The sequence below is a fragment of the Macaca thibetana genome, chromosome 15, assembly GCF_024542745.1.
Source record: "Macaca thibetana thibetana isolate TM-01 chromosome 15, ASM2454274v1, whole genome shotgun sequence".
NCBI lineage: Eukaryota > Metazoa > Chordata > Mammalia > Primates > Cercopithecidae > Macaca > Macaca thibetana.
In genome coordinates, this window is record NC_065592.1 from 66,798,098 (window position 1) to 66,870,186 (window position 72,089).

Here is a 72,089-nt window from a genome sequence, read left to right on the forward strand (position 1 = left end):
TGCTGCAAATATAGTAGGTGAGAGAGACATATAAATAAGTAATTTCAATATAATACAATAAGTATTGGGATACAAGTTGACACAAAGAGAGGAAGCATAAAGAAAAGGGAATAATGAACTTGACTTATAAGTAAGGGATAAATACATATCAGTTTGCTGAGAAAAGTCCTAGGTTATGACCTTGCTTCAAAATCCATTAGAGTAAGCATTAGTCTCACCCTTTTCACTTTCCAAGGTGTCCCAGTTTAGACCAAAAAAAAAAAGTGGTGACCTTGCTTGTATTAGTCAGGGTTCTCCAGAGAGACACAACCAATAGGGTAGACACAGATTGAGATATATGTTTTATAATACGTTATAAATACATAGATATAACTCAATCTCTATCTACCCTATTGGTTGTGTCTCTCTGGAGAACCCTGATTAATACAAGCAGGGTCACCATATATATAACATAAAATTAGGCACTATGATTTGTTAATCTATATAGGTAGATCTATATATTATATAATTAGACACTATGGATTTATTCATCTATATAGATATCTATATATCACATAATTAGAAACTGTGGATTTATTTATATAGACACTATAATTAGACACTATGGTTCATTAATGTTTGCGCACATGACAGTCAGCACAGAAAATCTGATTATGTTATCAGTATATGTCTCTATAAGAGGATTTGTGAGGAGAATTTTCTTACATGATTATAGAGACTGGAAAGTCCCACAGTGGGATGGCTGCAAGTGAGGAATCAGGGAAGCTGGTAGCACAGTTCCGATCTGAAGGTCTAAGAACCAGGAGGAGGTACTGGTGCAAGCACCCAAGTCTGAGGGCCATGGGTGTCCCAGCTCCAGAAGAAAGAAAGTAATTTCAGCTTTCCTCTGCCTTTTTGTTCTGTCAAGGCCCTCAGCCAAGCAGATGGTGTCCACCCACATTGGGTGAGGGTGGATATTCCTTACCCTGATTCAGATACCAATCTCTTCTGGAAACACCTTCACAGACATACCCGGAAATAATTCTTTACCAGCTATCTGGGTATCCCCTTCTAAGCCAGTCAAGTTGACACCTAAATAAACCATCATACTATCTATAGTGAAAAGGTCAAGTAAGAGAACGCAAGAAATATGATGAGAAGAACTTTGCCAACCTAGTGAGACAGCAGTGGAAACTACTGGTGAAAGAAATGGGCCCAGTGAACTGAACAATATTGTTCACGTGATTGTGCCTCATTGGAGAGGGATGAGATGCTATGGGCTAAAGAAGAAACCAGGAGCCAGCAATGGTGAGCTGTCTCTGTAATGTCAAGAACCTTAACTTTTTCTTGTAGACAATGGAGTCACATTAAATGTTTTTTTTCTTTTTTTGAGATGGAGTTTCACTCTTTTTTGCCCAGGCTGGAGTGCAATGGTGCGATCTTGGCTCGCTGGAGCCTCAGCCTCCCAAGTAGCTGGGATTACAGGCACCTGCAACCATGCCTGGCTAATTTTTTGTATTTTTAGTAGAGACAGGGTTTCACCATGTTGGCCAGGATGCTCTCGATCTCTTGAACTCGTGATCCATCTGCCTCAGCCTCCCAAAGTGCTGGGATTACAGGCATGAGCCACTGTGCCTGGCCTACATTAAAGTTTTTTAACTGAAAATATGACTTCATTAGATTTGTACTTTAGTATTTCTACGTGGTATACATAGAAATAATGTACAGAATAGATAAGTAGGGAATAAAATATCAGGCAGACAGAATAATTGGATCATAATAATCCAAACAAGAGCTGCTGGGGGCCTAAGCAGCGAGGACAGAGAATAAGGGATGGATCTTTAAAATAGCCATTAAGAAATTGATAAAAGAATCAGAGTCAAGATCATACTCAGTTGGCTACATATAGGTCAGGAGCTCAGAAAAGAAGTGTGGGCTGCAAGTATACATATGAGAATGTGAGTGAGTGAAAAAGAAAGGTCTGAAATTCAGATAGAAAAAGATCAAAGTCAGAGCCTGTCCTTCTAATTTAATCAGAACAATGTAAGAATATAGGATAACAAATGGCAACAGTTTTAGGAAAAAATTGTGTAAGAGATTCATATGACCAGTTCATTTCGGTTAAATAATTATGATGAATGTTGGCACTAGAGCTTTGATTGCCTGCATAATTTTTGTTATTTATTGTATATCTTATTCTTTTTGAATGTGGTGTCTCTGAACTCCTATTACATAATGGGGATTTTTAAAATAGAACAAAACATTTTCCCCCACCCATGAAGGGACCATTTTGGAATGATTACTATGTATAATTTAAGCTATTGGTTAAGGTCCAAGTCATATGATATGAATCAGTAGTAAGATATATTTATGACAGTGTATAATTCTAATACTGCTCATATTAGGGCAAAAGTAGAATACTCTACTTGAAAAGAATCCTGCAGTTGCTACAATCATGTAAATTCTCAGTTGATGAGTGTAGATCTCTAGACATAAAGGTTTAAATAGTATTAAACCTTCTGAGAACTTTAGATGAAACTTTCAGAGTGACATTTCTAAATCTGACCAATTTTTAAGTAAAGGTAAAAATGTCCAACAAAAGATATTATTGATATTTATTACATTCATTTTCTATATTGTGTAATTTCTGTTTTTTTCTAATGATCTATAATTCTGAACAGATAGTTTTATGTAATAAAATTTGCTTGAATTGATACATAAACTTCCATCTAAGTATAAAGTCGTACATAAGGCTCAGGTTTTTCTAAACACGTTGACATTGATTATAATATGTTCAAGTAGCTAGACTCAATACAGAGAAATTGTTTATTGTCTCTGAGAATACTCTCTGAAGTACTACTTGAAGACTCAAATGTTTTTAACTGTTCTCAAAGCAACATTTTCTTTCATATCAATAATTTACACCATAGTAAGGTTTTTTTCAGACTATGCAAATTAGAAATACGAACTAATTCAGACAACATTCATACAAAATAAATGAGACTTTAAAACATTTGATTTACTTTTTAATTTTCAAGGTGGTATTCACCAAGAAGATGGAATTGGGTTAAGAGCAAAAAAATTGATAGTTTCCTTTTTTTTGAAATCAAAGAATTAGGTAATAAAATGTTTCACATGCTTTCAGTTAATATTTTATAATATCTAGTGTTTTACATTTATTGATATCCATTTATATATCTTAGTATAATATAAATACACTGAGCAAAGGTATTTTCAAATAGCAAATTTAATTAAGATTTGCTCCCTTCTTCCTACTGTAATTTTTATAATTAATTAAGTCTTTCCATGTCATGTAATCTTTGGGCAATGGCTTTTGTTTGTTACAGGTGAATGCTATAGCATGCCACCCAGATCCCCCCACCCCACCCTAGAATTGACATTTACCCCAATTTCTGGGAGTGATGGCTGCTAAGACTGACCACTAAATCTCTCTCTGGGAATTGCCTTTCGCTGAAAAAAAAAAGCTGCCTCATCCAAGCTTGTCCCCTTCTTCTCAGGAAGCAGCCTCCATTTGAGGCTGGTCAGGAAGTGGTACAAAAGCTCTGTCCCCTTGCCTCAGTGTGAGACATCTCTGAACGGCCATTCTCGCTTCAAAGCTCTCTTTGAAATCAACCAATGACTTGATTGAGGCTGCATCACGGTTCCAGTCTTGCTACCTTTACCTTCCTACAGGTGTTGCTCCTAAAAGCAGTTCCCAGTAAGTGATCTAGATGAAAATTGCAGAATTTCAGAGTCTGTTTCCTTGGGAAACTAACGTTTGGTGCCAGTAATAGTTAAAGGAACCAGGTTCCCATCCTTGATGGTAGATGAGTGCAATGGAATAAACTGTGTTCCCCCAAATTTATGTATTGAAGCTATAACCTCAATGTGATTGTTTTTGGAGATAGGATTTTTAGGAGGTAATAATTAAGATTAAATGAGGTCCTAGGAGGAAAATTCATATTCTCTCTCTCTGTCTGCCTTATGAGGGCACAGTGAGAAGGTGGCCATCTGAAAGTCAGAAACAGAGCCTTCACCAGATCCCAACCATGCTGGCACCACAATTTCAGACTTCTAGTCTCCAAAACGGTGAGAAAATAAATTTTTGTTGTTGAAGCCACCCAGTCTATGGTAGTTTGTTGTGGCAGCCCCAGCAGAGTAAGGCAGGGGTTACTGAAAACCCTCCCATGCAGTGCAATTGTTATAACTTTTACAGGTGGTGAATTCAGATGGGATTCTGGTGAAAGAGAATACACTTGTCAGTGAAATATCTCAAGTGTTTGAATAGTTCTGTGGAAACGGTAACTATAAGGATTACAGAATCAGATGGCTTTTTCTAAGGACTATTGATGCATTGACCAAAAAAAATAAAATTTAAGGGTAATTAACAACCAATTCAAGGTAAAGTATGAAAGCCAGAGGGCCTCCTTGACAGCATATGACAAGACACTCACAGAGCTAGAAGCAGAAAATGCAGATTAGATATGAAATTGTATTGAAAGAATAACAGATGTCCAAAGAAGATTGACTTCTCAAATCCCAGCAAGTCTGCTACTCTGAGGTCAGAACCCTGATTAGCAAAGAGTAGGATCTTGAGATTTGAGGGGGGAATCTAGATCAGTGAATTCGAATGCCTTGAATTTCTAGATTATCCTCTAACCCTATGTAAAGTGGCCCATTCTTCCCTATAATAGCTATCTTTTTCCCCTTGTTTGAAGATGAAGCAGAAGTCTCAGTCTTGTAGGACAATACACACTTTTCTCAGGATCTAGTTCCACTTTTCCATTGGCACCAAAACAGTAATTACTTTTATACTACAACATAACCCAACCATGAAAGTGCTAAGCCTGATGAAGCAAATAGACCATACCACAAAATAACTGCAGGTCCAAGTCAAAATGTAGCTGAGACAGTAACTAGAATTCTTAGCATTGTGATATCAAGGGTAACTGACACGAAGTTGGACAACGAAGAGTTTATCAAAATGAGAGAAAATTTCTGTGACACAGTTTTTAACACCCTGGCAATGATCCTGATATAAACTTAGAGAAAGCAAAGGCTCACACTGAATGAAGTAGAGCCAACAGAACTGCCATGAGACAGCAGAGGAAGGAGTTAAGAGGCTGATAGTAGACATGGTGAGAGAATACACTGCATATGGCCAGCAAACACTCCATCTGATTCTGTTCCATGGGAAGGCCCAGGGAAAAAAAAATGACCGTCTCCAAAACATGAGGACTGCTCACATGATCTGAAGCCATGAAGGCCAGGCCAGAGCTAAACATAAGAGACGCTGCTACAACCGAGCACCCTGAGAGCAATGCAGATGATAGAATCCCACAATGACAGAGGCCAAGTGGCTGTTTAAACAAGAACAGTAAGACAGCATGGCCAGTGAAGTAGTGTAGGTGCCTGAGCTACATAAAAACATGGAGATACTTGATAGAACCAAGGAGAAGGATAGGTGGGCAACTATCAAAGATATTGCTCAATCTATATGATCAAAATATCAGGAGACTATAGGAAACCACCTAGTAGAAAGTCATGATCCCTTGTCCAGTTTCCTGAATTACATGAGTTTTCAGCTTCACAACTCACATACTGAAGGAGATGCCAAGTCCCTGGGAAGGCCCTACAACTCCACTAGTATGTAAAGATGCTCCAGTTTCCCACCTAAAATAGTTTCAGCCATATTCTTGTAACCATACACCAGAAAAAAAAGGTATACCCAGACATTTCAAGTAGTACAGACACAGAATCTAAGTTGACATTAGTACCTGGGGACAGTAGTTACCATCATGGCCCTGCATAAGACTGAGCATTTGAAAGCCAAGTAATAAATGAAGTCCTGCCCCAGATCTGGCTCATAGAGGTGACTAGATTCAGAGACTCAGTCCATGATCATTTTCCTGGCCCCTAATATATAATTGGAATGCATATACTTAGTAGTTGGAAGAATCTTCACAATGATTTCTTGACCTGAGGTGCAATAATCATCATAGTGGGAAATACAATGATAAAGCTAAGGGTACCCTTCCACTCCAGCCAACATAGGAAATAAAAAAAGAATATTGCATCCTTGGTGGAATGGCAGAGATTAGTGCTACCCTTAAAGATCTACAGTATGCAAAAACTGCAGTAATACAAAAACATTTAATTCATCAGCCTCGCTGCTGCAAAATTCAAAAATGACAATGGAGCATTTAGCACTCAACCAAGTAGTATCTCCAATTGTAGCTGCTTTGTCAGATGTTGTATCTTCATAAGCACATAACCACACAGCCCTAGGAACACAGTATGCAGCCATTGGGCTGGTTTGTGTGTTCATTTTCAACTCTATTAGGAAGAAGGATTGGAAGCAATTTGTCTTTACATGAAATAGACCTATATAGTCTTTCCCCAGAGCTGTGTTGACTCTCCCCCTCCATAATTATATAGTCAAAGGGACACGTACTATCTGGGCATTCTGTAGAATGTCATTTTGACCCACTCTCTCAAAGACATAATATTAATCAAACAAGACTAGCAGGAAGCAGCAAGGATTTTAGGTGTTTTGTGAAGCCACATACACATACACTCCAGGTGAAAGACAAACTGTATAAGGATTCCAGGACCAACCATATTAGTAAAGTTTTAGGCATCAGTTGGGTATGCAGGAGCATGCCCTTGAAGTACAGGACAAATTAGTGTCCTTGTACTTCTCACCCCTAAGAAGGAAACACAGTGCCTGGTAGGTCTCTTTGCATTTAGGAAGCGGTGTATTCCTGTATCTACATTGGAGTCAACACATTCTGAGTATGAGTATGATTTCTTAAATGTACAATTTTTTTTTTTCAGTTTTAAGGGCATTTAATCAGGAGGTTAGGTTTGGAAAGCTAACTCAAGTGTATTAATTGTTTAAGTAGAAATAAAGTTTAATTTTTGCTTGAAGTTGGTTCTTCTTTTTTCAACCTAATTCCTAATCCTCACAAAGATCTTTCCAACAGCAAGTTCAGTAGGTTTGGGTATCAGTAAGTCGCCATTGGCTTCTGGCTTATTGAATGATGGTGGGATTGCAGTTTCATCCTCTCTATAAACTCGCTCTTCACTGGCAAGTTTAAATGACTTGGAAGGCTGTCAGCTCTGAGTAGGACCCTAGCAGGAAAGCTCTGTAGTCGGTCTAGGTTGCAATGCAAGTGGAACTGCTGCTTGGCTCTTAAGGCCTGGCAGACCCTATGGTATTATACAGAGTATATGGTATTATAACAGAGATAACTGGTGGAAAAGATACTATATAAAGTATATGGCAAACCATAGTAAAAGCACCACAGTGTAGGTACATATGTTTCTGGAACAAAGATATGCCATCTGCCCCCAGAAAATTATGTCAAAGACCATGGTATGCTACTACCTTGGTAGCATTGTGGTAGGACATGAAATGATCTTGTGACCAGAACTTCCCACCATGGTTTTGGTCCTGTCAGATACATCAACTCATATAATGAGACAAGCCTAACAGCAATCTCTTGTAATATGGAAGTGGTGCATCTGAAATAGAGTCTAGGTCATCACATATCCTGGTGCTTGCACAACTGACTCATGAACAAAGTAGTTATGGTGGCAGGAAAGGAGTCTTTACCTAGACTTAACACTACAGACTCTCACTGATCAACGTTGATTTAACTACTGCTGTTGTTGAATAGCCAACCTGCCAGCGATAGAATCCCACACCAAGCCTCTAATGTGGCAACATTTCTGGGAGGACCAACCAGCCTCTTCATGGCAAGTTGATTATATTGGACTGTTTCTACTTTAGAAGAAACAGTAATTTATCTTGACTGAAATAAATACATTCTGAATATGGGTATGATTTTCTTTCTCCCAGGGCCTCAATCAGCTCCGTTACCTGGGAGCACATTTGATCCACAAACACAAGATCACATATCACATCAGACCAAAGAGCCCACTTTATAGCACAGAAGGGACCACTATGAACATATGACCATGGATCCACTAATCATAACACTAACAGCACTGCCCAGTAGCTGCTGGCCTGCTGGACCACAGGGATAGCATTTTCAAACAGCAGCTGATGTGCCAGCTTGGAGAGGGTGCTGTAAGGAGGGGGCTCCATCCTACAGTATACAATGTACATTCACATATAATGACCATTACATGGTATTATGTCCCCAGTAGGTAGAATACCAAGACTCAGGAAGAAAAGTGATATTGGGATTGCCCCTGATTATTCCCACAGACCCATTTGGATAATTTATGCTTTCTGTCTCTGAAACTCTGTGGGTCAAAGACCCAGAAGTTTTGAACCTCAGAGAGGGAATGATTCCACTAGAGGACACAGCAAGAGTATCACCAACTTTGAATTCTGACTGCTACCTGGTTACTTGGAGCTGTTGAATGTGGGATGTCCCTTAGATGAGGTGTGTCCTAAGATTAGGTAGCTTTCTTTGACAGAGGTCAATGCTGAGGGAGGAACTTGGCTATGAGCCTTCAGCAAGCCATGACTCCTGGCATCTGAGGAAATAATGGTCTTCATCTTGAAGAGGGGATTGGCCAACAACCACAGCATCCACTACAGTCCATTCCTTGCAGTGCTGGACAGTGTACAACTTTTATGGACATTTCACCCCATCTGGGAACAGCTTTCTCAGGATTCTGGTAAGTTTCTCTTCATTGCAAAATTATAGGAAATCAGTGACACAATTTACAATTCCCAACACTGGAGCTGGTCTTAGGGCCACAATGGATGGTCGTCATTTTATCCGTCTGTTGTAGCCACACTACCACTCAACTTCTCCTCTGCCTCATCTCCTTACAGGTACTGTTTCTGTGAGCAAGCCCTAGTCTGCATGCAACTCCCCACCACGGAACCTCATTTGCAGAGACTCTGCCCTTCATATCTCAATTTCCCCTTTCCTCAGAGGGACATTAAATAATTTGCAATAAATCCACTGCTTATAAATAACCTTACAGAAAGTATATTGACCTGTAAACATAGCATCGTCTGCCCACCTATGACATTTTTCAGCTTGTAAGGCAGGTATCCTTCTCTAAAACTTACCTGGAAAACTGGTATAGAATTCTCCCTAAGAGTTTTAATTTTCAGGGGACACAAGTGCAAAAAAGCAGTTACACTTGCTGTATTCATTAGTTTGCAAGGGCTGCTGTAACCAGCACCACAAGCTGAGTGGCTTAAACAAAAGAAATATACCGCTCACAGATCTAGAGGCTGGAAGTTCAAGATTAAGGCATTGGCAGGTAAGTTCCTTCTGAGGGCCGAGAGGGAGAATCTGTTCTAGGCTGTTCCTCTCCCCTAACTTCCAGTGATTTGCTGGCAACTTATGGTCTTCCCTGGCTTATGGGACATTACCCCAATCTCATCCTTTGTCTTCACACAGCATTCTCCCTGTGTGAGTGTCTCTGGTCCAAATTTCCCTTTTTATAAGGACATCAATCATACTGGATTAGGAGCCTACCCTATTCTACCATGATCTCATCTTAACTAATTACATATGTAATGACCCTATTTTCAAAATAAGATTACATTTTAAGATACTGGGGATTAGGATCTCAACATATGAATTCTTGTGAGATGCAATTCAGCCCATGGAACTGAACTTTGGGGAAAAGATTGCATTTCTTTGGGAAGTTAAGTGGGGAAAAAATACAAATTGTAGAAGTAATGGGCCTGGGATTCTTTTCATGTGGAAAATTTAGATCATGATTCCACAAGAAAAATGATTTGCTGTCTGGGGCATCTCCTGCATGGCTGCCTTTCAGATGAGGCAGCAGAAAGCACTAGACTCCATTTGTATCCTGACTTATACCTGTCTCTCTGCTCCATCTGAAAACTTTATGGTACAAAAACCAAGAAAAAGAATAAAGTGTCTTCTCTGCATGGGTCCCTAGTAACTGGTTACAGCTAATCTTCTGGAGAAGGAGAATTCAATCTAGCAATTAGAATTATGGGTGCAACTTCTGGAAGATGAAAACCCTCATCATCCTGTTTGGTTCACTGAACCTGAAAGGCCTGCATGCCATCTCTCTGGCCAAATCGAACATCTGCATTTTGGTTGGTACATGCCTTTGGAGTTGGCACTGGCCCTGTGACCACAGTGCTTTCTATTGCAGCTATTCTAGTGGCTTGGCTCTTTTTTATCCCCTTAGGTCTTCTGGTGGAGCAAGAGGACACCCACGGTGGAAGCCAAGAGAGTCATCTTAATGAATGGCATATTACAGCCCTTGTGAATGGAACTTGCATTGTTTCATAGCACAGCTGGCCAAGTTCTTGTGATTGACGGGTCAAGTTAAATCAGGCATAAAAATGATGTAGAGTTTTTTCTTTCAGGAAACCTGTCACAAAAGCACTCTTGTCCCAACCAAGGCTCGCTTTCTGTATGTACTCTTACAGAAAAGTTAAATATATATGAACATGGAGCATATCCTGTGTAGGAGGACTCTGGAACAAAACTGAGTCAGACTTACAAAGTAAAGAGCTGTCCCATGCCTTTACTTGTAACCATTCATGCGGTCTGTGTGCACAGACCCCTGAATGTAAAACCTGGGTCAACGCCTCCAGCTGTGGCCTCTCCTCTGACAACCATCTTATTAAATGCAGGATTCAGGAACCTGGTGGAACTCGGCCACAACTGCAAAAAACATATTTCAGTCCCGAAGTGTCAGAGTCGGGGGGCAGAAGGGGGAGGATGAACCAAACGCTAAAGCAAATGAAAACATCTTTTAAAATGTTGCCTGTGTGCTGCCAAATGGGAGCTCAGAGGGAGTGCCACCAGGAGCAGTTCCACATGGCGAGGCGAGGCCTTCCGTGGAGAAGCCTGGCTGGCAGGCTGGGAGGATTCAGTAATTAACACTGTCAAAGTCTCATGAGGCCCCATTTCAGCAGCTCGATTTGGAAGCGGTTGCCCGAGTACAGTCACCCTTCAGCAGCACAGCTGGGGTGTGGAGTCCATCAGCAGCTGGTACATGTGTGGCTTAAATTTGCTGGGAAGTAGAAGGAAATCTGTGGGGTTTCTTTTGGGTGCTTTAACCCCATGGGGACGAGGGCTCACAGTATCTGAGTTTTGAATAGCCAATTAAATGAGGGGCTTTAAGAATGCTGGAGCAGCCCACTGCTGGAAATAATAGCACTGAGATGGCTCCATGACAAGATCAGAGCCAGAGAGCCACACAAGGATACCTCAGGCTATAGCCCTGTACATATGGAACAGGCTATTGTGGGCTAAGGAAACATTGGGAAGGATAGATACAGTTACAACCTATGAAATAGACTCTGAAACAGGGTATGGTAAGGAAGACTGATAGCCATCTCTTGAAGAAAAAAATTAGTGAGTAGGAGCTGTGCTGTAATGGAAGAAATGTCAACTGGGTGTGGGTTTACGGGTTCAATTCCCAAGACCGGCACTCTTAGCACTGTGAAGTTAGACAAGTTACTCAACCTTTCTCAACTCATTTCTTTATATACATGAAATTAGGATTATGATAGCTCATATAGAATGTTTTTATCATGAATATATATGTAAACAGACACTATCTAGTAAAGAAGCTATAAATATATGAATATATATACATATGTATAGTTTTGTATATATCTGTCATTTGTTGATCAACTACTATGCACTCAACAAACATTTATTGAGTACCTCCTATGAGCAGGCAAGTCTTGATATATAACAAGTGAGATTTCTCTTCTCTTGGGGCATACATTCTAGTAAATGAAGAAAACAGACAATTGAACATGTAAATAAATAATACATTTTCAGATTGTGGGGACACCTATCCTCAGCATTTAAAAGGATGGTACAATGAGGAACTAAAAAGACTGCTTTAGGTAGAACAGTCCCAGGATATTTAAATAATTATCCTCATGCAGTTTTGCTGATATCCCTGTTGTGGTAGGCACTACTGTTCCCATTTGCCAATAGAGAAAGTGAAGTTCTATAGGGTAGCTCTAACAGAGCAGGCTTAAAAATGTGGATATTCAATCAGAATCGAGTGAGCTACACTGAATACATCCTCTTCAGTATGTGGACGTCTAAAAACAATGGATGTTTGCAGCCCACGTTCACTTTTCTTTTGTAGGTAAAATATTGTTTGCTAGAACCCATATGTATTATGTACTTTGAATCAGTGATATCCACTTAGAATTTTGGAATATAGGTTACCTATCATTAAGCACTGGAAAAGACATGAAAGGACCTAAGACCATCACAGTCCTAGGTTACAGACCAGGTTCCCTTTGCAGGCATTTCAAGCAATCTTAGGTAGGAGACTCTCACAATAAACCAAGACTCCTCTCAAGAGATTAAGACTGTTGAGTGGAACTGCTTTGAACAAACATCTTTGAATTGGGAAAGATTGCATCTTCAGGTTTATTCTTTTCATGTTTCTTATTAAAGCCTTTATTACTTGTCACGTTGTGTATGGTTTAAGTAAAGGACAGATACCTAAACTTGCATTGTGGGGAAAATATTGCAATGGAGAAGAGGAAATTAAATCGTATACATCTTTGTCAAAACATGTTTTTAGCTAGATTTGAAGCACCAGTATCTTTATTATGCCAAGTTTTAAAATTATGTGAAACATATGTCTCCCTTGGGCCCACAGGAAGGATGCAGCTAAAGAAGGGTAAAATGATGCTAATGAGAAGCCTAAAATAATAGAGGTGAGAGCCAGGATTCAAGCTCACATCTCCACAATCATTGTTCCTTCCAGGTTACTATATTGCTTTCTGCATAAAGAATCATATAAATTTGTCAAACATCACATCGGGCACAGGGTAGACAACAATAAATGCTGATGTGTACATGGCTGAGGAAATGAATGAACAAATGGATGATGGCACACATCCCCTCCACCACTGCTTCTCTCTTATGTTTCACCCTGTCTTCTTCTTACTTCCCAATGAAGCCCCTAGGTTCCAGGCACCCTAATTCCTTGGTTGTCCCTGCCTAACTTTTGCTAGCCTTAAATGTGTTCACTTCAATAGCAAAGACTTGGAATCAACCCAAATTTCCCTCAGTGACAGACTGGATTAAGAAAATGTGGCACATATACACCATGGAATACTATGCAGCCATAAAAAAGGATGAGTTCGTGTCCTTTGTAGGGACATGGATGCAGCTGGAAACTATCATTCTCAGCAAACTATCGCAAGAACAGAAAACCAAATACCACAGGTTCTCACTCATAGGTAGGAATTGAACAATGAGATCACTTGGACACAGGAAGGGGATCATCACACACCGGGTCCTATTGTGGGGAGGGGGTAGGGGGGAGGGATAGCATTAGGAGATATACCTAATGTAAAGGACGAGTTAATGGGTCTAGCACACCAACATGGCACATGTATACATATGTAACAAACCTGCACGTTGTGCACATGTACCCTAGAACTTAAAGTATAATTAAAAAAAAAAAAAGTCTTCCCTTTTCTCGTGTTATTTTCTCACTCCTTTCTCATCAGACTTTCTCACCCCCTGAGTGTGCAAAGGCCTTCCCAGCTTCACCTCTCAAAAGGCTCCCAGACTTAGTAAATACTATCAGTCTTGTCTAAGATTTAGCCCAGATTTCTCTGACACCGCTGAGTCCCAAGCACTTAATTTTCACCCTATGTTGTTTCACTCAACCTTTAAAACAATCCATATATGGTACGCTTCCCATTCTACACTGAAGAAAACTGAAGCCCAGAGCATTTACCAGCTTCTCCAAAGTTGCCCTGCTGGTAAGTAGTGGAGTGATAAATAAACCTACGTCCTCTGCCCTGGTTTGCTGGCCAAAAGAATGACACTGGACCAGCATTGATTCGATTTACCCTTCCTTCCTTCCTTAGTGGTGAGTAGTCAGTAGGGTGACAGTATATAGGGGAAGGAAAATAACTGAAAGATCCTTCCAAATCACCCCGTGCAGAACCAAGTAGTTGAGTACTGGGGAGTAGTAACAAACATTTTGGGAAGCAGTATTTTTTAAAACTTTAATGGTAAGCTTTGTCACACACTACATTTCCTAGATCTGCTCTGTTAAGCAGCTAATTAATTCTCTTGGGGCAATTACCCAGCTACCAGAAATGGTCTGCTGCAGGCCCATGCCCTTAGGCACAGTCTGTGTTAAATAAACAGCAGAAGAACCCTGAAGCGGCAGGGTTGTAGCCACTCCTTCGTCAGGTCAGCACTTGGAACACTTGCTTGTTCTGGGCCGGGCTGCCCAGCATCATGCACAGGTGGGTGTTCTGTAAGTGCTTTTTAATGGTGGTGGTGATGTATGAAGGTCTGTTTATACTTGCAGAGAGGGTCGTGTATTTTAACAAGGAGGACTTTTGATTGGCGTTTCAAAGAGGCCAGTGTTGTTGGAAAATGTCAGCACCCTGTGTAGGAGGGCACTTCATAAGTGTTAAGGGATTGGGTCTGCTAAGGGGATTAGGATAATTGTTTTGGAGTGAATGGGCAGGCTCAGTAAAGGTGACCTGAAGTCATTTTAATGGGCATCGTGGAACTCATGGTGACAACTCAGACTAGTGGATTAAGATGCTCTGATGGAAATTCCCAATCACTGCTTAGCATTGGTTCCGTTGGGATACTGACTGCCTATTGTATTGCTATGCCTGGTGGGGTGACTCAATTTCTGGGCTCTAGTAAAGAAATGCTGATCAAAGGAACTGCCACCCCACCATGTGGCACAGGGCTCCTTTGCCTCCAAAGATGAAAGGTGCCTATTTCCATGGCACTTCTTATTCAGGGAGAGTCTTTTAATGCATGCCAGTTAAAGATCAATCAGGGATGAAGTCAAACACTCTCAGAATAGAAAGTCCTATGGATGAAAGCAAGAAGGGAAACTTTCTCCTGAGTAAGCACCAGGTCTGCTTGCTGAAAGTTAGTATTACATCTAGTTTGCAGGCTTTAGGAATAAAAGATAAGCTTCAGAATGAATGCATATGTAGATTCCGAGTTGAAAAAAATAGTGGTTTATATTACGTACTAGTAGTCCAAGTCTACCTGCAATCCTTTATATATGAGAGAAATGTTGGGTAAAAAACTTAAATTTCAAGTACTGGTTGACCAGACAAAAATTATTGAATCAAGGCCTTCTTTTTTGTCCAAAGGCTGGGATGCTATCATTGCCCTTCATGTTTGGATACTTTTGCTGTATCCAACTTGAATTTCTTTGTGCATGAGACTGTCCAATGGTCATAAGCATCACTACCACCCTAAAATAACTAAAAGATGGTATTCTTGAAACAAAAACTGGCTTTTTCTGCAACTTTATTTCATCATGAATATATGAAGATAATTGCTGATTGGTGATTTCAAACTTTATAGTGCCGTCAGCTGGCATGGGGGCTTTAAACAATAATGCTCTGAATGGTTATAGTTCATCTGAATTAGATGCTCTTTAAGGAATTGGCTAGAGTGGACAAGGAGGGAAGCATAGGGCAGGCAGGGCAACACATCAGCTTGGGAGCTATGGAATGTCCAGCTTTGCTGCAATGTGAGATTTGCTCTTGCAGCAAACAAATTTTGGGTTCCTCTAGAATACAAATTGAGGAACTGTATACACAAATAGCACTCAGTATGGAAATTCCATGCCTTCCCACATTGGTTTTTGTAAACAGAGTCTTAACACCCACATTACACACCTGGCCTGGGCTGCCTATAATCATTCCAGTTCTTTTGGTGAGTAGACAATAACTGCTTCAGAGACTAGACTCCTTCTTAAGTTTAATGCTTATATGCTTTATTTATGGAGCATAACTGCTCCAAGATAGCTCTTCTTTAAATTAAAAAATACATAATATGCAATAAAATTTACTGTTTCTCTATGCAACAGGCTCCTTCTCTACACACATTCATCTTTGAAATTCCTCACTCAGGATTCTCAAACGGCCAAGGAGAGTAATGAAGATCTGATGAAATAGCCCAAAACTTTGAAATATTCTTTCTCTAGAACGGTGTCTGAACCACTGTGGGTGGCTGTTATAAATTGAGATTCTTGGGATTCAACCCAGGTCTACTAAATCAAAATCTTGTGCTGGTTCAGGAATCTTCCATACATATAAATCTCACAAGCACTTTGTGAACCTCTGCCAGATGCCAGCAACTTGTTTTCAGGGGCAATGCTATACCTATTCTAGTGTTTTGGGTGAGTAATTCTCATGCTTATAGAGAAATTCATGTAAGTTTGCTTACCTACATTTTTATCTGATTCTAGGGATATGGATTAGTGTCCAAATAATTTATCTAAAACAGAAACAAGGATTTAAACAAAAATCTTCTTCCTGGTCCTTTCTTCCCTATCCCTCTCCTCCTTTGCTCTCTTCTTCTTTTCTCTTAAAACTTTCCTGGCCTCAGTTACAAACATATGTGACATAATGAGGAAGATAGAAGGTAAAATGCCAGATAACAATAAAATGTCAAGGTGAGCCAACCTCATTTTTGGGATTCTTGTAGAAAGTCTGGCGGGGGGGAATTTATTTACAGGTGGGTTCTCCAGAGGAAGAATGGCACACTGCAAGGCTCTCAGAGAGAGCATAGGAGAGCTGGAAAGGTGAATGCTGAAGAATAAAATAAAGACATAATTTATGAAAGAGGACAAACGGTAGTGAACTGAAGATACCGAGGGATGTAAATTTGACACAAAATACAACCCAGCGTCACTATGCTGGTGAATGTTGTGTGAGGAAGGAAAGGGTTTAAATACATTTATTTGACTTCTAGCTGAGCCAAAGAAGTGAGCACTCTCCTACTTATTACCAAAAATATGGAATCACAAAGTTTTAGCCAATATACCTCCACTGTGACTATCCCCAAGTCCTAAAAGTCACAGGAAACATGCCCGGATAACTGTCTCACTCTCATAAAAATCCATATTGGCCGGGTGTGGTGACTCACGCCTATAATCCCAACACTTTGGGAGGCTGAGGTGGGTGGATTGCTTGAGCTCAGGAGTTGGAGACCAGCCTGGACAACACGGTGAAATCTCATCTCTACTAAAAATACACAAAACTATCCAGGCGCAGGGGCAGGCACCTGGCAAAGCGTGGTGTGATTTGGCTATCCACAGGCCTTTTCTGGTCTTACATGATTCTCCAATCCAGCTACAGAGTTTTTATTCATTTTTATCAAGAAAACCATTCCCTTAGCTTCAGACCCAATGCTTTTAAAGTCCAAAATCACAAGGCACAAAAACCCACTTCACAACAAGGTGCTTGGTGAAAGTAGCTAGAAAATCATGGCCCAGGGGGTTTGGGCTGGAGAGACATGGATGGACAGATGTGGTTGTGAACCCTCTGAGGCTGGAAGCCCTGGCACTGTATCCTAGAGTTGGGGAGGGGCTGCAATCGGGAAAAGCATTACCAGACAGTAAAGGAAACTGAAAGGCAGCATCGAGCGAGGAAACTTGAAAGACAACGTTTTCTTGCTTCATAATAATTCCCAAGGCTAGGTCTGATTATGGCATTAGTGGAATGAGTAAAATAGGTGGAAAAGCTGAGGCAGGGAGAAGTTGGGTACTTCTTTAATATGATGCATGGATGTAGCCAATACTAAGAGACAGACTATGTGTCAGGCAGTCATGTAACCTTCAGACAGCTATTATTTCCTCTAAATTAAACCAACACTGAGGGGTTATTGAGGGGAAAGGATAGACTTTCTAATTTGTCAAAGCCTAAAGAAAAATATAATCAACCTCATTCTTCTGTCAATGAGAGAACAATATTCATGTACTCTCTTTCTTTGGCAAGATTAGTTCTAATCATTCATGTCTGTGAGAACTGAATTTCCTGGAGAAAGGCATTGGGAAAGTTGAAGTTCGAGTTACACGTTTTCAAACTGATTGTAAATCTTTTTCTAAGTGGAAAATAGGTTAAATAATGTGGTCTTATCTTCTTCTCACCTACCCTGTCCCTCCAGTTTCTGGCTTCTGGTTGTGTAGCAAGGACTTTAGGGACAGGGGAGCAAAATAGTTATAAAATGTTGAGCCCTACAAATGGTAGATTTGGCTTCTGTGATTCTGCTAATTGGGTAGGTTCCTGCCTTCTCCCTCACTCATACATCCCCAAGGGCTTCACTGCATGCATGCAGACAAGTTCACGGATTGATTCTAAAGTAATGGGATCAATGCTCACAAACTTGTGTGAATATCAACCTTATTTAGATCTGGGATTCAATTTTGTCAGTGTGCTTTGGTGTGAGATTAGGAAGTAAACAAGGCCTTTGGTGAAAAAGAGTGTATTATGCCCACATGGATTAAAATTTGTATTAAAAAACACAAACCCTGTGTAGTCCAGCAAACAAAAATAATAAAAGCCCAAATATGGCTGGGCGCAGTGGCTCAAGGCTGTAATCCCAGCACTTTGGGAGGCCGAGACGGGCGGATCACGAGGTCAGGAGATCGAGACCATCCTGGCGAACACGGTGAAACCCCGTCTCTACTAAAAAATACAAAAAAAAAAAAAAAACAAACTAGCCGGGCGAGGTGGCGGGCGCCTGTAGTCCCAGCTACTCGGGAGGCTGAGACAGGAGAATGGCGTAAACCCGGGAGGCGGAGCTTGCAGTGAGCTGAGATCCGGCCACTGCACTCCAGCCTGGGCGACAGAGCGAGACTCCGTCTCAAAAAAAAAAAAAAAAAAAAAAAAAAAAAAAAGCCCAAATATAAAACTGCAGGTCAGAGCCTTTGGGATGCCAGTTTATGTCTTCTGTTTTAAAGTCATATTTCATATTTATAAATGCTGTTCCAAACTCAAACTGCAAACCAGGCTTGGATTTGGGGATATTTGGGGTCATCTACCTTTCTTGCAATACTCTTTCATTAAACTAATAATTGAAAGGCAAGTAACCCGGAGCCATGCATTTCTTTGACTTTTAAAATGGAGTATAGATGAACCTCAAATATTGAAATTTATCTAAGTATACATACTATTTTATTGATTTGATTACATATAGCTGAGATGTTTAACATATTATTCTAAGGTAGTACTGGCAAAAGGAAATGATTTTCAAAAATATTCTGAGTAGCAGAAGAATGAAAACAAAATGATACTACACTATTGGGAGGCAGAGTTTGTGTAATATTATTATCGTTACTGTTATTAATAATATTATTTCCTAATCTGTAGCAAATTAACTAGTATATAGTAAGAATTTAACTCATGTTTGTTGAATTAAAAACATCAAAGTTGTTCTGTGATACTCCATCTTCTACAGCGTCTTATACTTCAAAGTCCTGGGTAGAAACGTCAGCATAATCAATAACTAACCTGCCAGCATAGCAGTGTAACAGAAATCTGTATCTTAAATTAAGACATAAAGAAAAATACCTCTACTCCCCAAGTCCCATAGATAGAAAATGACTCAGTGATTCTGTAATTTGCTCATGTCTTATTGAAATAATGCATTGTAGAACTGAAGTATCTACTAAGAGGACGAATGTACAGTAAATTCAAACCAGTTAAACCTTAATAGTGTAAATGAAACCTTTAAATTGTGTGAACCACTAGCAGCCTTGCAACTCTTTACATGTGCAAAAAATTGAATGAAGACATATGGTCACCATCAACTTGGTTATTTAATTCTGAGATGACACACATATTAATCTAACTGAAAAGGGGAAGCTACTATATAGCTGGTTGTAATTAGCCCACCACAAATTTCTATAACCACTTCAGTCTAAACCCAAAGCCAAAATGGCATTTCATGATTACACCATCCCACCCAGATTTGCATTTCTTGATGAATTCCCAAGGTTAGGATATGAGCCATACTGTAAAACCAACCCTCAATTACACCTTTTTAGAGGGGAAGATTAGTGGCAGGTGGTGCCTGCTATAAAAGCCTCATTAAAACACCTTCTGGTGGAGTTTCACAAAAGGAAGCCACCAGATGGAGACCCATCTCCACATGGCAGTCTTACCTCAAATGAGAGTTTCACCTGACACTTTGGGGACAGACAATTTTTTCTCACCTAACAAGCCACTGAGGTTCAAAAGACGATCTATTAGGATTAATCGTACTTGATCACTAATCCATTGTAATGCCATATGCTGAAAGCGTTGTTCACTGTTAAGCCTGGAGCCAGGTAGAGCCCCTCTGGTAATGTAAACCCTCCCATTTTCCTGCAGCTAATCTAATTTCACCTCCTCCCAGACCTCGCATGCCAGGAATGATGCTTAACTCTTCCTACACTGCCTCTGATGCATTTTTGAATGGTAGCAAATCTGATCTCAAAGGTAATGATGCTGAAACCTGCTGACTAATTGGAAAATGATTTTCGTGGTGGTGGTGTTTAGTGGGGCGAATGGATAAAAGGTATTCATTCTATTGTGCACAATTTCAAAGACTTAGCCCTGGCCTTCTTATCTGCACAGCTTGATATTACTCATCTCCTCCTCTTCCCTCCTTCTCTAAATATGTGTTTGTTGAATCTGTGATTTATTGAATTTGAACAATCAGCCAGCTGGGCAGCAAGAGTGAAATTTATGTCTCATAGAGGAAATTCGGTCACCTTATGCAGTCCTTGAAATGGCAAGTATTTTTTTCAGTGGTTTGCCTTTGGTATAGGTCCAAACCATTAAGTGCCAAACAGTGTAACTCACCATATACACGCATGCACATACACACATATAGTTTTCTTATGTGTTTTGTGTTATGCTACTTACAAAGCGCCACCCACTAAGTCACTTTCTTGTTCAAGGCCCCATGTTTGAGTTGCACACATAATCATACACACAGGCGACATGAGCCCCACACATTTTGCTCTATCCCTGAGCTCCAATATGAGGAGTTAAATGGAATAACTTTCAAATTCCCTGCAATATTTTATGATCACTTGGTTCCAGCCCTAAACAGACTGCTGGAGGGAACAGAGAAAATACTCCATCTGCAATGTACACTAAACAATGTCATCAAGATGACAATAGTCATCCTAAAGTCATACTATGCATTAAGCAAATGAGGCCAGGCCCCCAATGCATACTAAATGCTGTGCTTCACACCTTCCTAAAAAGTGCTCCCCCAAATTCCATAATTTAAATTATAGTATTTAAAGCATTACTATAATTGAAAGATCTAATCAATGTTTCAAAAATGTGATCCTAATATTGCATAATGACTAGATTGAGGGGAGGTGCTTATTAAAATACAGGTTCTAAGAGAATACAATACCTAGGAATCCAACTTACAAGGTATGTGAAGGACCTTTTCAAGGAGAACTACAAACCACTGCTCAAGGAAATAAAAGAGGACACAAACAAATGGAAGAACATTCCACATTCATGGATAGCAAGAATCAACATCATCAAAATGGCCATATTGCCCAAGGTAATTTACAGATTCAGTGCCATCCCCATCAAGCTACCAATGATTTTCTTCACAGAATTGGAAAAAACTACTTTAAAGTTCATATGGAACCAAAAAAAGAGCCTGCATTGCCAAGACAATCATAAAACAAAAAGAACAAAACTGGAGGCATCATGCTATCTGACTTCAAACTATACTACAAGGCTACAGTAACCAAAACAGTATGGTACTGGTACCAAAACAGATATATAGACCAATGAAACAGAACAGAGCCCTCAGAAATAACCCCACACATCTACAACCATCTGATCTCTGACAATCCTGACAAAAACAAGCAATGGGGAAAGGATTCCCTATTAAGAAATGGTGCTGGAAAAACTGGCTAGCCATAGGTAGAAAGCTGAAACTGGATCCCTTCCTTACACCTTATACAAAAATTAACTCAAGATGGATTAAAGACTTAAATGTAAGACCTAAAAGCACAAAAACCATAGAAGAAAACCTAGGCAATACCATTCAGGACATAGGCATGGGCAAACACTTCATAACTAAAACACCAAAAGCAATCGCAACAAAAACCAAAATTGACAAACAGGATCTAATTAAACTAAAGAGCTTCTGCACACAAAATAAACTATCATCAGAGTGAACAGGCAACCCACAGAATGGGAGAAAATTTTTGCAATCTATCCATCTGACAAAGGGCTAATAGCCAGAATTTACAAAAAACTTAAACAAATTTACAAGAAAAAAAAAATCAAAAAGTGGGCAAAGGATATGAACAGACACTTCTCAAAAGAGGACATTTATGCAGTCAACGAACTTATGAAAAAATGCTCATCATCACTGGTCATCAGAGAAATGCAAATCAAAACCACAATGAGATACCATCTCATGCCAGTTAGAATGGCAATCATTAAAAAGTCAGGAAACAACAGATACTGGAGAAATAGGAACACTTTTACACTGTTGGTGGGAGTGTAAATTAGTTCAACCATTGTGGAAGACAGTGTGGTGATTCCTCAAGGATCTAGAATTAGAAACACCATTTGGGCCGGGTACGGTGGCTCAGGCCTGTAATCCCAGCACTTTGGGAGGCCGAGGCAGGTGGATCACAAAGTCAGGAGATTGAAGCCATCTCGGCTAACATAGTGAAACCCTGTCTCTACTAAAAATACAAAAAAATTAGCTGGGCATGGTGGCAGGCACCTGTAGTCCCAGCTACTTGGGAGGCTGAGGCAGGAGAATGGCATGAACCCAGGAGGCAGAGCCTGCAGTGAGCCGAGATCGCGCCACTGCACTTGAACCTGGGTGACAGAGCAAGACTCCATTTCAAAAAAAAAAAAAAAAAAAAAAGAAATACCATTTGACCCACTAATCCCATTACTGGGTATATACCTAAAAGTCTATAAATCATGTTATTATAGAGATGCATGCACACATATGTTTATTGCAGCACTATTCACAATAGCAAAGACTTGGAACCAACCCAAATGTCCATCAATAATAGACTGGATAAAGAAAATGTGGCACATATACACCATGGAATACTATGCAGCCATAAAAAAGGATGAGTTCATGTCCTTTTCAGGGACATGAAGCTGGAAACCATCATTCTCAGCAAAATATCACAAGGCAAGAAAACCAATGCATGTTCTCACTCATAAGTGGGAGGTGAAGAATGAAAACACATGGGCACAGGGAGGGGAACATCACACACTGGGGCCTGTTGGGGTTGGGGGAGGGATAGCATTAGGAGAAATACCTAATGTAAATGATGAGTTGATAGGTGCAGCAAACCAACACGGCACATGTATACCTATATAACAAACCTGCATGTTGTGCACATGTACCCTTAGGACTTAAAGTATATAAAATATCTATATATAAATTAGATAGCAGATTCTTAGATCTCAACACATACTACTGAATCAGAGTATCCAGAGGTGGAATCTGTGCAATTACATTTTTGTTAACAAATTTTCCAGATGCTTCTGATGCACATTAAGTTTTCAAGTTGACCAGCACAGTTGGCTCATATCTGTAATCCCAGCACTTTGGGAGGCCAAGGTCAGCAGATAGCTTGAGCCCAAGAGTTCAAGATTAGCCTAGGCAATGTGGCGAAACCCCGTCTCTACAAAACATACAAAAAATTAGCTGAGCATGGTGGTGTGTGCCTGCAGGCCCAACTATTCGAGGGGTTAGGGTGGGAGGTAGAGGCTGCTGTGAGCCGTGACTGTGCCACTGCACTCCAGGCTGGGCAAGAGAGAGAGACCCTGTCTTAAAAAAAGAAAAAAAAAAGAGATTTAAAGTCTGAGGAAAAGAACACAGGATCCCATTGCCCTTGATGGCTTAAGCCAGCGAAATCAGGGCCCTCAGACCACTATAGTCTTCTTTCCTCGTCCAGAAGGCCCTGTGACACTGAGGTCAGGCAAGACAATGACACTGGCTGGAGAAGAAAGGGGAAGAAAAATACCCCCAATGGCTTTCTGGATCAAATTTGTAATGTGCAAGGTTGCTATGAGTGTTTTGTGTTAGCCAAACAGTATATATATAATATGTGCCATACTGTACATGTTTACAAACCCTTAAAAAATCTGAAGTTTCTAATTGACACTTAGTAAATAAATCACTCTAGCTTTGTTCTTACAGTTTATGCAGTCACCAGACCCCAGAGATAAAAATATAGCCCCAGCTTTCTGCAGCTGGAAGAGTTTATTTTGTCATACATGAAAACTGCTAGTTTTGGCTAAGCAAGAGGGAATCTCTTAGGATTTTTATTTTTACCACAAAAACAAACAAACAAACAAACAAAAAACAACAACAAAAAAAAACCCACCTCAGTAGTCAATAGTAGTCAATCAGTTAAAATGAAGCAGGGAGTCCACACTTTTCCTATAATCACACACAGAGCATATTCCTTCTCTATTTGATACAATTGCACTTCTGAAAATGCTTGGATAATACCTAGTTTCATTAGTCTCCCCCTTTGTTCATAAGAACAACTTTTACTTTAACATATTAAGTCATGTAAGATGTAAACATTTTCTTGTAAGCTTTGGTAATCAAACTTCTGAGAGGTAGATCCTGGTTCATCCTTAGACAGTGGAAACTGACCTTGTCTTCCTCTGCCCTACCTGTAATCCACCTCCACTCTGAGCATCCATGGCATGAGTGCTTTGATGAAGGAGAAAGGAACCCAGGAGTAAGGAATGTCCTGCACTGAAGCCTGGAGCCAGAAGAGACAAGTCAAGGAGAGATCAGCCAGGATGGGCCTCCCCCAGGCTGGCCCTGGGCCCTAAATATAACCATCAAGAGCCATATGATCCTCTCTCTGTGTGCAGGAGAGAATTGACTCTGGCCTGGTGGAGAACATGGGGGATCAGGAAAGATCAGGAAGCAGCTGAATGGGCAAGGTAGCAATCTTTCTGCAGTGAAGTCCCCATTTTCCTTGGGACATGGTGGGACCTGCAGGGGTGTAGTGAATTATTCCCAGGCGCGTGGGTCTCCAGAGCAGCCAGAGGCCTCAGAGGGGCCTCCTCCTTCCTATTTGTGAACTAGGACCTAGGAAAAGGGTCTGAGGCTTTATGTCAACAGCTGACCAGTGAGAACAGTCTGATCACTAGTATCAAGCTCTCAGATCCTGTTTCTACCTAGAGGCTGGTTAGGCCTAAAGATTTAGGTTCATCTCTAAAAGCTAAAACTATTTAAATTTGCCTTTTGTTGTTGTTGTTGATGTTGTTTTGTTCTGCTTTGGTTTTTTTATGGTGTGCTCTTCCTCTCCATTATTCCTTTTCTCCCTTGCTGGCCCGTTACTAGTGGAAGAGAAAATTAACTCTGCCATGATGCTTTTCAAGAAATATGACTTCCAGTGACTCTCAGGAAGTCATAAGGGTGAGGAGGGGGAGCTCAGAATTGAGTTTGTGACATAACAAGTACAAATGATTCTGAATTTTCTTTTTATTTTTCATTTGTATTGTTTCTTTGATAGTAACATCTATTGCTATAAAATACTACACAGCCCACAAACATCAGGGCACAGTTCAAAGCTTTTAGTATAAAATAGAGTGTTCTGCTTTGATAAGAAAAGAAGGTAAATTCTTACAAGGCAGCATTTATTTGTCTTCATCTACTATTTGTGGAATGCATTAACTCTAAATTTTCCTTGCCACATTTCCCTCAAACATGCTTTTTCTTTTCCTTAGTTATTTCTTCATTTTATCAAAATGGCTTCCTGGACCCTCCCTGGTTCTCTCTGGAGGATTCTGGGTATTCCTCTATTTAAAGTTTCCTGTTGTGGCTGTAGGTTGGTCGTCACCATCTTCAGGAAGTATTTGTTCTTCCTCTTGACATTCTTATGTTTTTATTTCCCATTCCCTAAATAGTTTCCACTCTAAAGTCAGAATTTCTGTGTTTTCTAAGAACATAAAATATTTAAGTTTTATTCACCTGTGACTGTTTGCTGTTCACATTTTTGTGGATTAGGGAAAAGTGAACACACGCATGGCTCAGCCTTCACTTTGCGTGTGCTAATATGTGGAAAAAGCTCTTGGTTCAAGAGTGAAGAGAGATGGTCATGATATCCAAACAGCAAACCCCCAATTTTTTCCACACTCCTTATTCAATTTTGTTATCAAAATAAAGCATTTTTTTTTTCTTCTGCAAAGCATTTACTTGTAGGGCTTTTATCTTCTCTTGTTACCTCAGATTTTTCCCAAAGAAGAAATCTAAACCCAATTAGGGTGAGTGAGGGGGGAGGGGGCAGAGTTAGGTGCCAGAATTCCCAGTGACTGCTCCCACTGGAACAGACCACAAGATTCTCTCAACCAACCCATTTTTTTTCCCCATTTAACTAATAGAAGGCTGGGGAGTGACCTTTGCAGGCCAGTGGGCAGGAGCTGAGAAATACTCACCCAAATAAGCCAGGATGTATATCTGTTTACTACACAGCATGCTGGCCTGGAGCTAATGACATTAATCCCCCTACTGCTTTTCATTAGGTGACAGACAGGGAGCCACACTTCGGAGGGCATCGACTGCTTCTCCCCATCAGCCAGCTGCGAAGAGGAGTCGCTCTGGGAACAGCGCCGCCCTCCCTTCGTTTGCTTTTCTTCCTCTATTATTCCTGACATGTTCACTGAACTACAGACTGCATATGTTTAAAAATAATTAAACGCGCTCCAAACAAATAGGCAATGTTTCCACGATCCCTGCAATGAACGTTCTGCGTGTTTTGACAGATTTTTCTGTTCGTTGGATTCATCAAGCAGCCTGGCTCTTTCTTTGCTGTCATTCCCGACAACCTTGCAGATAAACCCCCGGGGCAAACTCTTTGGCCTGAGCTCCTTTCTGGGCTCTGATCTTGGGCACAGAGAACTTCCAGCCTGAGAGTCCCCAGACCTTCAGGAGAATCCATGTCTGGGCTCCCAGGGCAGAGTGGTTCACAAACGGAACCATTAGACAAAAGGCAGAAGAGCTAAATAAATGTGGGGCTCTGTTTTTGAATGGCGCTGCTATATTGCACTGAGAAAAGAGACTAGAAGGACATGCTATGAGAAGCTGAAAGACACTACTGTGGGGCATTAGGACCATCCCCACCCCACCCCCTGGGGCAAATCCTGATCTTCTACATCCCTGCCTGTCACCCCCTCATTCTTATTTTTTTAAAATTAAAATTCCTCTATTAAAAGATGGAGATAAAGGAGAAGATACAGCTTATAAAACTACATAAAATACAGCATAACCAAATAGATTAAAACATGTATAAAGAAAGCTAATTAAAGAGAAAATAAAAACAGGTAAGAAAGACTTGGTGACTTTAGGGCATAACAAAGATGCTAACATTAAGAGAAGCCTAATTGTTTTCCCAACAGAGACAAAGGTCTTCCTCATACAAAGGATACACTGGGATACCATCAACAATGTCCTCATTGGTATTCATTCAGGAAAAAATTGATAGATAAGTAAGAGTATCTTTCTCTCTCCATATAGACTTACCACATCTTGCATAACTACTCTGGAGGAATTTGGAGGAGTAAGGAGTGTGTCATGTATATGTCTGAGTTGTCACAAAGGATGAGGGTGAGGGAGGAAGGGGAAGAGTAATCAATACAGTATGATTCTGAACATGGCTCTAATGGTCTGTCTTAATCCTTGGACAGCTTTAAGAGAAACCATAGGAATGGATAATCTTTATATCCTTAGGAAATATGCTCAACGGTGATTTGAATTAACATGGACAGCAATTAATGTGCAGGGACATTAATTTACCCATTGACTGTTCTAACAATTGGTGGTGTCCAAGGAAGTCTTAATATCATGTGAATATTAAAGAGCCAAGAAGAACCTGCAGGAAAGTTCAAGTTTCTCATCAAGGAGGGATTTTTTAGTATGCTGCAAAATTGTTTATCAAAGTAGTAAATTCTACACCAAGAATTGGCAAACCACAGCCTGTAGGTCAAATATAGCCTGAACTTGTTTTCGTGTGGCCTGTGAACCATAGTCTGGGCCTTTTTTTTTTTTAATGGCTGAAAAAAAAAATCAAAAGAAGAATAATATTTTATAACATGTGACGATTACTTGAAATTCAATTTCAGGATCCATAAATAAGATTTTATTGGAACCCAGCCAGGCCAGTTCATTTACATATTGTCCATGGCTGTTCTTGTACTACAGTGGCAGAGATGCAACAGAGACTGTATGGCCTACGAAGCTGAAAATACTTACAATGTGGCCCTTTGCTGAAAGAGTTTGCCAACCCTTGTTCTATACCATAAGCAATAGGTCATGACTACAATATTGTTAATACTTTTCCTGATTTCTAAACTTAAAAACAAGCTCCCAATTGTTTAGATTTTCTAGATGGCTATTTGATAATATGTACCAGATAACATAAAGCATGTTTGCCCTTTGAGTCATAAAGTCCACTTCTAAGGAATTTATCCAATACTGGAAAGTGGGAAACAGCGTAGATACCCAACAACACAGCAAATGATTAAATAAATTATGATACAGCTATACAGTGAAATGCTTTACCCATTAAAAGAATGATAATGTGTTATCAGGACAAAAATAAATTAGTGGAAGTATTCTGGTTGGGTGTGGTGGCTCACACCTGTAATCCCAGCACTTTGGGAGGTCGAGGTGGGTGGATCACTTGAGGTCAAGAGTTCTAGACCAGCCTGACCAACGTGGCAAAACCCCATCTCTACTAAAAACACAAAAATTAGCCAGATGTGGTGGTGGATGCCTGTAGTTCCAGCTACTTGGGAGGCTGAGGCATGAGAATCACTTGAACTCGGGAGGCAGAGGTTGCAGTGAACTGAGATAATACCACTGTACTCCAGCCTAGGCGACAGAGCCAGACCTTGTCTAAAAAAAGAAAACAAAACAAAACCAGTTTGGGCTTTCACTGTGCTAATTGAGAAAAACTATGGAATTACTTGGAGCCTTGAAAGGTGAGATTTACATTTAATGGGCATGGAGCTACTTTTTTTTTGTTGTGTTTTGTTTTGTTTTAAAAAAGTGAGTCGGGGAAAGAAATGGATCTGGATTACCCTAGACTGTTAGAGCTATGTTTGGGGTCTAAATGTATTGATTACTCCTCCCCTTCCTCCCTCACCTTCCTCCTTTGTGACAACTCAGATGTATTATGTCTACATACTCCTTACTCCTCTGGATTCCTCCAGGGTAGTTATGCTTTTGCAAGATGTGGTAAGCCTGTATTGACAGATAAACTCCCACTTATCTATCAATTTGTTCCTGAATGAATACTGATGAGGACATTGTTGATGATATCCTAATGTATCTTTTGTATGGGGAAGACCTTTGTCTCAGTTGGGAAAGCAATGAGGCTTCTCCTAATTTGGCAAGTTTTTTAATGCCCTGAACTCACCAAATCTTCCCTAACTTCCCTCTTTCTATCTTATCCTATTTCTCTTTAACTTTCTTTATACGTATTTTTGTTTTATTATGTTGTGTTTCATGTAGCCTTATCAACTGTACTTTTTCTTCTCCTCCTCTTTTTTTCTTCTTCATCTTTTAATAGAGGAATGTCAATTTAAAAAAAATCTTTTTCGGGGGAAGATAGAAAGAGTAGGATATATTAGTGTGTGTGTTTCCTAGAGCTGCTATAACGAAGTACTACAAACTGGATGGCTTAGAACAGAACTTGATTGTATTCCAGTTCTAAAGGCCAGAAGTCCAAAATCAAGATGTTGACAAAACCATGCTCCCTGAAGATATTAGGGAGGATCTGTTCCAGGTCTCTCTTTCTCTTTCTCTCTTCTTCTCTTTGCCTCTCACAACTTCAGGTGTTCCTTGACTTGTAGATGTCTTCTTCCTTCTTTTGTGTCTCTTCACATCATCTTTCCTCTCTCTCTATCCCCCTGTTCAGATTTTCCTTGTATAAGGACATCAGTCATATTGAGTGAGTTAGAGCCACCCTAATGACATAATTTTAACTTGATTACCTCTGTTAAAACCCTATTTGCAAATAAGATCATATTCTGAGATGCTGGGGGGTTAGGAATTCAAAATATGTTTTTTGAGGGGGACACATTTCAACCCACAACAAGCAGGCACAAATGAAAAAATTAAAGCAAACTGGATTTTAAAAGGTAGAGATGAGATCTTCTAGGCCCTTCAAAGAGAACTTCAGTGAGACAACTAGTTGAAGACAGTGTTTAGGCTGTTTTTCTGTGTCATGCAAATAATTCCTTCTTTGTATTTATATTTTGCTGCCCCATTTCTCCTTTGACTTTTCCTTTTCTTTCTTTTTCTTCTCTCTTCTATTTTTTAAGAGGGAATATACCCTCTTGGTATAAAATTCAAAAGGTCTAAAAATGTAAATTTACATATTTTACAAAGTAATGCAAGATTTATTCATTTTATAAATATAAAAAATATGTAATCATTTTAGAAAAGTTTTAAAATACACCGTTAGAAAAGCACAACAAAAACAATAAACTTATGCACATTTTCAAACCTAACAGATCATCACTGCCAATATTTTGGGTTAATATTTTAGTTTTATATATACAATACAGTCAGATATTTTATACAATTTATATTATTTCATATACCATTTTCTAGTCCTTTTAGCACTAACAAGCATATTATGAATATTTTCTCCTGTCACTAAATATCCTTCAGAGCATGAGTTTTTGTAGTGCTCTGTGAAATAAATATACCATAATATTTCAAAGTCTTTTGTGGTATATTTAGATTACCTTCAATTTTATAGTACTATACAAATAATTCCTTGATTAACATATTTGTAAGTAAATCTTGATTTAACTCCTTGACTACTTTTAAATTTTCCTCTAGAAATGAAACTGCTAACATTAAAGTGTAAATACATTAAAATGCTCTGGATAAATGTCAAATTATAGCCAAACATCCATCATGGCCACTAAAAAAGTCTCAATAAACTACCTATTAAATGTCTAGTTTTATCACATGTGACTTTCCTAGTGTGTCATCTAAGACAACCTAATTAAAAGTTACTCCCTTACGTATTATAGCTACAGAAGATAATTAGCTACAAAATACCTATAAAATGTCTCCAAAAATGCTTGTTTTACTTCAGAAAAGTTTATTTCAGAAAAGTTCAGACAATATTTTTTTCACACAGTAATCTAGTGCATAAAAATAAAATGTCCAAAAAATGTACATCAGAGTTTACATGAGTATGGTGGTTTCTAAAACAGATGCAAATCCTTTTAACTCTCCTCCCATTGAAAAGTGCAGTCTATCTTTCCTTTCCTTCTTCCTGGTAGACTTGCAACCAATTCCACCAATAAAGGATGGTGGAAGTGACACTGCAACTTCTGAGGTGACACTATGCAAAGGCCACTTGGTTTGCAGCTTCCACCTTGCTTTACTGGAATACTTGGTTGTCATGGGGGAAGTATTCCTTGAGCCACCATGTTGGAGAGGGTACCTATAGACACTTGGACCTATAGTCTCAGCTGAGCTCAGCCTTGCAGCCACATCCACTGAGGTGTCAAATATTAGGTTGGTGAAAACGTAATTGTGGTTTTTGCATTTTTGAAATTTGCCATTTGATATTGGAATACATTCTGAAACAAATGTGGTTATGTTATACATCACATTAATGCACATTTCTTGCTTTCTGTTTTTTGCCAATGAATTATTACTGCTAATTTTGTATTTATTTTAGACTATAGAAATGGTGTGAGACAAAAAGCAAATTTGAGTGATTTTCTTATTCAAGTTCAAAATGGGTCATAAAGCAGCAGAGACAACTCGTAACATCAACAATGCATTTGACCCAGGAACTGCTAACGAACGTACAGTACAGTGGCGGTTCAAGAAGTTTCACAAAGGAGATGAGAACCTTGAAGATGAGGAGCACAGCAGCCGGCCACCGGAAGCTGATAATAATCAATTGAGAGTGAATCCACTTACAACTACTCGAGAAGTTGCCGAAGAACTCAGTGTCAACCACTCTATGGTCATTAGGCATTTAAAGCAAATTGGAAAGATGAAAAAATTTTGGTAAGTGGGTGCCTCGTGAGCTGAGCAAAAGTAAAAAAAAAAAAATCGTCATTTTGAAGTGTCATCTTATTCTTACTCTATACAACAACAATGAACCATTTCTCCATCGGATTGTGATGTGCAATGAAAAGTGGATTTTATATGACAACCAGTGATGACCAGGTCAGTGGCTGAACTGAGAAGAAGCCCCAAAGCACTTCCCCAAATCAAACTTGCACCAAAGAAAGGTCATGGTCACTGGTGGGTGGCCTGCTGCTGGTCTGATCCACTACAGCTTTCTGAATCCCGGTGAAAACATTATGTCTGAGAAGTATGATCAACAAATCGATGAGATGCACCAAAAACTGCAATGCCTGGAGCTGGGATTGGTCAGTAGAAAAGGCCCAATTCTTCTCGACAAGCCGGACCACACATTTCACAACCAAAGCTTCAAAAGTTGAACAAATTGCGCTACAAAGTTTTGCCTCATCTGCCATATTCACGTGACCTCTTACCAACTGACTACCACTTCTTCAAGCATCTCGACAACTTTTTCCAGGGAAAATGCTTCCACAACCAGCAGGATGCAGAAAATGCTTTCCAGTAGTTCGTCGAATGCAGAAGCACAGATTTTTATGCTACAGGAATAAACAAACTTATTTCTCATCGACAAAAATATGTTAATTGTAATGGTTCCTATTTTGACCAATAAAGATGTGTTTCAGCCTAGTTATAATGATTTAAAATTCACAGTCCAAAACCACAATTACTTTTGTACCAACCTAACAAGAGCCTAAAGAAGTCATCTCGAAGCAAATCCTCCAGGCCCAGCTGTGGAAGTCCCCAAGGCATTTAAATCTCTCCCAGTTGAGTCCCCAGATATTAAGAAGTAGAGGCAAACCATCCCTGCAGTGCCCTGAATTCCTGACATGCAGAATTTCTTACTAAAATGGTTATTTTTTAATGTCACTAATATTTGGGGTGATTTGTTATGCAGTCTTAACACCAACAATGATTTTTTTGACATTCTTTACATTGAGAGATTACATATTCAACTCACTCAAAGTAGCTTCAAATAATTTAGATACAACGTTAAAAGATATAAAGGCAGAAAATGCCTTTGTTTTGTCCCAGTGGAATTTATATGATCCAGCAACAGACTATTACCATGAAATCATACTTTGATGCTAGGATTCTAGTACAGACGCTATGCAGAATAATAAATAGCCAAGAGTTGAATCCAAATCTCTGCAATCTGGTTTACATTGATTCTCATTTGTGAAATCAAATGGGAATCAATAGCCGGGCATGGTGGTGGGTGCCTGTAGTTCCAGCTACTCGGGAGGCACGATAATCACTTGAATCTGGGAGGTGGAGGTTGCAGTGAGCTGAGATCACACCACTGCACTCCAGCCTGGGTGACAGAGTGACACTGTCTCACAAAAACGAAGGAAGGGAGGAAGGGAAGGAGGGTGGGCGAAAGGAGAAAGAAAAGAAAGAATAAAAGAAAGGCCCAGACTTGAAACTTAAACTTATAATTCAAGAAAAGGACACAGGTTTTAGATTTAATGCATCTATAATTTGAGCAAACAAAAGCTTGCTCTGAATTAGCTAAAGCCAGTAAAGATGATTAAATGCTCAATTTTTACCTGGTCCAAAGTATCCATTCCAAAGACAGTATTAAGGAAGGAGAGTTGGCAGGGGAGTACCATGATAGATTTTCTATTTCATGCCCTGTGGATCAATTTTCCTCTAGACCTATACACGATCTTCTGTGCCACCAGATTCTGTTTTTATATAACATTGTTGGCAAGTTTTTGTTTTGGTTACTCTAGCAGTTGCAAATAATGGCCTACAGGGAAGTACTGTTCCATCAGATTGGCCATCAATCCTCTTATTGAGATTCCTGTAGACAGAGTGAAAGGAAGCCCTATTAACCATCCCCTTTCAAAGACGACTTACTCTCATGAGGGCCATTTAAATAAATAAAAATTAAATTAATAAGGTAAAACCATATACACAACCATGCAAGGCATGTCATGACTTAAAGGCTTTAAAGGTTAAGACATAATTGTGTTCTGCTTGCCAGGGAGCCAGATCAGGACTAGAAGAAAAAAAAAAGCCTGTTCATTAATCTAAAAGTTCAACAGCAGCTCCTCCACTTGGGAATATCGCTGTGCCCACTGACAACTTCATGATTGGAGGCAGGGTCCACAGGGAGAGAAAAATTATCCATGACCTTCCTTTGCCTTCAATGCTCTAGGAGGACATGCTCTGCGTGTCTGCCCTTTCTTAGGAGATGCAGACCTCAAGAATAGGCATGGGTGGTGGGAGAGAGCAAAGACTTTGGAGTCAAGAGGACATAACTGTAAAATGGTACAATAATAATGGTACCAATCTCAGAGAAGAGTTATAAAAATAAATGAGATTATGTACAGAAAGTGGCCAAGTGTGCTGACTCATGCCTGTAATCCCAGTGCTTTAGGAGGCTGAGGTAGAAGGATCTCTTGAGGCCAGGAGTTCAAGACCAGCCTGGACAAGATAGGGAGACTTTATCTCTACAAACATTTAACAAAATTAGCCAGACATGGCCAGGCGTGGTGGCTCACTCCTGTAATCCTAGTACTTTGGGAGGCCGACGTAGGTGAATCACTTGAGGTCAGGAGTTTGAGAGCAGCCTGGCCAACATGGTGAAACCTTGTCTCTATTAAACATACAAAAAATTAGCTGGGCATGGTGACACACGCCTATAGTCTGAGCTATTCGGGAGACTGAGCACAAGAGTTGCTTGAATTCGAGGGGCAGTGCCGAGATCGTGCCACTGCACTCCAGCCTGGGCGACAGAGCGAGACTCAGTCTCAAAAAAAAAAATAATAATAATAATAATAATAAGCCAGATATGGTGGCAGCATACCTGTAGTTCTAGCTACTCAGGAAGCTGAGGCAGGAGAATGGTTTGAGCCCAGGAGTTTGAAGTTACAATGAGCTATGATGGCACCATTGCAGTCTAGCCTGGGTGACAGGATGAGAAGCTGTCTCTCTAAAAAGAAAAAAAAAGGGAAAGTGACTATCACATTGACTGGCAAGTAGTGTGATGTTAATGTTACTTCCTACCAAGTGCTTGATATTCCAGTGCATCCTTGACATATTCATATGTTGATTCAGTAAATATTTGTTGAATTTCTCTAATGTGGCAGATCTTGTTCCAAAGATTACATAAATTAATAAAGAAAACAGCCTTGCCCTCAGGAACCTTATCACCTAGATTTTGATAAAAGTCTGAAATTTGAAAAGACTTTGGGTTAAAATTACATATGAATCCTGGGAGAAAAAGAGGGTTTATCATATTTCCCCTGAATTATTCAGATCAGCTTCTTCTGGCCATATGGAGGTTAAACACGCCCATAGCATTTATTACTGAAACTTTTTTTCCATCCTAATAAAACTGCTTGAGTAGAAAATTCCTTCTACATAAGCTCATTTCATATATTTTTAACAGACAGCTTGGAAAAGTGCAAGTGTGTATGCATCTATTCTAGGCAATTGAGTTAATAAAACATCATCATTACTATTAGTAGTCGTCTTAAGATCATGAGTCAAACAGTAAGAAAAAATAAAGGCATGTATCCACATATTAATGGGTCACTATTATCTAAACACATATAAAACAGGTACTGTATCATATTCTAGGAACACAAAGAATGCTTCCTGTTGTGGAAGGAAAGATTTGCATACAAGTTTACATATAATAGAACATGCTGCTACAGAGATACTAAGTACAGAAATCAGAAGCACAGGCATTAATTTTTCTCTGGGGCAGGGTGCTAGAGGATATGGCATGGGCAGCAAGGGCTGGAAGACTGGAGAATAAATGGCATTTGTGTCTTGGTCTTGGTCGACAAGAGAAGTTTGTCAGCTTGACAAAGGGTGGACTGCGCAGAAAGTTTCAAGCTGAAGCTACAACATGAGCAAAACACAAAAGTATTGCTTTAAACCTTGCAATGTCCCTGTGAGGCCGATTTAATTATCCTCACTGTAGAAAACAGAAACTTTGAGAGAGTCTTCAGAGAGAGTTAGTTATACTGCTCAAAGAGGAAGCGCCAGCATTCACTTTGCCTCCACTTTGGCTGACCCCAAAGCATTTTCTTTCTCTTCTCTATTGAGTTGTGTCTTTGTTCACAGAGTAAGGACAAAGGTACGTGCATATATATTATGGTTTCATAAAACTGCTATTGTACTGTTAAAGAGCCGAACCTCTCTTATCAGGTACTGATTTATCATTTAACCCAACAAAACAGTAAAGCCTTTTCTTAAGACCTCAGACATAAATTGAACAATCAATGAGTACGTAGTATTCAATAAGTGGTTTTGCATGAAATCCAAGAGGATGCAACCTCAAATATCTACAGAACAGAAGATGGGTTGGGGGATCCAGAGTAGACTTGAATACCCCTGCCCTAGGTAAAGGTATAGCTGCTACCCAACAAATGCCAATTGTTGCCATGAAGAATTGTATCCCAAGGTGATCAGATCTGATTTTTTTTTTTCAGAAAAGCCAAAAACATAGATTTTATTTGACATCTCCCCATTTTTAAAGTTTGGAAACTATTTTTTTAAAGAAACACCCTAGAGGCCAAACAAAATGTTACTAGGAATGTGACTATGAGGTGCCTATTGAAAATGTCTAGCTATTTAAATTGCATTGGCAGGTAGCGGAGTTTAGTATAAAGGGAGCTGGGTTTGAAGTAAACTTGGGGTTCCACATAAGTGTTCAATAAACATCTGCCATCTAGTATTTTATGGGCCTTCTGAGATCTCTGGCAACTTTCTGTCCTTGTTTGTTGCATTAAATCATTTATCTTGGCACTTAAAAGAGAGTACCATGCTTCCTGACTGGTCTCTTGGGGCCCCTTTAGTCTCCCAGTTTTTGCCATGGAAGCATGGTCCTGCGCATTTGGCAGGAGCTCAGGTGACATATTAAGAGTTTGCTTATTGGCCAGGCTCAGTGGCTCACGCCTGTAATCCCAGCACTTTGGGAGGCTGAGGTGGGAGGATCATGAGGTCAAGAGATGGAGACCATCCTGGCCAACATGGTAAAACCCTGTTTCTACTAAAAATACAAAAAAAGAAAAATACCTGGGCATGGTGGCACATGCCTGTAGTCCCAGCTCAGGAGGCTGAGACAGGAGTATCACTTGAACAGGGAGGTTGCAGTGAGCCGAGATTGCGCCACTGCACTCCAGCCTGGCACTAGAGCAAGACTCTGTCAAAAAAAAAAAAAAAAAAAAGTTTGCTGATCAAATTCTGCATAATCCTAACCTGGTCTGTCTCCTGGGAGAGACTGTGGTTGCAGCTGCCTTTGTGGTAGGGTCTGTCTCCTGCTGGTTCCAATGCTGACTTCAAAAGAAACACAAATTATAGCAATTGTATAAACATACCATCAATCTTAAGTTTGTGACCAAATGACACCTACAAAGGTGACTCCTAGGAGATAGACCAGGAAGTTACATTATTTGTGCTGTGAACTTTCAATTAAATCAAAGAAAATGGTCAAGAGTCATCAGAGATTATGCAATACATATGCTATGTGATTCATACAAATTGTATTACCTCAAGAACCCATAAGGGTAAAGGTTATAAGACATCTTTCTCAATGATTTGGATGATTTATGGCTGAAACCAGCTAAAGTTAGATTTGGTTATATAAAAAATACACACACAGCTTTTACATAGCTCTTTCTACATGCTAAGTGCTGTTGTAACTGCTTTATTTATTTACTCTTTATAATAATAAAATAGGAACTACTGATATCCCTACTTTAAGGAGAGGCACTGAGTCAAAGAGAGGTTAAATAATTTGCTCAAGGTTGCACAGTTATTAATAGATTTGAACTTAAGCAGTCTGGTTTCCAGAGCTATTCTGTGCTTATGTGTATACTTTAGTTTGATGTTTATTGCATTATTTGGTGAAACCAATCTCTCATACAGACATGACAACGGGTCAAAGTGTTCAGTATTATAAGTTCAAAATAGAAGAAACATTTAGGAATGGATTAAAATATCCCTTAATATCAGAGATCCTGAATTTTGGTGGTCCTTAATGTATGCAAGGCCACAATATATAGTGGTTGCTGGATCTGGGCTACTCTGACTTGAAACCAACTATGTAGCAAACCAGTTACTGACTGTTGCATAAAATGGAAAATAAAAAATATCAATTTCAACCTGTTAGAAGTGTTGACTTACAGAGTGTTTGTGAAACTCTTAAAGCTGGGCCAACACATAGTAAATGCTCAATAAACATTAACTATTAGTCATCCATTTATTTACTCATAAATCATGTACAAGGTTCATAATATGTCTGGCATTGAACTTGGACAGTAGAGGATGCAAATTTGAGGAGAACAGAGCTTCTTCCCTGACAGGGTGTATAGTCTAAGAGAAGAGACAGGTTCATAAAGAACACTATTTCACTCTGTGATCAATTTCATGGTAGAGGTGTGTCCAGAGAAATACAGAACAGCGGGGAAGAGTGGTCTGTTCTGTCTGGCAAGTTGGGAGGACTTCACAATGGAGTGATGTATGATGGCTGTATAGTTCCTCCCCAGAAATAAAGTCTGAGCTACGTAATGGAACCTGGAAGTGCCCTGTGTCCCAGAGGGAGTGGTGAGTGATCAGTATGGACCAAGCAATGGTCTTACCTGTGGAGCAGACTCACCAGCTAGCGCCAGCCCACTTCAAACCTTCATGATGGCACCTGGCTACATTTAGTACACTTTAGTTTTAAAATAGTTTTAGGTTTACAGAAAAAAAAAAAAGAGCAGCTAGCACAGAGAGCTCCTATATACTCCCTCCCCCTTGAACATCATATATATTTAAAACACTCCACAGGCAATTCAGATGCACAGCCTGGGTTCAATATTCTTGGCTAAAATCTAGAATATGAGAGCAGTGTGTTTTGGAAGTGGAGGGTGCTGAGAATGGAAAAAGGGGAATGAGTCAGATAAGTGAAAAGACTGGCAAGGTCAAGGTCAGATAGCAACATATCTCATTAAGCCCTGCCAAGGGAACTTAATCCTGAGGACAGTAGACAGTCCCCGAAAGGTTTTAGGCAGAAAAGTGAGATTTTCTGATTCATGTTTTAGATAAATAGGGCAGTGAAACTGTGGAGAATGAATATAATTATATGGAGAGCCTATGGCGTAGTGGTTAAGCTACTGTGTGGTGAAATTGCCTAGGTTTATTCCAGATGTTATAAAAATGTTAAAAGAGTTTTTTAAAGGCAATAGCTGCTGAGTTGTGGCTTCATCTTTGAAGGTAATTATCTGATCACACACGCAATCACTGCATATTCCTGGGGAATGTCCTTAGATCTGGGTGCAAGCTTCCAGCGTTGGGACCTAAAACAGACTATCAAAATTTGGAAAGAGAAGTCAAGCCATAAAGCTGCACTGAAATGGATATTAGAATAAGAGGGGTCAGAGTGGTGAGCTAGAAGCTGGGTGGGGAGCCAAGTAGCTGTTGGACAACAAAGGAAGGCAAGAAACATGAGTGGAGATGGTTTGGAGAATCCTGGGGTTAGGGTATCAATGCTTGTGCCAGCTCTGAAACATGTCCCATGTGCATGTCTTCCTGGGGCTTAAACAGGGCCATGATGGGACCATGATATAAACTGGTGAACAAGATGCAGAGGTTTTTTCAGTTAATGCCCAGACTGAGGAACAGTGTTAACTCTCCAAACGATATAAAGGTAATAAAATTCCATTGCTTTCATTCTTTCAGATAAAGCAGTAGCCATCTATCTTTAAAGAGTTCGTATCCTTCCTCCCTTGCGATGGGGTCAGAAAACTCTTTTCACGAACATCTGTTATTTGTAGGGAGGAGTGTAATCATTTAGTTTCTGCTTTCTCCCCGGAGGGTGCTGTCACATTTTTCTGAGGAGAAGCCGCCACACAGCTGAGGTTCAGGGTCTTGCCCAGGGTCACACTGTGCGACAAGGTTAGAATAGGGTTATCATTTACTGTGTGTGCCCACTCTCGGTTTGGTTCACTAGTTCACTCTGCTTGTAATCACGGCAGCCCATGGAAACAAAATCAAGAAAACGTGATGCCAGACAGTAGCCAGAGATTTCAGAAGTGGATAATCATCTGTTCTCACTGTGTCTCTTAGAAGCAGCATCATGTAATAGAGACAGTTGGGCCTCACCATCTCCTGGACCAAGACTGTAACTCATAAACCACTTTAGGCACACAATCTGCCCAGCTTCCATTTCCTTCTTTTAAAATTTGTGTGATGTGTGTGCAAAGCGTTCCCCTTTGTAGTCTGTCTTGTAGGGAAATGGACACTCTCTCACCCCACTGGTGAGTATGAAAACCGTGACAACTTTTCTTGAGGGCAATTTGGCAGTATTGTTCAAAAGCCCTTAAAATGGGAACTGTCCCAGAAGTTGCACTTTAGGAACAGACAATAAATAAGATGGGCATCAAGTTTTGTGTATAAAGATGCGCATCCAAGCATCACGTTTTGTAGCAGACTAGAAGCAACTTAAATGTCCAACAGCGGTGTAATGATTAAATAGGATCTGGTTAAAATTGCAGAATGGAACTCTATGCAGCCATTAAAAATGATGATGCAGAACAGGAGTTGGAAAACTACAGCTCATGGGCCATGGTAGCCCGCAAATTTTATGGGAGCAGAGCCACACCCATTATTTACATATTGTCATGGCTGTTTTTTGAGCTACTACAGCAGTTGTGCAGCTATGACAGAAACTATATGACTCTCTTTTACATCTCTTACTATCTTTCTAATATTTATTCGAATTTTTCCTTACCCCTGAAATATTATGACAACTTTGTTAGAACAAAATCTTACAGTGATGTTGGTTGCAATACACAGTGTTTATTCAAAAAGAGCTCACCTAATATATTAGCCAACACCAGTCTTAAGCGTAAGGATTCGCCACTCCTCATTCAGCTGGCCCTCTAGGAGCAACTATAATCAAACTGCCTGCAACCAACAGTGGGAGTTGTGGCATATAGACTTTCTTTCCTCTTTACCCACTGTTGACTTCCACCTTTTCTTCTCTATTTGGCTAACCCCGAGAAGGGTAGAAAAAAGCACAGAGGACAGGCGAGATGGCAAAGAAGGACAGAAACATTCTTACTCAACTGGTGCTTTTAAAAGATGGCTTCACTGCTGGCCTTGGCAGATTGACTCATTGTTGGGTACATGTGTGTTTTGTTTCTTTACAGAACCAAAAGGTGATGGAACATCCCGTGATGCAGACAATTCGTTTTGCTCCAGCTGTACTCCCCTTTCTTTTCCTGTGGCCTTCCATGTGGACTGTCTCTATCTGAGTCCCCTGTCCAGCCCTTTTTTAGGGTATCCTGTTGGGCAGGATTTGAAACGTTTCACATTTGGCTTAATCCTCCACCTCTACCCTGATGTCCCACAGTAAATATTCATGCACATTTCAGCTTGACACACTCTAGGCATGCAGCTGACTCCAGTGTGGCAACAGTTCTTTTTTTTTTTTTTGCTTCACTAGCTAAACAGCTGGATGACTCATATCTGCCTTTAGATTTTCCAGGTGGATGTTGGACATTGGCACATTCTGCTCACCAAACTCCTGCATAAGCATAGCAAGACCCAGAGTTTCCTTGACAACCTCTCTCACATGCATAAGGGGAGAGGCAGCTCCTCTCTGCCTCCCTTTCTGAGAGGCAGTGAATCGGTGAAAACAACAGCATAGCCCACTCCCGGCAAGTCCTCGTCACAAAATCCCAACTGCCCATTCTTTACTGGTGAGTTTCCTAAACAGGTTTCCTCCATGACAAATCTCTCTGATTGCTGTCTTAATAGGAGATTTTTGTTTCCCCCCATTTGTATTTTTAATGGACACATATTACCTTTCTGATAAAAATATGTGCCATATTCTGTTTCATTTTTAAAATGTCACATTCAAGTCTTTGACCATCTTTTGTTCTTAATACTCACATCTATAAAATGGGCTAGATAACACCATCATTGCTCAAGGTGTAATAGCTATTGGTTTATTTAGCTGAAAAAGTGTGCAAGGACTATTGAAAAAAGAAAGGTTCATTCAGAAACATGCGCTCTTTTATTTTGTACACATCTTACAGCATAGGATTTTCTTCCCCTGGTGTATCTAGAAAGATCAGCCTCAGCTAAAAAAAAAACAAAACAAAACAAAAAAAAAAAAAAAAAAACACATATTCCCCTAACTTACTTACTGCTTGTTTCCAACTCAAGCTAATTACTTGAACAGCACCTTTCACAGGAAAAAAGCTGACACAAGAAACTGGACAAGGTCTGTGTCTCAAGTGCTCTGAGGAGAGAGCAGTAAGTAAGGTGCTCTGCACAGCTCAATAATTTGCACCACAGGAAAGCCATCCTTCCAAGGGCAGGCAATATGTCTGCAGTATCCTCCTGGAGGAAGGAGGGCCAGGAGCTCATCTTTATGGCTTGAGGCTTGAAAGCTGCTTAACTGGGCGGAACGCCACCTCCTTGCCATCAAAGCTGTCCACCTGGCAGTGAATCTCAATGAGACAGCTGACTGGCTCAGCAGACAAGTTGCCTTGCCAAGGGGATGAGAACTTAACCAGAAGGTCTTTCAGGAAATCTGTTTAGGATGTGGGGGATGAAGAGGAAGAGAAGGAGCATTCATCCCCTGAATGAGGCAAATGAGGAGTAGCTGTTCTTCGGTTACACAAGCCACTTCGAGCTTTTCTGTGCCCTTAGCTCATTTAGCCCTAAATTTTGTAAGACTCTGATTTTAGATTCTGATATTAGCATCGAACATTGAGAGTCCTTTGTGACTATAGTAGGAAAGTGGGTTCAATTCAAAAACTGAAGCTAAGAAAAGACCTCAAAAACGTTTCCATTTGAAAACAACCAATATGAACAAAAATATTACAGAGAAGGCATGAAGCTATTCATTTTTAAAACTGGCTGTTGAAAAATGCCTTGGATTGTTACTTTTCACCAAAGGTTTAGAATTGTAAACCTAATAATTATGATAACTCCTATTTGCCCAGTCCTTGCTAAGTGCCAGGTACCGTATTCAGCACTTTATACAAATGCTTTCATCTAATGTCTTTGAGAACCTTATGGGTAAGTCTTCTTAGCTTCACTCTACAGGTGGAAAAACAAAATTCAGAGAGGTTTTATACATTTTCCACAGACATACAGTGAGTAATAGAAGAACAAAGAATCAATCCCCAGTTTATCCCAATTCAAAGCCTAGACGCTTACCCACCAGGCTGCACATACTGAATTTGCTGGAAAACATAGCACCTTATCACATAATGAATGACCAGGGCTACAAAGAGAAGACACATGTGTGGGGACACATGTGTGGGGTATAAGAATATTCCATCAAACTACTCCCAATTTATCCTCCATTTGTCCCATGGACCTGAGTGTCTGCTCCCATCTCTGAATCTCTGGTGTTCATCATATTCAGAAAAACCTGCATGTCCCCTGAAATAGACTCTCGCAGGTGAGTTAAGACAACAGCACACCATTCTGTGCCTTTTCCATAGCTTCTGGTGGTGGGAGGAGGGGAGAAAGACAGAATGAATGACAGCTGAGCATAGTCTTCAGAAAGCCCAGCGCTCTACCTGTGGCTCTGGGTTATGACAAGACAGTTTCTCCTCTGTCCTTGAAAATAATGAAAAATTATTCATTTTTGGTCAAATTTTATATATATAGCTATTACAAAGTACTATGTAACTTGTCTTCTTTAGTGACGCCTCTGTTTTATTTTGAATTGAATAAGATAAAATTCAACAAAAGTAATAAAATAGCATGGTATGAAAGAGCTTCAGATGGCATCTCCAAAAAACAAAGCCTACTCAGACTAAATGGATATTTGGAAGCAGTATTTGGACACAGCTAAATGGGTCAAGGCACAGGCCAAGTTTGACTCCCAGGCTCACTGTTTCAGGCTGTGTAATGTTGGAGGAGCAAGTTAGGAAATTTAAATCGTGTCTTCCTCATATGTAAATAGGGGCAATAGGAATTACCTAATAGGTTTGCTGTGAAAAAGATACATGATATGATCCATATACAGCACTTAATATAATAGTTAGCCCATGGCAGATAATCAAAGCCCATGCACTATTAACTGGTCTTGTTAGTCTTGAGGGCTACTCTAGTTTGAAGAACTGAAAAAAATGTACCTTCGGCCTAGAAAGCTGCTTCTCACTCATTCTACCGGCTTAAAAGTTAAATTCAATATAGAATTGACTTCTTCATTTCATCATTGAGGAATGACTAGGAAGGAATTAACCTCCTTCTCTTCCAAGGCTGGGTTAAGTATCCATTCTGGGTGTTCCCATAGCACCTTGCCCTAACTGCTATTGAAATATTTGCCACATTATGCTAAAATGGACTATTTAATCATCTGCCATTGCCTTGAGGGCAGAGCCTGTATTTTATGTTTTACCTCCAGCATCTACAGCAGTGTTTAAAATGGTTTACAAAACAAATATTTTCAGAAAGAATGAATTAGAATTTGACGAAGTGATATATGTGACAATGTTATTAGGAATATTGTTATACTCCTTGGGTATTTTTGTAGCATGCAATAATGGCTGTAACATACAACTATTCCCACTACCTCTTTCTAATAACACTACCAAAGAAAAAGTCATTTAACCAGTTGCTGTTTAAGTAAAAGGATGATGGACATCTTCCCATAGCAGAGCTTCACTAAATGAGCAATTTTATCTAACTTTTTTCTATATCAAACAATAGGGTAGCTGATTTTAAAAGAAAACAGTAGATATGTAACCACCATTAAGAGCTCATACAAAAGCCACTTCTGGTAGTGTCTAAGAGGCTGACCACAATTTCTATGCTGATCTCATGTAGGGAGAGCTGCAGTAACTGAAGTCACGAATACTTTTTAATGATGATGACATTCGAACACTATTTTATCATTGTGATGCTGAAAGACGGAGGATTTTTTGTGAATTCTTTATTGTGGACTCTTTCTCAGTTTACAGCATAGATCTCTGGGCTTTGGAAGGGTCTTATTTAGTCTTCTTGGGCTGCAGATGGGAGCGAGAAAAAATGGCCACTGCTCTGGAGTGAAGGGCAGCGAAATGAGCCAAGGCTTTGTATCTGCTCATTACAGGCGCAACAGTTATGCAAACTAAGAACCCAACATTTTACTAAAGTGATGCCAAAAATCCTGTCCCACACTACAGCAAATGTTTGAATCTGCAGAGAGCCTATGTAGAATAAAATCAATATGCTATTGTTGGAATACATGTCTTTTGATGAAATTGGTGCTTAAAAATGCTTTGGACAGTTATTTTGAATGATCCTTATCTAATAGCAAATTGGATATGCATTTTCTCTCTATTAGAGATAGAATTCTTGAAAACGTTCTCTTTTTTTCTCCTCAAAAATTCTGTTGGGAAGAGATATGAGATGAGGAGAGCAGGAGTGAACAATATTGTCCAAGGCACTTTCCTCACATGTAAGATAGTTATTTAGTATCTCTGTTTTAGAGATGAGAAAACTGAGATTCTGAGAAGTTAAAAAAATTTTAATAAATATTTGAAGCAAATATTTGAACTCAAGATTGTATGGCATCCACGTTTATGCTCCTTTTACCAAACTAGGTTACCTCTTGGGAAAGGTGGATGTAGCCTGAGGTTTGGTTAAGTTACTCTGATTTTTAATTTCTCATTCTGTTGACATGAAGTTAATCACAACCTCAATAACAAACTATTAAAGTGTAATCTGCTTCATTGTAGGGGAGATGAAAACTGGTCAAGTACATGCTGGGTCTTATGGTTAAGATATTTCTCATAGATTTGGGAGTCCCTTTGTTGAAGGAAGGAATAAATGAACAAAAAAGTAGTCTTCTAGCCTCTAGGTTTTCTTCACATTTCCTAGTCCTAGAAGTTGTATCTAAATTCACCAGAAAGTTCCTGCAAGACCACAGGGACTAATGATATTGATCTTTCCATTTTTGTTTGTAGCATTTGGTGACAGTTCCATTTATCCCTATTTTCTCTTCCTTCTTTATGATTAATCGACTACCTATATTCTTTTAAGATTACTGCATTGTTTGCAAAATCTTATAAATTAAAAATTTATTTTTTGCCTCCTTTAATAATCACTTGCCCAGGACAGATTATTTCAGAACACAATTATACAATAGACAGTATTAAAATCCCACTAATTTGGTCACATTTATTATTCTGTGAAATTCTACTTGCCGAATTAGGACACAAATAATACAGCCATGAAGACATATCTGGAAAGCAAATTTCTTACATTTCATCTGATTGGAGTGGGTATCTGAAGAATAGTCACACACACACACACACCAGAAAGAAAGAGCAGGTGTTAGGTGATGAAGAGAGGGTAAAAGAGAATCAAGTTTAATTTGAACGAGGAAGTCCCACCAGGCCTGTAACAGTTGGGGACTGGGAAGTCCAGGCAGGTGTGAGTCATGGATGTCTAATATAAGTGAAGCTGTAGGTAATGCATGCTTAATACATTTATATTTACATTTTAAACTACTAGCTTGTTGGGCATTTGATTTTTGTTTGGGGGAAGGTAGGGATCCAACTTTATTTTCTTCCAGAAGGAGAGTCAATATTCTTAAAGTCAGTATTCTTAGAGTCAATATTCTTAAAGCCATTGTCTTAAAGACAAAGCACTAAGTCTCTTCCACCAAACTGAAATGCTACTTTTATAATATAATAAAATATACACTTTAATCAACTTCTTGACTCTCTCTTCCCTTTCATTGTTCTACCTGCTTATTCATGGACCAAAATTGTGGTCTATGATCACATTTGCTTAATTCATTTGTATACTGAAATAACAATTATTGAGTGCATGCTATTCTTCTGGCATCGTGTAGGTCCTGGGAAACATCACAGACAAAACCCTTCCCTCTGGAATCTTAGATTCTGAAGAGTCTTAGTGTCTGGTACGGAAAGGATCCCTCTTCCATTATTCTCATATGTCATAGATTTCTTGGTAATCACCATACACTTATTTTCTAAGTGAACCTTTAAATCACTTTGTCTAATTCTAATAAAAAAATAACCTTATTGGACTCAATTTCTTTATTAATACGAAAATAAATACTTTTATTTTAAAGCATATTTTTGGATCCCAGGACACCGGATGTCCTTTGATGTATTCATTTTGTATGTAATCATATTATCAAATCTCTTATTAATGCTATTAGCCTTTTTCAGTCTTTTGAGTTACCAGATATGCAATTATATCATATGCATATAACATTGTTGACTTTCTTTTCACTGTTAATACCATTTATTTAATTTTACTAATTTATTACCTCAGACTTTCCCCAAACGATGTTGTTTAAATTAATGCTGTTTTCTTAGCTTCTGCTTTTTAATGCTCATGGTTTTAGTATTTATTTTTTGATACACTGTGATTATACATATTTATGGGGTACAATTTGATGTTTTGACACATATGTATATTGTATAATTATCTAATTAGGGTGGTTAGTGTATCCATCACCTCATGTATTTAACACATTACTGCAATAAGTGTGGAAGTGCAGATATCTCTTCAACAAAAATGATTTCATTTTTTTGGATATACACCCAGTAGTAGGACTGCTGGATCATATGGTAGTTCTGTATGAATTTTTTAGGGAACCTCCATACTATTTCCATAATGGCTGTGTTAGGTTACAGTCCCACCAACAGTAAGTGTTCCCTTTTCTTCACATCCTTACCAACACTTGTTTTCTTTTGTCCTTTCGATAATAGCTATTCTTACTGGAGTGGGGTGGTATCTCACTGTGGTTTTGATTTGCATTTCCCTGGTGGTTAAGGATGTTGATCATTTTTCATATACCTGTTCACCATTTGTATGTCTTCTTTAGGGAAATGTCTCAAAAAAAGATGTTTGTCCATTTTTGAACTGGGTTATTAGTTTATTTGCTGTTTAGTTAAGTTTCTTACATATTCTGGATATGGATCTCTAGTCAGATGAATAGTTTGTGTAGCATTTTTTAATATGATATTTGCTACTGGTATTCTTTTAGAAGTCTTTGAACTTCTATTACATTCTCTTCTTGTTTTTTAAACTGGGAATTTTGTTTCTAAATTAGACATGGCAGCTATTTTTTAGGAGATAAATAATGTATTTTTGTTTTTTTTTTTTTTTTTCATTTAACTTATCAATTTGATAGGTTATGTTCTGATATTTTCTAATGTTGAACTATCCCTGCATTCCTGCAATATACTCTACTTGGTCATGGTATGCAGTGGTTTTAATAGACACCTGGATTTAATTTGCTGACTTTTACATACAATTTAGGTACTGTGTTGTGTCCATATTTATCAGTGAAATTCTTTAGTGTTCTTTTTATTCTGTCTTTGTCAGGTCTGGGAAGTAAGGTTATGCTAGCTTTGTAAATTGAATTGGGAAGCTTTCCATCTTTTGCTATGGTCAGAAATTTTTTGAATAACATAAGGATTATCTGTTCACTGAAAGTTAGATAGATTTCAGCTGTAAAACCATCTGGGCCTGACACATATTTTAGTAACTAGATAATTTTTGAAAAGCGTTTGTGGTATAGTGGGAAGAAAACTATCTTTGTAGTCAGAGCCTTATATTTGAATTCCTGTCCAAAGCATTACTGATGGTGTGACTTGGATAAGGGACTTTTTTTTTTTCCTGTGAAGTAGTGATCTACCTGTTACCTACCTACCTATTTTGGAGGGAAGACTACTTCCTTGGAAACTTTATTAATAAGAAGGTTTAAGTAAGGAGCTGAGTAGTATCTGACATGAAGCAGGTGTCCAATAATAGCTATTTTCCTTTCCTTTTAGTCATTTTCATTGCATTCATTCCTATCTGAGTGTGTGCATTCTTATAATCCACCTCAACAATAAATAGATTAATCTGTAAAACAGCTAAGTTAAATGTCCTAATCTCTCTGCAATGCAATGTCCCTGTGCACTGAGTTGTAACAGTTGGGTTTGCTGGAGGAACCACTCCCTAGGTGCTCTTCTCACTGTGTTACTCTTTCTAATTTTTATTAAAGTTCAGGAAAAAAATCTGATGAAGAGGTAACTTCTGGTTTCCTTGATTTCCATTCAATTTACTTTTTTCCTCGGGTATCCAAGGAAGCTTTGAATGACATAAACACAGTTTGGGGAGTTTTGCTCTATTAAAGCAGGTTATCTGACAGCCCTTTGGGCCAGACACAAAGCCAAGTTTGTTGTTTAAAAGTATTTGTTTATTGCTTTAGTTATTTATCTGAGGAGAAGATGATAACCCCATTCATTCACAGCTAATATTTAATCCTGAAATATTTTAATGCAGCAGATTTTTTTTTCCAGTGCAAGGTACTATACAAGATGCCTGAGTTGCTACATAGGCAGTTTCTCAATGAAATCAAAGGGAAAGCAAACTATTATTTTAAAAATTACAACAGAGAAGAAAAATCTATCCAGGCTGCATCTGCATGATGCTAAGATGACTCCTGAACAATTAAAATACAGAAGACTATATAGTATATAGTAGATCCCAGGTGGGTAGGTGAAAAATGTGTATAAATATATACATTAGTACAGGTACTACAATTTTTCTAAAGGATGCACTAGAAACCATTAACTTTACATTTAGAAGAAAAATGTGGGATTCCTGGGGATAAGTATGGAAAGAGAGAGATTTACATTTTATTTTACATAATTCTGACAGAATTTTATCATTAATTTTAAAAAGTTAATTTATCTTATTTTGTATGTGTTATATTATATGGTGATACTGACCACCTTCTCTTCTCCACTAAATTGATTCTTTACTTGAATTACAGAATCAAAGGCTTGAACCTAGTTGCACATTTGTTTGAACTCTCTTATTCTCTCACTTGGGTACCAAGTCTATCTTAGTTCCATTTGTCCTTCATCTTGCATTAGGCCCTCCAAGGAAAATTTACTACAAGTCTGGCACAGAAAACATTTCTGGAACTTAAGCTTTGTTTGGGGGTGTTTTTGAAAAGAAAATTTGCCATAATCAAGTACAGTATCTTGAGCCCACACAGAGTGTGTGGCATGGGTCCAATAGCTCTTTTCTGGTTCCTTTGAGATTTGTTTATTACTTTGAAAATCAGAATTTCCATAAAACAGCGTAAGACTTCCCTGCCTCACAGCTCAATAGAATAGCTGAGCAAAGAGATTTAACTTAATTTTTAGGGTTGGTTTTGCCACATGTATTAACAACGATAAAAGCAACAACACGGAGCAAAAGAACCGTGACCACACGAGCACACAGCATAGGAAACTATGCTTTAAAAAAATTTCTTATGCAACCTTTAGGGTCAACAATGATGTTGCTGGGTTTTGCTGGGCTGACTCAGACCTGTTCAGATGCTTGGGTGGAGAGTTAACGTTGAAATAATCATCCTTCAGGGGGTGGATTAGGAACGAGTTATAAAGCATGATGTTGTTGGCAACTGAAGAAAATTGTCTTTCAGTCTGAGTGCAAGAGACTGCTACTGGGGCAGGCTTTGCATTTCAGTGCCCTTCCTGCTGCTCTTGCTCTCAGCATCTGAGTTCTCAGAGTTGTTTACCTTTGATCATATGGGTCAGACCCCCTAGCAGTCTCCTTATTATTGGTCATCTAGTGATAATTTGTGCATGCTTCCAAGAAAGTTTTCAATTTCCAGAAAGAATTATATTTGGCCTGCAAATATTCTTCCTTCCAACATGGGTTGTTCTCAAATTCTGACTTAAATCTGTAAAACGATGTGACCATATTTTCACTAGTCCATACTGAAATAAGAAAATAAGAACAATATCATCTAGAGCTGTGGCACACATCAGTGTCGCCTGTCAAATATATGCTGCTTGTCAGATATTCCTGGCTCACCTGGCACATGGTAAGTTTGCACTTTCTGGTCTTCTTGTAATTGGATTGGACCACGCAACTAGTTCCAGCCAATGAATCTTGCAAGAAGTCATGTATGTTGCTTCTGCACTGGAGCATTAACTGCTGATTCAAGAGTATCCAGAGCTCGCTTTCCCCCTGGCACAGTGGTTAGCCACATTGGAGATGGCTGCTTTGACAGTCACAATCTCCAAGGGGTGACCATTCCTGTCTACCCATGAAAAACATGTAGCATACTGTTTTAAGCTGAACAGACTGGGGCAGGAGTGGTGGTAATTTTTACAACAGCATAATTCAGCCTATTCCTATATACAGCTAGTGTGTGTTGGTCTTCTTAGAAGCAATTGTAATTTATTCAGGTGTGTTTTTCTACTTTGAAAAATACTTAAATTTCTTTTAATGTCCTTCTTTGAAATTAAAAGTTGGCACTGCTGGGGCAGTCTCCTGTAGTTGTTTTGTTGTTGTGTTTTAATTGTATCTATCAATGAAATATATAACTCTAGGAATTACTGCTTTGGGTCTTCTTTGACCCATCAAAATAGTGCAAAGATAGGCTAGAGTTTTTTAAGGTATACTGACCTTGGCTTGTAAAATTCAAATTCTTCTGTAATAGCAGATACAATTTGTAGGTATCTGTGACATCTAACCTTACCCCATTGTCTATAGTTCTACAAAGGCTCAACGTTTGGACACCCTATTCCTTTGAGGCTTTCCATGCTTCACTTTGCACCACCTGCAAGAGTTTATTCAATTGTACTGAACCAGTTGGCAGTTAAAGTTTTTGGATTTTCAAATCAAGGGAGTCATATTGCAGATCCACAAACTTTCTTTAGGAATGTAAGATCTAGTGGGGCAACTGCCTGTGTTACTCACAGGGACTTGGGTAAAACAAGAACTGAGAAGTTTTTGTCTTCTTTGTTTACCAGTACCTTCAGAGCTTAGAGGAGTATATGGCACATCATGAGAACTCAGTAAATATTTGCTAAATAAACCAATGGAATGCATATATGTATTCATGGGTTAATGTTAGGATACTTAATTTAAAAAGTACAAATTCCTCTGATTGTTTTCCATTTTTAGATAATGGCAAGTTTAGACTTTAAAGGCGATTCTTCAACAACCAAATGTGCAATTATTACAACCTGCTTGCATAGGTTAATTTCCCACTGAAAGGACAGACTTTCCTTTTATCTCATTCACCCAGTCAGACAGGATCATCCCCTTTGGTGTCTTAAGGATATTTCAAAACCGCAGGTATGTGTGTGGTTTTTAAAGCCTGAAAGCACAAAGCCACATACACTTTTTTTAAAGTATTACTATTTTTCTTTCTATTGTTAAAAGTTGAAACTATTCACGTATTTACCCTAGGGACAGTCGTGCATGACGGAGGTATGTGCATGGAAAATTCTTTCCTTGTTTCTTCTGCTGTCACCCATCTGTTTGGGCTCAAAGACAATTCTTTGTTCACATGGTGAGGAAGGTCTCACACTGACTGAAGACACAAAGCATTCAAATTTGCCAGGGCTTATAGTTTATGTGCACACACACACCCCTTAGCCTGATTAAGCTGCAACTCTTAAATGTTGTATAGTCTGTGTATCTACAACTTCCGTGTAGCTGATACTTGGGGTTTGAAGTATTTAGAAATTGTATCTCCATCAGCGTAAAGTTCATGCCCGAGACTTGCACACCAATGATTGTATTTGGGTAGTAGAAGTTTGAGTGATTCTTAACCTCCTCTTATTTTTAATTTGCTGCATTTGTCTCTTGGCAGCCTGTCAACAAATGTGAACTGCATGTACTATCTTCTCAGCTCCATGGCGAGAGCTGGAAATACAGAGTAAAAAACAGAGGACTCCTGCTCTTGTGGTTCTGAGAGCCCTTCTCAAATTGCCAGTAAGAATGCACATCACTTTATAAAGGGAGTATGTAATTAGCACATTTTTAAAGGAATTAAATATGCTTATCAGTCTCTTATATAGAATTCAGCTGAGTTCTAACTGAAAACCGTGTCTCTAGCACTCACTTGCCAGGTCTCCCCTGTGCCATTAAATAACTAACTTTAGCAATGCAAATTTTTTTCAAAATGAATTATGTTCCCATGTGTAAAGCATAAAGACTGTGTCTGCCTCGTGGAACGTGCACATTCACAGCTGTAGGCACACATCCTTGCGGAAAGCATCACCAATGAGGATTTCCCGTTTTCTTGTTTTTAGGTGACTCCAAGAAACCTGAGGGTATTTAGACTGATGAATGATGTGCTTGACTCCAGTCTTGTGCCTGCCCGGCTCCAGAGTTTATCTGCTTTCTGTTTGTTTTCTGTGCTCCTATTAGGTTGTTGTTAGTTACATTCTGATGTTTGTAGTTTGGGGAAATCTGTATCTTTGTTATTTATGTTATCAATAATGTGACCTAGGCCTTCCTCAGCAATGTTCCAACTGTTCCCAGGTCCTCAATCACTAATTATGCAGATGAACAGATTGTGGAAACTCTTTCCTTATGGCTGCATTCTGGAGGAGTTGTTTTTATTAAATTGCCAGTGTCTCGAATTATAATTAGGTACTGGCCCATATTTATAGCATTTCTCTTCTCTCTGTCTCTCTCTCCTCCCGCCCCCCACCCTGTCCTCTCTTCGCTTTTCTCACTCCCCTCATCATATCCTCTCCTTTTCCACTATGGGCTGGAAACTTAATCAAAAGAGAAAGAGTAAGAGAAACCTCAAGTCATTAGCTTCAGAAGCAAGCTTGCCTAACAGCAGATGACAGGGCAGAGTGTTAGATATTAGGAGGTTCTGTTTCTTGCAAAAAGTCATTAAGATGTGGTGCAGCCTGCCAGACAAAGTAGGAGAAGCCGCGAGAGCTTAACAAGTTCAAGGGGAAGGAAGGCATTCATTTGCAACCTTGCAATACAGCCTGGCCAGTCCACTCAAGGAAATTTAACAGTGGTCAGAGAAAACAGAAAGAGAAATTTGGGGACCTTGGGGACGTCCAGTTTACTGCAGTTAGCCAAATCCTTCCATGGTTCATCTACTTGCCCCTTATACGAATTATACTGATCTTATTGTCTGAAGTTTATTAAGCATTCAAGGCGTGTTCAACACTCTAATGAAGGTATGAAGCATGACTTTTCTCCAGGAGCAGCTTGCCTTAAAGGAACTTTGCAGGCTTTTGCTTGAACAAGGCATAGAAGATGAAAGCTAACTATGATTTAAAAAAAACACACACATATACATGCTTGTTGAGGGATGGGAGAGTTTGGGACAGAATAAGTATAGAGGTTGTGATGGAGGAGAAAACGGATTAAGTCCCAGATACAAACAAAACAAAGCAAAACAAAACAACAGCAAACAATTGCCTTGGTGTTTTTTATGGCTTAGTTCCAGTCTTTCATTTGTGGCTTCAAAAGAGATATGTGATTTCCCTTCCACTTTTCTAATCTTGTTTAGAGACTTAAACAAAAGAATGTTACTCTAGAGACAAGTGTATATAAGCACTGGACCTCCTATAATTATGGGGAAGAAGATTTATATAAGAGTAAATGTGTAGATTCTTCCATCATGTCTGTACATTCCCTCTTACCTGCATATTTTTGGTGGGGGAGGGGAGAGGAGGGACTCAGGAGAACCTAGAAGTGTAAACATTAATATTAATTTGCTAGCACCTGGAAGATAACTAGGTGCGAAGGAGCAGTCATTAGAAAATTATCTGGAAAGCAAGACATGCTAAACAAGCCTGACTCCTTGGTACAGTTGGAGACAGTAAAACATGTAGTATACCTAGAATAAAGCTTTTTATACTATTATCACGTGAATGCATGATTCCACACAGGTCTGAAAGAAATTAGGCCTCTGTGAGGATGTTAATAAGAATGGAAATTATGTTTACCCATAGGTAATTGATATCCAGTATCATTAAATAAATTACAGACTCATAAAACAATGGAGCCAGAGGGCATCAGAGCTTTTGGATTCCAACCTACCCATCTTAAGATAGCAGTACACTAAGGAATTCCTAGAGAGAAATAGCTTATTTCTTTAAAGACTTCCAAAAGGGAAAGCCTACACCAGTCTCTGTTAAGGTGTTCCAGTGATTTGTATCTCCAAGGCTGTCATTCCCCAACATGGCTGTGAGGTTTACATTGCCAACAAAAGAGCTTCTTGTTTTTCTTTCTTTCTTTTCTAGGAAAACTTTTATTTTAAAACAGTTTTAGATTTATGTAAAAATTGTAAAGATAGTACATAAAATTCGCATATGTTACTTTCTCACAATCAATAAAGCAATATTGATACATTTATTTTTCATTAAAATCCATACCTTATTCAGATTTCCCTACTTTTTACCTAATGACCTTTTTATGACCCAGATCCTAACCATTGCATTGAGTTGTTCTGTTTCCTTGTACCAGTTTCATGTCTTCTGGAAACAGTTTCTCATACTTTCATTGTCCTGGATGACCTTGAATTGAGTATTGAGGCGTATCAGTCAGGTTTTTTGTAGGATGTCCCTCAATATGAATGTGTTTGATGTGCTTCTCAGAATTTGGCTATGAGGCTATGAGTATTGGGGAGGAAGACCACAGAGGTCAAGTGCCAATCTTATCACTTCCTATCAAGGTTTCACACTGTCAATATGGCTTACCACTGTTGATGTTGACCTTCATCACCTGCCTGAAGTAGTGTGTGTGTGTCAGCTTTCCCTCCTGCAAAGTTCTCCCTCCTCCTCTTCTTACACTGCACTCTTTAGAAAGAAGTAACAAAGCACAGCCTGCTCTTAAGGAGAGGGAAGTTATGCTCCATTTCCTTGAGAGTGAAGTATATACAAAAATTATTTGAAATGCTGTTGTTTTAAGACATTTCTCTAGGAAATTCATTATTTCCCCAATGCTCTGTTTTGTCATCTGAATTAACTGAACTGATTTACCTATCTTGTTTTTTGAAAATATGTTTAACTTAAAAATTATACTTAATTTTTTTTACTTAAAATTCTGAAATAAGAAATAGTCTTTACAGTCAATCAACTAAATAAATTTCACTCTTTTTGTTTTTCTAAATACTAGCTTAAATACTTTTCTCTCGACTATGATTGGTGTACGTTATTTCCAAGATATCTGATCTTATCTTATTTAGCTGCTGTTTAGAATGCAGTTGTAACAACTTCTAATAGGGTCTCAGACGTTTCTAGTTTGTCCCTTCCTATACCTTCCTACCACTGTTTTTTATGTCTTCTATTCTTAAGTAGCTCTAAAAACATCAATTAAGGAGAATGTACATATTAACATATCTACACTGAGTCATTTAGGATGCCAGGATTATTTTATTACTTGGGTTTAGGGTTTCTAGATTAAGAATGCCAAAGCATTTCTATTTCATGTACCTACTTCAGATAAGTATTAGGAGCCACCCATAGAACTGTATGAAGAATTCTAAGGAACTGTCAGGCTCATAGGAAAAAGAATTATATGGCAGATAAGCCATGGGCATGAGAGAGAGAAAATGTGGTAGGCCACCTCTGGATGACACTCCTACCATCAAATACTATGGATCTTATCAAATAAATCACAAGCTGAATCAATTTTTTAAAGACTTTTTAATCCAACTTGATTCCTTTACTATCAGTTTATCTTCTTATCTTGTGGAAAATAAAGTCTTAATAGTCATTTTCCATTGTCTATGGTATAACTTAGCAACATATTTGTCTATGGGGAAAACTTGAACCAATTATGGTTACAATAGGAAGACAGTAGTTGAAGAAGACAGGAAGACTTCTCTTGCAGGTGTGAAGTCTGTTTTGTGTTAGATCTTTTTGTTTTGTGTAGATTTTCACACTCAAATGAAGGTGCAGAATGGGAATATGACAGAGAGGGCCCGTGTTTTGAGAAAGGAGTAATTTCAGCTTATAAGAATGACACAAGTTCATTTCTAAAGTCTGTTTTGGTCTATTGTTCCTTTAGTCATTGATTCCATCCAGCCCTGGCTAAAGATACTAATGGAAACTCTTCAAATATTAAAATCATTTATCATAAAGATGAAATCATTCTCAAGCATAGAGTCATGTTAAAACCAGTAAGTACTCAATGAACCAGTTCCAATTCAATTATAAATCCAACATGTATGCTGACAACATGGATTTGAAGTGTCCAGAAATTTTCCCCTGCACCTGAGCATCTACGTATCTTAGATTATGATGCCTGTATTAGTCCATTCTCACACTGCTATAAGGAAATACCCAAGGCTGGATAATTTTAAGTGGCTTATTGACTCACAGTTCAGCATGGCTGGGAAGGCCTCAGGAAATGTACAATCATGGTGAAAGGCGTAGGGGAAGCAAGGCACCTTCTTTACAAGGTGGCAGGAAGGAGAAGTGCCAAGTGAAGGGGGAAGAGCCCCTTATAAAACTATCAGATCTTGTGAGAACTCACTCACTATCATGAGAACAGCATGGGGGAAACCACCCCCATTATTCAGTTACCTCCACCTAGTTTCTCCCTTGACATGTGGGGATTATGGAGATTACAATTCAAGATGAGATTTGGGTGGGAGCACAGAGCCTAACTATATCAATGCCTGAAATTCCGCCCAGTGGTGAATTGCTGCTTTGGACAGTCTTTTGCACAGCAGGTTTATTTTATTTTATTTTATTATTCATTTTGTTTACCCAGGAGGAGGTAATACATAAAATAAATTCATTGTAATACGTCATAACTACTTTTGTTCTAAAAGAAAGAATCTGAGCTAGCTTAAGAATAATATGGATATGAGGTCGAAATGGCAAGTGTAAAGCAGAGACCTAAATGTTGGGCAAGGCTGTTTAAACAAACAAACAAACAATAACAAAAAACAACTCTGGACTCTTGGCAACAATAATAAATTTTAGTTCTGTGTACATTCTTCCTGGAGCAAGAGGTTAATGAGTTAATATGATTTTTTTTTTTTTTTTTTTTAAAGACAGAGTCTTACTCTGTCACCCGGGTTGGAGTGCAACGGTGTGATCTCGGCTCACTGCAACCTCCGCCTCCCAAGTTCAAGTGATTCTCCTGCCTCAGTCTCCTGAGTAGCTGGGATTACAGGCCCCCACCATCACGCGTGGCTAATTTTTGTAGTTTTAGTAGAGACAGGGTTTCGCCATGTTGGCCTCCCAAAGTGCTGGGATTACAGGCATGAGCCACTGCCCCTGGCCAAGTTAATATAATATTTTGTATTAGACTTTAAAATATCGGATTTTCTAAAATGATTTGACAGAAGAGTGAAGAAGTGTACTTAAAAATCTGCAGATATGGAAACCTAAAAGGGTTGCCAGTGCCACAGAGTTTAGAATTAAGACACAAAACAAAATCATCACATTAGGTGCATAATCCAAACCAAATGAGATTTGATAAATACAATGTGAGTGTATTTTACAGAGGAAAATAACAATGTAATGCATATGCTCAGCATATATTAATTGGGCATTGAATACATTCCTAGTAATGAAAAATCTAATCAAACATCCATCTACAATAGAATGCATACACAAACCATGATATATTCATATGGAATATTATACAGAAAACACTACATGGAACTACAACAATCTGTAACAACACGGATGAATCTCAGAAACGGAATACTGACTTCAGAAAAACAACTCACAAAATACAGTCATGTGTCACCCAACAATAGGGATATGTTCTGAGAAATATGCCATTAGGGGATTTTGTCATTGTTCTAATGATATAGAGTATCCTTACACAAACTGAGATGGCATAACCTACTACACACCGAGGCTATATGGTGTAGCTTATTGCTCCTAGGCTACAAACCTGTACAGCATGTTCCTGTACAAATATTATAGGCAATATAGCACACTGGTATTTGTGTATCTCAACACAGAAAAAGTACAGTAAAAATACAGTATTATAATCTTATGATATACGTACGGTCTATTGTTGACCAAAACGTTGTTACGTGGCAGGTAAGTATGGTACATGCTGCATGAATACATGTATGTAAAGTTCTAGGACAGGCTAAACAAACCTACTGTGTAAGAAGTCATGAGTGGTTACATTTGGGCAGAGTGTGACATGAGAAGTGATGGGAAAGGTGCACAAGGAAATTTCCGTGGGTATGGAGTGATCTGTTTCTTGATCTAGATGCTAGTTATCCAGGAGTGTTTGCATTGTAAAAATTCGTTGAGTGGTGAATTTCTGACTTGTTTTCTCTTTGGGTGTTATTTTTAAATAAAGCTTTCAAAAAAACTATGTATCTGTATCTATACATATATAGATATATCTAAAAATATATATATTTAGATATTTATCAGATGTATGTATATCTAAATATATACATTTTAGATATAGAAATGTCTAAAAATATATATATTTTAGATATATATTGAATGTATATATATCTAAATATATATATTTTAGCTATACAAATATATAAATGTCTAAATATGTATTTTAGATAAATATATAAATCTCTAAAATATATTTTTTAGATAAATATAGCTAAATATAAAATATCTAAATGTCTAAAAATATATATTTAGATAGATATAACTATGTGTTTATATATATATTTTGTTCAAAAACTGTATTTAAAAATAAGATATTATATAGATATTTAGATATATCTAAAATACATATCTATATATCTATATGAGCTACACATATCTGAAACATCTATATATCTGTATGTAACTACATATATATTTCTGAGATATCTGTATCTCATCTATATATAGATATACAGATCTCATGTCTAGATATAGATATATAGATATGAGATATAGATATCGCAGATGAGATATACATATCGCAGATGAGATATCGATATCTTAGAAAGGCTAATGTGACTCACGTGGTTACAGTTGAAGAGTTAGAGTTTGAATAGTACTTATCATTTAGCTCTCTTAGGACCTTTGTGGCTATTCTACTAGCCAGTATCCCTTAATGTCAGCTGAATTTTCTGTTCTTGGCCTTAGGTTTTTTGAAGCGATGGTTGCTCTGTTTCTGTATCTGCATTGCTATATTTTAAAGTATCTTGCCTTTTTTGCTTCTAATGGTTTGTCTCTGAAACCTAAACACTTCATAAGGAGAGGGAATCGAAGGCTTGAAGGTCTTGATCTAGGAAGAACAAGACTGAGTGTTTTCTTAAGCTTATGTTGGTGTGCCATGTCATGGATATGAGGAACAAAATAAGCACCTTGCTATTTTTAGCTGTCATATGAACAGTGATTTATGCATGTCACAAACTTCATTGTCAGTCTGAGACCTGCATGGCCATACATTGTTCATTGGGGAATGGAGGATTAATTACCAAAAATGATAGGACTTGTAGGAGGGAGAAGAAAAACTCCAATAAGATTTGGCTTTGGTGCAAGGTGGAAAAGATCCAAATTACAGAGCCAAGGGTAGACAGGGGATTCTGGGATGATCCTGTTGTCTCCTGCATCTAAGGGAACCAGTCTTGAGACTGAAACGGAATATGTATGTTCAGGTAGATGATGGGATCATAGTTTTGGCTGATGTTCTTTACTCTCTTCACACACAGAAGATATAATGACCATTGTACAGACCTTGTTGGGAGGAGATCCACGTTAGTGTTGAGTTCCAAGTCCCTTAGGGTAATGCGCAGAGTTTATAACTAGAAAAATTTGAGTGTGTGTTGAGTGGAGGCTGCATGTGGGACTGTATGGCAGTCCTGTGTAATGGTGATTAGTGTGAACTTTGTTCTCTAGCTCTGCTGCTTACTAGTTGAGATTAAGAGTTACTTGGAACTTTCCCTTATTCATTTGTAAGAGAACTAGCAACGTTTATCTGAGAGGGTTGCTGTGACATTTAAGTAAGATAATGTATGTAAAGTACTTAGCAGAATACCTAGCACAAACAGTGCTCAATAAATTCCAGTCATTTTTCTTACTATCTTAGGACAACCCCAGGCAGGCATATCAGACATCAATATTAGGATGTGAAAAAAAATTTCAAGACTCCTCCTACTAGAGGGAATGGGACCTCTAAAACAATGCTCAGATTTGGTTTGACTTGGTTCAGGGAAGAGCTGAGCTTAAACATTGACCATTTTCAGCATGTGCCTCTGGGTAGGTCTAGATCAGAAAATGTCTAACTATATAGACACAAAATTTGCCTCCATAGTCTTTCCTTGTCCCCTAAATATTTGCAGATATGTGTGTATTAAGTTTTCCAAAGAGATTATTCCTTTTTGAATGTTGGCAGCTTTGATCATTTTCCCCTAACATTTAAATAATGCAGTGACACAAAATTTCTTTCCAGAATCATATTGATGTTCAATTTCCTTCTACTTCAACCCATAAAAAGCATTCCAAATTCTTTTATGATTTATTTCCTTTTCTGTAAAGCTTCAACAGCATTTGCTATTTCCAAAGAATGCATTATCTCCAACCCGTTCCCTCATATTCTGGAACTAACATTTATACACTCATCTGCCCTCCTTCAACCCCATTTCCTTACTCTGTAAATTCTCATCCTTATATTTACGTAAAAAGTGAATGTTCTTCCCAATGCTCTAACTTGCAGGTCAGCAACTGGGATAAGTAAACTTAGGACCAGACCTCCCGTCATAATCATCTTCAAGACCCATGATCATCTTCAGGATCATCTTTTGTCTTATTGTACCCCATTCTGCTTAATTTTTTTTATGTAAGACATACCTCCATGGTTACAAAACAGTGGGGAAGCCAGGTAAAGTAACCTCAAAAGAGTTATTCTCTTCTCCTGTGCTTGTTGTCTGGGAAAGAGTGGGACACTTTTGCCCTGGTTGTGAGTCAGCAATACTACCATATAAGCAGAGTCTTGAAGAGGGTGCTTTCAGTTCCTTTTCCATGTGGGCTCAGGAATTTATGTTTCTTGGCATATAAAGGAGAAAGTCTGATTCATTATTTCCCCAAAGATAAAGCTATTGTTGAGAACCTTGTGATGGGCCAACTTGCCTTCTGCTGTATACAGGGAAGTTTACCCCCCAGGTTATTTACAATGAGTTATAAAATCAAATATTCAGAATCTTCTTCCTAGTAAATCATCACACATATATTTGCATGCTGTTCTACATACATTTGTATAATAAATTAGGTAATTTTACAGAATCGTCAAAGATTCCTAACTTAAGGGCAGTAAAACAATTAATGAGACAATTGTGTTCAATTTTACTATGTGGTTGGAGCCAAAGAAATATATGGCACAACCAAGAGACCTGTCCAGCAGTTGGCCAGTTCTTCTAGGCTGGTTTTGCTTACTCCTTCTATGGGTGTTTGTTATAGACTTGGAGTAAAAAGTTCTTAAGATGAACAACAGTAGCAGTAGTTATGTCTGTTTCAATATCCACATGCATGTGTTATTTATGCAGGCACTCTATCTTTCTCAGCTCTAATTTCATTACCTGTAACTTAATTGCATTTATTTCTAATATTTTTTTCTATAATACATAATTCAAACCCTAGCTTTACTACTTCTTAGATATGTGACATTGGCAAATAATTTAGATTTCCAAGCCTCAGTTTCCTTATCTATAAGTTGGAGATAATGCCTCATGGAGTTCTTATGAAGATTAAAATACAAAAGAAAGTGTCTGACAAGGAGTAGGTGCTCAAAAATTGCTCATTTTCTTCTTTTTCTTCCTCTTACTACACCCCATTCTGCTTAATTTTTTTTTTTTTTTTATGTAAGACATACCTCCTTGGTTTCAAAACATCTGGCTAAAGAGTGAAAATGAACGCAATCACCCAGGTGTTTGGCCTGCATGATGACAGATATCAAACACTTAGAACCATCTGGGTGATTGGCATATTTTTTCACTTTTATCCAGATGTATGTGGATATAATCTTGGCCAAAAGGAAAAAAATCACCAGAGGATTTCTTAAATCTTAAATTAATACTTGTTCTAAAAAATACTATTATTTGAATATCACTCATTTATTTCTTTTGAAAAATTTCTTGTTCAAGATGCTTTTGAAATAAAATTGTTACTTAATTTCATTTCCTGTAATCTAGAAATTTTTGAAAAAGAAGGAAATGACTCCATAGATTTCAAACCCCTGTGTTTCTATTCAAGAGAATTAAGGGCAAGAAACACTAACCGGTAATTTCAAGACATAGAGTTAGATAGAAGCAGAGCGGGGACAAAAATTGTTGCTTGACATTAAGCTGAAGACTGTTCACTACTGCCTATCTTCTTTGTATCTATGTCACATACATTTTTACAAATATGCACACAGAACCACATATTTTCTTCCTGACAGTCATATTACTGTAACACAACCTTTTTTTTCCAAATATTTTTTGAAACTTGCTAGTAAGCCCAAGAGAATAAACCAGGCTTCACTGTACTCAGTCACACGTGCATCCAGTAACTGCACTCTGACATCTGCCATACAGGGCATTGCTTAAATAGATGTAGTATTGAGATCTGGTATCCTGTGAGCAGCTGATGCAATTCTCCTCAGTCACAGGGATGAAGCTGGGATAACATTTCTGGCTCTGAGAAATCCCCAAGTCACAAAGAAATGATTCCATTGACCTAGCGGCTTTGCACTCCCAATACAACATGTTCTTCAGCAGCTTCCCAAGGGAGAAAATAACGTGAGAGTTTTTAAGAGTGCTGAAAGCTTCCCCTCTAATCAGTCTGTGTGGATTCTGCTAGCATTCCAAGGCATCTCACACAATCCCTGGAAAACTTTGGGGACTCAGTAAGGTTTTCTAAACATTTTTTCTGCCTGAAGACACTAAAGATAAGCAGCTTCACATAATTACATTGTTATTTCAACATGAACACAACTTATCCACTGCCATTTCAGTCACAAACCAACTGTGCATTTCAAAGAAGGCCTCTCTAATAAATTCTCAACCCAACAGGGTATGGCTTTTGTCTAATTATTTTTTAAACTTTGGGGGGGAAAACAGAAGACTAGCTTATTTTAAAGCATTTACTTTAAAAACCTCTGTTCTGCTTAATTCATGTCTAAAAGCTGAAGTGTGTGGCTGGCCTCGGGTGAAGGAAGAATATTCCTGATGAATGGACTTGTCAGTCATGTGACCAGTTGCAAAATAGTCTGGAATACAGAGATTATCAGCAGTCAAAGGTTATAGTGGGTGACTGCGCTGCAGCAATTGCTAGGATCCTCTGTCAACTAAGACGGGAACCTGACTACCAGCATTGGCTAAGCTGGAAACAGCCCACATGTGCAGTCTATCCAGTGGTATTATGAAGTCAGTTTGTAACCAATTGTTAAATTTCAAGAATATTGCAAACCAGTTGTTACCTTGGTAGCTTAAAATTTATACCATAGTTATTGGCACATGCTACAAAGAAGGGCTTCTGATTCCTGGAAAGCTGGTTGTTAAAATCCCACCTGTGACAGATGAACTTGCAAAGGCAACAGTGCTCTGAGACTTAGTGCTGTGGTCTCTAAATTAGGAATGATAATAATACCTATTTCAAAATACTGTTGTGTGATTAAATCAAGCATTGTGCTTAACCAAGTTTCGTGCTCATCAGATGTATTATTCATTTAATAAATATTAATAGAATACATATTTTATGCTAGGAACTGTGATTGGTGCTAGAGACACAAGGGTGAATAGACAGACTGGCAAAGACCTCAAAGTAGATGAGTAGCACAGACAGATCAAATACTAATTACAATATAGTATGAAAGTGCTACAGTATGAGGTGCAAACGGTCACAGTTGGAAGAGAGAGGGAGGAGCCATCATTGTTAATATTCTTTTTAAAGAACTACAGTAGTCTATGATGAGTGAGGAATATTTGACCAGCCATTTCTAGACATGATGAATCATGGATCTTTTTAGATTCAGAAATGTAGAGGATCAGGGCTTCTGGAAATATGTGGAATGTAAGGCAACACTTTAGCATTAGAGAAATATCTACTTGTAGATTGTGATTATAGGAGCATAGCTCTCTATCCCAAAATTTAGTCTTCATTGCCTGCTATTCAACCATTACAGTAAATTCCTTGGGTCTAAAAGTTGCTGTCCACTGGAATTGCCCTCTAAAAGGCAATATAGTTTCTGGAAGGCATATACCCTAATGCATTATTTTTGAAAAAGCTATAATTAACAGGGATGGGGGAAGAAGTTAACATTCCTTCAGAGTTAGCTATGATCAAGGCATTTTACATTGCTATCTGATGTCACCAAAACAACATTACTAAAAAATAGATGCTGTTATCTCCATTCTGCTGAAGAGAAAACTGATACTCAGAGAGCCTAAGCTATGAGCCCAACGTGGAGCTGTGATCCAAACTTTAGTTGGCTAAATTATGAGCATTAAATTGATGTTAATACTTAATTATTATATAACACACTTACAAGGTCCTATCATGAACTTCATTTTATAAATGAGAAAATTAAGGAACAGAGCTTAGTAAGTTTTCAATAAGTGGCAAAGTTGGGTTCAAGTCTACATTTCTCATCAATACCATACTGCATGTTTCAGTTACCACTTTAGCAAGGGACAGTTAACAATCTGAGTACAAGAATCCTTTCTAAAGGATGAACTCCTCAAAACAGACATTGATAGCTAGGGGTTAGAATGAGAGACTAAAAGAGAGGAAAGGGCCTGGGGTATAAAAAGACTTCGAAAACAACTTAGTCCTGTCCCAGTACTGACTGAAGAATAGTGACCATAGAGAGGTAATTTTTATTCTCTATGAAAATCCATGGAGCCATGTGAGGTCCAAAGAGAGATGACAGTATCTGGGTGAGAATTGTTCATTGCAGAACCTTTAATGTGGGAGACTCGCCTACAATAATAGAGAAGAGTTCAGGTTGGTTTTGAATGAGCTCTGGTAGGATCCACACATTTTATGTGGCATTTTAAAAGTATCATCTTTACACAGTCTCTATATCTTATAGCATTATCTAAAAACTTACATGAATTATCTAAAAACTTAAATCATTTGAAAAATAAGATGTCCAATAAAAACACAAAGGACAAGAGATAAAGATTCATTGTAAAATATGGTAAAAATTCAATAATTGCACTCTCTGCGAAGCAGTATAGAGCTATTTAAAAGTGGACTTGGATTAGCTATAAATATATATTGTAAATTCTAGGGCAACCACTAAAAAAATTTTAAAAGAAGCATAATTAGTATGTTAAAAAAGGAAAACAACTTGAATCATACAAAATGCTCAGTGAAAGCCACAAAAGGGAAAAAACTGTGGAAAACAAAAAGAGTAATAAAGAATAATGGCAACCAATAGAAAAGAGTAACAGATAATATAGATATTAATTCAAATATATTGATAATCACTTTAAATGTCAGCAGCCTAAATACAACAATCAGAAGACAGAGATTGTCAGAGTGGATCAAAAACCGTGACCCAACTATATGTTGTCTATTAGAAACCTACTTTAAGTATGAAGACATACAAATTAAAGGGATAGGCCGGGCGCGGTGGCTCAAGCCTGTAATCCCAGCACTTTGGGAGGCCGAGGCGGGCGGATCACGAGGTCAGGAGATCGAGACCATCCTGGCGAACACGGTGAAACCCCGTCTCTACTAAAAAATAAAAAAAAAAAACTAGCCGGGCGAGGTGGCGGGCGCCTGTAGTCCCAGCTACTCGGGAGGCCGAGGCAGGAGAATGGCGTAAACCCGGGAGGCAGAGCTTGCAGTGAGCTGAGATCCGGCCACTGCACTCCAGCCTGGGCGACAGAGCAAGACTCCGTCTCAAAAAAAAAAAAAAAAAAAAAAAAAAAAATTAAAGGGATAAAGATGTACTGTATTAACACTAATCAAAGAAAGTAGGAGTGGCTATATTAATTTCACACAGGGCAAACTTAAGAGCAAGGAAAGTCATCACAAATAAAGAGGAGCATTACACATTGATAAAGGGATCAAAACTCCAGGAGGCATAATGATGTTTAAAGTGTATGTGCCCAAAAAGAGACCGTCAACCTATATGATGCAAAAACTGACAGAACTGCAAGGAGAAATAGATGAGTCTGCTATTATAGTTGAAGATTTTAGCAGCCCTCTATCGGAAATGAGCAGATCCAGCAGGCATAAAATTAGTAATGACATAGATGAATTAAATGGCACTATCAGTCAACTGGATATAATTGACTTCTATAGACTTCTTTATCCAAAAACACCAGATTACACATTCTTCTCAAACTCACATGGAGCATTCACCAAGATAGACCACATTCTGGGCTATAAAAATATCTTAACAAATTTTTAAAAATAAAAATTATACATTGTCTGCTCTCAGATCACAATGCAATAGAGCTAGACATTATAAGAAAAGAGAAAATCCGCAAATGCTTGGAGATTGAATAACATACTTCTAAATAACACATGGTCTAAAGAAGAAAGCTCAAGAGAAATTAAAAACTATTTTGAACTAAATTAAAATACAACTTACCAAAATTTGTGTAATACAGCAAAAAGCAGTGCTTAGAGGGAAATTTACAGGACTGAATGCATATATTAGAAGAGAAAAAATCTAAAATAAATTATCTAAGCAGGAAACTAGAAAAAGAAGGTCAAATCATATCAAAAGTAAGCAGAAGTAAAAAAGTAACTAAAAGTAGAGCAAAAATTAAGTAACCTCACAACAGGATATCAGTAGAGAAAAATCAAAAAAATTAAAAGCTGACTATTTGAAAAGATCAATAAAAGTGATAAGCCTCCAGCCAGGCTAAGAAAACAAGAAAGAAGATACAAATTACTAATATCAGAAATGAAAGAGAGGACATCACTACAGATCTCATGGACATTAAAAGGATAATTTAAAAATACTATGAATAATTCCATGCTCACACATTTGATAATCTAAATGAAATAAACCAATTCCTTAAAACTCACAATCTGCCACAATTCACAGAAGAAGAAATAATCCCAATAGGCCCAATAAAGAAATATAATCAATAACTAATAACCTCCCCAAAGAGAAAGCATCAGGCCCAGATGGGTTCACTAGTGAATTATACCAATGTTTAAGAAAGAAATTTTATTAATTCTTTATAATTTCTTCCAGATGATAGAACCAGAGGAAATACTTCTTAGCTCATTTTATGAGGCCAGGCTTAACCTAATACTAAAACCAAACAAAGACATTTCAAGAAAAAAAAAAAATAAACACTCTTTAGATCAATATTCCTTATGAATGTAGCTGCAAAATTCTCCAACAAAATATTAACAAATTGAATTCAACAATATAAAGAAAGAATTACACATTATAATCCATCGGAATTTATTCCAGGTGTGCAAGGCTGGTTCAACATTCAAAAATCAAATAATGTAATTCATCACATCAACACGTACAAGAAGACAAATTACATAATCATATCATTAGATGCAGATAAAACATTTGATAAATTCCAACGTCCTTTCATGATTAAAAAAATAAAAAAACCTCTCAGCAAACTAGGAATAGAGGGAAACTGTCTCAGCTTCATAAAAAGCATGTAAAAAAATCCTACATCATACTTAATGGTGAGAAACTTGAAGCTAAGATCAGAAACAAGGCAGGGATGTCCCTTTCACCACTGCTTTTCAACCTCATACTGGAAATCTTAGCTAATGCAATAAGACAAAAAAAGAAAATAAAAGTATACAGATTGGGAAGGTAGAAATAAAATTGCATTTGCAGATTACATGATTGTCTATTTAGAAAATCTGAAAAAATAAAAAACCTTCTGCAACTAATAAGCAATTATGGAAAGGTCACAGAATGTAAGATTAATATACAAAATTTCATTGCTTTCCTATACACCAGATATAAACAAGTGGAATCTGAAGAAGACAAAACACTATTTATGGTAACACTAAACAAATGAAATATGTAGGTATAAATTTAACAAAATATGTATAATATCTATACGAGAAAAAGTACAAAACTCTAATGTAAGATATCAAGGAAGAATTAAATGAATGGAAATGTATTCTATGCTCATAGATAGGAAGAGTCAATATTGTCAAGAATTTTTCCCCACTTGATCTATAGATTCAATGCAATCTCAATAAAAATGAGCAAGTTATTCTGTGAGTTTTGACATACTGATTCTAAAGTTTATATGGATAGGCAAAAGACTCAGAGTAGCCAACTTAATATTGAAATAGAACAAAGTAAAAGAACTGACACTATCTGACTTTAAGACTTAACTACAAAGCTCAAAGGAATTGAGACAGTATGGTATCAGCAACAGAAGACAAACAGATTAATGGAATAGAATAGAGAACCCAGAAATAATCTGCATAAATATAATCAATGATCCTTGTCAAAGAAACAAAAGCAATATACTGGAGCAAAGATAGTTTTTTCAACAAATTATGCTGGAACAACTGGACATCCTCATGCAAAAAATAATAATCTAGAAATAGGCCTCACATCCTGCACAAAAATTAACTAAAAATAGATCACAGACCTAATATTGCAAAACTATAAGACTCCTGAAAGATACATGGAAGAAAACCTAGGTGACCTAGAATATGGTAATGGCTTTTTAGATAAAACACTAAATGCACAATACATGAAAGAAATAATTGAGAGAGTGGAAGGCAAGATGATGGACTAGATGCAGTGAGGTGGAACAGCTCCCACAGAGACCAAGATGACTGGCATGCTCCTAACAAATCTTCAGAGGCAAAGCAACAAGAGTGGATAGAGGGAAGACACAGAAGCTGGGCAGAAGGGGGAAAAAGGTGGGAAGCATACACAGGGCTACTGTGCAACCAAACTTTTTCCTGGTTCCCAACCACTCTAGGGGAATGACTGAGTTTACCTGGCAAGGAGCAACCCACTTGTGCCACAGGCCTCTAGATCCCCATCAGGAAGAGACCCTTCAACCACCATGGACACTTCAGTTGGCAGGGAGAGCAGCTTAGACATGTGGTAGGAGCAGTAAACCAGCTGATGTGGAGCCCAGAGGGTTTGGTGTCAGACCATCCGTAGTGGAGCACAGCCAGGGAAGGCTATCCCCTTAGGCTTGACTTGCTCCCATAAGTAATTTTAGCCCTAGGTGAACTGTTGGACCCTCTGCAGGGCAGTCTTGTCCATCAGATGGGGCTGGTCTCACCCAAGCACTACTTGGTCTGCTGGCATCTCCTGGGGTCCCAGCCAGGCTACATGTGTCTTCAGGACAACCCTGGGTGACACATCATAGCATCTGAATTGGTAGACCATGCCTGACCTCCATAGAGTTCCAGCAGGGGGGCCCCTGTGGCTACACACCAGCCTGCATAATTCCTCCCTGCACTGCAGCTTCCCCCAGGCCCATGGCAACTTCCACATCTTCTTGCTAGCACACGGCCACATGGACAGGTTTTGCTTTCCTTGCCCTTCCAGTGTGCAGGAGTGCAGTTCATCTGTTCCCCTCCCCTGTACACCACCATTGCAGACAGAGCCTTGGCAGGGATGCAGCCAGGCAGCACCACCCCCACCATCATCCTGCCCTTGTGCTCACACTGCCATGGGAGTGAATCTAGGCACAGAGAGTAGCAGATCCTCCCCAAACCTGAGTAACCACTCCTGCTTGCATGGCACAGAGAAGGCAACCAAATCTCTGCCCACCAGTGCTCTGCCCCTTGGCAAATACTACCACCAGCACCACTGCACGCACAGCTGCCAGCAAGTCCACCTGTCCTCCCCCGAGCTGTGTTGCCTCCACCACTGTGGTGAATGCCCATAGGAAGGAAGGCAGCCTGGCACCCACTAGCACCTTGCTGCAACTGCTGCAGGCACATGCCAACAAAGATGGATCCTGCTACAAAATGTTTTGACTGACACCTCCCATCAGAGTGTAGTGACCAGCAGTCTGGAAACACCTCGGCCTCTATCAGCACAGGAAATTCCTAACCTAGAGGAGCCAGAAAATAAAGTCAGGGCCCAATATAAGTCCTCCGGAATTAGAGCACGCAGTTCAGGAATTGGGAGCTGGGCATTGCCCCACTTAAAATCCCTCAGAAATGAAGTTGGTCAGCTGAATCCACCTTATTCCACAACAAACCCTAAAGATCTTCAAACAGGAAAAAAGAAAAAAATATTCATCCAAAGGTCAGCAACCCCAAAGACTGAAAGTAGATAAGCCCACAAAGGTGAGAAAGAACCAGCACATGAACCCTGACAACTCAAAAATCCAGAATGCCTTATTTCCTCCAAACAACCACATCATTTCTTTAGCAAGGGTTCTGAACCTGGTTGAGATGGCTGAAATTAGAAATAGAATTCAGAATATGGATAAAAATGAAGATGATTAAGCTACAGGAGTACATTGAAACTCAATCTGAGGCAGATAAAAATCATGATAAACCATTGCCAGGAGCTGACAGAAAAAAAATGAGCAAGTATAGAAAAGAGCACAACTGACCTGATAGAGCTGAAAAACACACTACCAGAATTTCATAATGCAATTACAGTTATTAATAGCAGAATAGACCAACCAGAGAAAAGAATATCAGAGCTAGAAAACCAACTTTCTGAAATAAGATAGACAAGAATAGAAAAAAAACAAATGAAAAGGAATGAACAAAACCTCTGAAAAATATGGGATTACATAAAGAAACCAATCTTCAACTTATTGGTGTCCCTAAAAGAGATGAGGAAAATGGAATCAAGTTGGAAAACATATTTCAGGTTATCATCCATGAGAACTTCCCGAACCTAGCTAGAGAGGCCAACATTCAAATTTAGAAAATGCAGAGACCCCCCCAGTAAGAAACTTCACAAGAAGATCATCACCAACACACATAATCATCAGATTCTCCAAGATCTAAATGAAAGAAAAAATGTTAAATGCAGCTAGAAAGAAAGGTCATGTCACCTAAAAAGGGAAGCCTATCAGACTAACAGTGGACCTCTCAGCAGAAATCCTACAAGCCAGAAAATATTGGGGGCCAATATTCAACATTCCTAAAGAAAAGAAATTAGAATTCAGAATTTCATATCTGGAAAAACTAAACTTCATAAACGAAGGGGAAATAAGATCCTTTTTAGACAAGCAAATGCTGAGAGAATTTGTTACCACCAGACTTGCCTTATAAGGGCTCCAGAAGGAAGCACTAAACATGGAAAGGAAAGATTGTTACCAGTCACTACAAAAACACACTGAAGTACACAGACCAGTGACACTTTACAACTACATAAACAAGTCTGCAAAATAACCATCTAACATAATGATGACAGGATCAAATCCACACATATCAATACTAACCTTGAATGTAAATGGACTAACTGCCCCAATTAAAAGACACAGATTGGCAAGCTGGATAAAGAACCAAGGCTCATCGGTATGCTGTCTCCAAGAAATCTGTCTTACACACAATGACACACATAGGCTCAGAATCAAGAGATGGAGAAAAATATAACAAGAAAATGGAAAACAGTAAAAAGCAGGGG

General features: G+C 38.6%; 1 pseudogene; it reads left to right on the forward strand.

Moving 5' to 3' along the window:
• Window positions 1-28,713: 28,713 nt before the first annotated feature.
• On the forward strand, window positions 28,714-32,493 carry LOC126937299 (histone-lysine N-methyltransferase SETMAR-like; annotated as a pseudogene).
• The last annotated feature ends 39,596 nt before the right edge of the window (window positions 32,494-72,089 follow it).